This window comes from Salminus brasiliensis, chromosome 25 (assembly GCF_030463535.1).
Source record: "Salminus brasiliensis chromosome 25, fSalBra1.hap2, whole genome shotgun sequence".
NCBI classification, from domain to species: domain Eukaryota; kingdom Metazoa; phylum Chordata; class Actinopteri; order Characiformes; family Bryconidae; genus Salminus; species Salminus brasiliensis.
Window position 1 is genome coordinate 1,708,125 of NC_132902.1, and position 72,089 is coordinate 1,780,213.

The 72,089-nt window shown below is 44.2% G+C and overlaps 1 protein-coding gene across 3 annotated transcripts; it reads left to right on the top strand.

Annotated features, from left to right (window-relative positions):
• Positions 1-31,294: 31,294 nt before the first annotated feature.
• Positions 31,295-60,594, top strand: senp7b (SUMO specific peptidase 7b). Of its 3 annotated transcripts, none has more exons than XM_072671516.1 (22): positions 31,295-31,705; positions 32,335-32,448; positions 32,665-32,765; positions 33,689-33,820; positions 33,919-33,998; positions 35,340-35,494; positions 35,985-36,207; positions 39,871-39,980; positions 42,232-42,363; positions 45,637-45,670; positions 46,725-46,928; positions 47,049-47,299; positions 49,868-49,986; positions 50,761-50,877; positions 51,246-51,365; positions 51,463-51,555; positions 53,292-53,467; positions 56,237-56,277; positions 57,187-57,230; positions 57,481-57,549; positions 59,035-59,185; positions 60,257-60,594. In XM_072671516.1, exons 2-22 carry the CDS (start codon positions 32,344-32,346, stop codon positions 60,401-60,403), a joined length of 2,604 nt encoding a protein of 867 aa, XP_072527617.1. In that variant the 5' UTR covers positions 31,295-31,705; positions 32,335-32,343; the 3' UTR covers positions 60,404-60,594. The 3 variants fall into 3 exon arrangements, with proteins under 3 accessions (XP_072527617.1, XP_072527618.1, XP_072527619.1); XM_072671517.1 differs by having other exon boundaries at positions 39,871-39,962; XM_072671518.1 differs by having other exon boundaries at positions 33,713-33,820.
• Positions 60,595-72,089: the final 11,495 nt, after the last annotated feature.

The window sequence follows — 72,089 nt, forward strand, 5'->3', positions numbered from 1 at the left end:
ATGATTATGTCGTACACTATCTTACTGTCTCTGTACCTCCAGAACACCGTCACTGTGTCCTTCAGAGCCTCATCACTGTGTGAACAGGGCAGGATGACGGAGTCTCCAACTACAGCTTTGATCTCCTGCAGAAACACTGGAAGGGAAACAGGTTACAGGTGTGTAGACAGGCCTGGATTTCCCTTCCCTCACACCCTGAGGTCGGTGACGTTCTCACCTTTGTCTATCATCATCATCATCATCATCAGCAGCAGCAGCAGGAGCAGCAGCAGGAGCACAGCGATGCGCCGACATCTGCAGAAACATCAGAAGAACATCAGCAGAAACATCAGAAGAACATCAGCGGCTCAGTTAAAGTACAATATTTTAGTAGACATGTCATATGTAAACAATACGATTTAAACCAAATGCTAGTCACAATATGATACAATTCAAGTCCATACAGTACGCTACATCTAAACAATACTGTCACTCAGTAGCTAAAAACACACAAGTACAACCCAGTTACTATAGCTGTTACACAGCCCACCACGGCTGGAGGCAAGCAGTTAGCACCACACTAACTGGTGGGCTAGTTGTTAGCTACATTAGCCTTGGAGCTCCAACCAAAGACGGCTGATTGACTATTGTTACATATATATATATATATATATATATATATATATACCCCCACACACACCACTGTATTATTATTATTTTTTTTTTTTTTACAACCCCAGCCAATCAGACCAGGTCATTTACATATTAGAGTAGTAACAAACTGGGTTGACAAAAAGATGAAGAAAGGTTGGATAATAGTCATGTAAAAAAATAATTCTTAATGACTGAATCATGGAAGTGAGTTTAGTTCAGTGGAAAAGACTTTTTTTCAATTAATAAATAATAATAATGTAATTATTAAAAAAATATATTTGCAATAAACGATCCTTCCGCTACACAGCGTAGTCCGTTAACAGTCAGCACTGAGGGCAAAAGCTCAAAAATAAAACACTACTATAATACTATACGACTAAAAAATAATAATAATAAGGGCGCGTGTAGCCTGTATTCTCCAGCGGGGTGAACGCGGCTCAGCCAATCAGATTTGAATGTGGGCGGTGTCACGTGATGTCTGTCCACCAATAGCGGAGGAAGCATCCGTATACGGGCACCGGCTTGTCTTCGTGCTCCTTCAACAATCTTCCGGATATGGAAGCTCAGCTCTCTGCTCGCATGTGTGGAGAAATTAGAGATGTGTGACCTGCTGAAGGAGCGCAGAGCAGAGCTACCACAGCCAGCCTGCCTCAACGACTACCGCCCAGTCGCCCTCACATCAGTCGTGATGAAGTGCTTCGAGAAGCTGGTGAGAGACTTCATCACATCCACGCTGCCCGACACCCTGGACCCGTTTCAGTTTGCATACCGTCCAAACCGTTCCACAGATGATGCCATCGCTCACCTTCTCCACACATCGATGACACATCTGGATGCTGGGAGGGGTAATTATGTTAAAATGCTGTTTGTGGACTACAGTTCAGCATTTAACACTATTATTCCCTCAAGACTCACCACAAAGCTGGAAGATCTAGGTCTCCACCCATCCATCTGTGACTGGATCTCCGACTTCCTCACTAACAGACCACAAGCTGTTCGGGTAGGCAAGCATGTCTCACCCACCCTCACCCTCAGTACCGGAGCCCCTCAGGGCTGTGTCCTTAGCCCTCTGCTGTACTCGCTGTACACCTCAGACTGCAAAGCCACTTCCAGCTCCACCAACATCATTAAGTTTGCTGACGACACAGTTGTGGTGGGCCTGATCTCAGGAAATAACGAGAAGGCCTACCTGGAAGAGATTAGAACCCTGGAGAACTGGTGCCAGAATAATAATCTCCAGCTAAATGCCGGCAAAACGAAGGAGCTGATTGTGGACTTTAGCAGGAAACAGCAGAGGAGCTACCAACCTGTCCACATCAGTGGAACGGCGGTGGATAGGGTAGGAAGCTTCAAATACCTTGGAGTGACCATCTCTCAGGACCTGTCATGGAGTTGCCACATCAACACCATAACGAAGAAGGCTCGTCAGCGCCTATACCACCTGAGACGACTGAGGGACTTCAGACTGTCCTCCAAGGTACTACGATCCTTCTACTCCTGCACCATCGAGAGCATCCTCACGGGGAACATCACAGTCTGGTTTGGGAACAGCACCAAGCAGGACAGGCAAGTGCTACGACGAGTGAGACGTTCAGCAGAGCGAATCACTAGGATGGAGTTTCCTGACCTGCAGTCCATCTACAGAAGAGGTGTTGGACCAAGGCCAAGAAGATTGTGAAGGACCCCAGTCATCCCAACAATGAACTGTTCTCTCTGTTGCCCTCGGGGAAACGCTTAAGAACCCTGAAGGCTAACACAGAGAGAATGAGGAGGAGCTTCTTTCCACAAGCCATCAGTGCCCTGAATGGGGACAGGGACTAGGACACTACATTAAAACATCTACATACACAAACTGGACCCTCACTCACTACAATACACAACCATGGCTCACGGAAAACACACTACGGACAATAACGAAAATATCACACATACACTCACATACAGATAAATATGTACATATGTATATATATATACAGACACGCACTATTCCATCTGTGTATATATATTTGTATATTTGTATTTTTTTTGCTTATATTTCTATATTTTCATATTTAATTTTTTAACTTAAATGTAACATTCTATTTTTATTTTTTTAATTTTATTTTTCTTTTGCACTTTACTTCATTAAGTTAAGGTTTAGTTAAGTTTAAATGTAGATTTTTATTGTATAGCTTGATGTGGGCAGACTGTCATAAAAGCATTTCACTGCAAGTTATACTGTGTATGACTATGTATGTGACAAATAAAATTTTTTTTTATTTTATTTTATTTTTTTTTATGTCCTCAGGATGTAGGCAAGGTCTTTTAGACGTACCCAATACCAATAAAAAAATGTTAATTAATGATAATACATTTTATAAATCCAATTTACAATAAAAATTTGTAACTCTCATTCAGACAAGTGTTTCTCTCACAACATCATCAGCAGCTTCAAACAGTAGAAAGTAGGAATCCTGGAGGAGGACTTGGATAGGGAGGTTTCGACAAGTAGGGGGCGCTAAAGCCTCTGAGTCTCTGTAGGTTAATCCAGTGTCCAGTGTTGATGAATCCTGATGCCCGGATACAGGAGGAGGGCTGAGCGTAGAGTAGCAGTTCCACCCACATAACAGTCTTTAATTACATTTAATAATTTAACATTTAATAACACAGGACAACATTATCTATTTATTAATATCTAATTCACTGTGTTAAACCGCAGGTCGGTGGGTCTGCACCCCTGCACTGGCTGTAAGCTCCACAGCCCCACAGCTAAAGCAGCAGCAGCAGCAGCAGCAGCAGCAGCTCAGCCTCTGATTAAAGACTAGCAGGAGGTCCAGACTTACCCCTGACCGAGTCCCGGTCCGGTCATTGACTCGCTTCTGTTCATCAGATCCTGGATGGATGAATTGATGGATGAATGGATGAATGAATGGATGAATGGATGGATGACTGAAATTCAAATAGTCGCGCGCCTCTGAACAGTCAGGGCTTAAAACTGTAAATGGGCGGAGCTTCAAAAACGAAACCAAACATCATCCAGAACATGTTTTTCATCAGCTGCCCCCAGTTCAGCTCCTGACCACCAAAGTACAGGAAGTACATGTTTTAAACAAATAAACATTATTATTATTATTTTATGTCCCTCGACTGTTCATTATTTATTTAAAATATGTCAAAACTGCAACAGCACAATACAGGCAAAAAATATTACATTAATACTTGAAATATTTCAATAATTAAAATGAGCTTAATCTAATTTAGGCTACAGTAGCTGCAGCTAAATGTTGAGCCATATTTAAATGTTCTCAGGATGTAGGCGAGGTCTTTTAGACGTACCCAATACCAATTTCATAAAACACAACTTAATAAAATAAATTTACAACAGTTCAGATCGTATTACCATTCATGGTAAAAATAAATTTTATAAATCCAATTTACAATAAAAAAATTTTAACTCTCATTCAGACAAGTGTTTCTCTCACAACAACATCAGCAGCTTCAAACAGTAGAAAGTAGGAATCCTGGAGGAGCAGCAGGAGGACTTGGATTAGGAGGTTACGACAAGTAGGGGGCGCTAAAGCCTGTGAGTCTCTGTAGGTTAATCCAGTGTCCAGTGTTGCTGATGAAGCACTCAGTACCCATCACCAACCACACCCGTAAAAAAGAGGAGGTCAACACCAGATCTCCAAACGGGAGTCCTGGAAGTCAGATGTGCAGGAGGGTCAGTCCCAGCAAAACTGCAAGGAACAGCAGGAGGTTCTCTGGACTCGGTTTAACGTCTCGACTCTGCAGCTCTTCTCGTCTTACCGCTACAGTCACTGCTGAAACTGGAACTTAAAAGAAATGAACCCATTAGAGACAGAAGGAGAAACATCTCCACTACAAAACACACACACACACACACACACACACACACACACACACACACACACACACACTTAACCAAGACGGTCGATATCTGACATATCAGAACGTTCGAGAACCTCCTAGGATACGGGCCCTGTAACAGTTCCCCCGTCTAATAAACCCCAAAAGAACCTTTACCTTCCACTCTGAGATGTAGGTGTGTTTGATGGCTGAGATTTGGGATGAAGCAGGTGTACGGTCCTTCATCAGACTCCCTCACATCGCTCAGTCTGATGGAGAAGTTGCCGTTTCTCCACTCGTCTGGAAAACTCTCCACTCTGTCTCTGAACGCTTCCTCCTGTTCCTCAACCTGTGCTTCACTCCTGATAATGTCGTACACTGTCTTACTGTCTCTGTATCTCCAGTACACCGTCACTGTGTCCTTCAGAGCCTCATCACTGTGTGAACAGGGCAGGATGACGGAGTCTCCGACTACAGCTTTGATCTCCTGCAGAAACACTGAAAGGGAAACAGGTTACAGGTGTGTAGACAGGCCTGGATTTCCCTTCCCTCAGGCCCTGAGGTCGGTGACGTTCTCACCTTTGTCTATCAGCAGCAGCAGGAGCACAGCGATGCGCCGACATCTGCAGAAACATCAGCAGAAACATCAGCAGAACATCAGTTAAAGTACAATACTTTAGTAGACATGTCGTATTTAAACAATACGATTTGTGCAAAACGAATCGCTAACCAAAAAAAATAATACTTGAATTGTGTCACTATTATTATTATTATTATTATAATGAACATTTAATAACACAGGACAACATTATCTATTTATTAACCTGTTTACCAACACTGATTTATGTAGTTTAGGTAAAAAATATATTACGAAATGTATTAAAGTCATTTTGAGTAGCGACAGCCAATCGCTATGCAGACAGCGGAAGGTAGATTCGCGCGCGCGGGAGCAGCAGCAGCTTGTCTTCGTGCTCCTTCAACAATCTTCCGGAGATGGAAGCTCAGCTCTCTGCTCGCATGTGTGGAGAAATTAGAGATGTGTGACCTGCTGAAGGAGCGCAGAGCAGAGCTACAGTCTGTGGAACATTTTCATACACGTGCGATTTCCAGAACATTTACTGTACAGTGAGCTCGCGACACATATCCGCTTGTTTATATGGGCGCGTGCAGACCAGGCAGCAGACCTGTCACCGGGCTCGTGAGCGCAGCAGAGTCAGCATCAGTTTGTGGGTTTTTTAGCACGAGAGCTCAGATTTACAGCCCTGTTACGCTGTAGTTCACTGTGTTAAACCGCAGGTCGGTGGGTCTGCACCCCTGCACTGGCTGTGAGCTCCACAGCCCCACAGCTAAAGCAGCAGCAGCAGCAGCAGCAGCAGCAGCAGCTCAGCCTCTGATTAAAGACTAGCAGGAGGTCCAGACTTACCCCTGACCGAGTCCCGGTCCGCTCATTGACTCGCTTCTGTTCATCAGATCCTGGATGGATGAATGAATGAATGGATGGATTGTACTCAAATAGTCGCGCGCCTCTGAACAGTCAGGGCTTAAAACTGTAAATGGGCGGAGCTTCAAAAACGAAACCAATCATCATCCAGAACATGTTTTTCATCAGCTGCCCCCAGTTCAGCTCCTGACCACCAAAGTACAGGAAGTACATGTTTTAAAAAATAAACATTATTATTATTATTATTTTATGACTCTCGACTGTTCATTATTTATTTAAAATATCTCAAAACTGCAACAGCACAATACAGGCAAACTTTAAAATATTACATTAATACTTGAAATCTTTAAATTATTATTATGAGCTTAATCTAATTTAGGCTAGAGTAGCTGCAGCTAAATGTTGAGCCATATTTAAATGTTCTCAGGATGTAGGCAAGGTCTTTTAGACGTACCCAATACCAATAAAAAAACAAAAACTAAACAAAAACAATTTAATAATAATAATAAAAAAAGTACAACAGTTCAGGTTGTATTATCATTGATGGTAATAATACATTTTATAAATACAATTTACAATAAAAAAAATTAGAGCTCTCAATCAAAGTCAAGTCAGATTTATTTGTATAGCTTTTTACAACTGTTGTCGTCACAAAGCAGCTTTACATAATTAGTAATTAATAAAAGACAGAGACAAAAATAAGAAAATAACGTAAGACATGAAGGATCAAAGACCCCCAGTGAGCAGCCAACGGCGACAGTGGCAAGGAAAACCTCCCTCAGAGCAGGAGGAAGAAACTTTGGAAGGAAACAAGACTCACAAGGGGGACCCGACTCGTCCTCCACTGATCAGAACTATTTATTAATTATTGATAAAAATAACCAAACCAGACACCAGATAGGTAATTGTGGTGATATTAATAGTGGCATATAGTTACGAGTCCATTTAGGTTTTAGGTTAGTTCTGAGAGCAATTTTATGGAGGGCAGAGAATGTTGATCAGTATCAGAGTGTGTCTGACGACTCTGGCAGGTCTGATTATCACAGCCTAATTAAAAAGGAGAGAGCCAGAAGGTAACACAGACACGGGAGCACCCTAAACTAAACAGATGAATTTTCAGCTTAGATTTAAAGATTGAGACGGAGTTTGAGTCCCGAACATTATCTGGAAGGTTATTTCAGAGTTGGGGGGCTTTAAAAGAAAAGGCTCTTCCCCCTGCTGAGGTTTTCTGAATTTTGGGAACGAGTAAGAGTCCAGCACCCTGAGATCTAAGTAGTCTTGATGGTTCGTATCAGCAATGAAGTGCTGATAGAACTGGACTGATATGGTCAGATGTTCTAGGTTTAGTAAGAACCCTGGCTGCAGCATTTTGCACCAGCTGAAGTTTATTGAGGTTCCTGCTGGAACAACCTGACAGTAGTGCATTACAGTAATCTAGCCTTGAGGTAATAAAAGCGTGTACTAGCTTTTTTGCGTCCTGTAGTGATAAGGAGTTTCTTAGTTTGGAAAGACTAGTGTTTCTCTCACAACAACATCAGCAGCTTCAAACAGTAGAAAGTAGGAATCCTGGAGGAGGACTTTCAGGTGGTTTTAAGGAGGTTTTAACAAGTAGGGGGCGCTTAAGCCTGTGAGTCTCTGTAGGTTAATCCAGTGTTCAGTGTTCCTGATGAAGCACTCAGTACCCATCACCAACCACACCCGTAAAAAAGAGGAGGTCAACACCAGTTCTCCAAACTGGAGTCCTGGAAGTCAGATGTGCAGGAGGGTCAGTCCCAGCAGAGCTGCAGGGAACAGCAGGAGGTTCTCCAGATTCGGTTTAACATCTCGGCTCCGCAGCTCTTCTAGTCTTACCACTATAGTCACTGCTGCAACTGGAACTTAAAAGAAATGAACCCATTAGAGACAGAAGGAGAAACATCTCCACTACAAAACACACACACACACACACTTAACCAAGACGGTCGATATCTGACATATCAGAACGTTTGAGAACCTCCTAGGATACGGGCCCTGTAACAGTTCCCCTGTCTAATAAACCCCAACAGAACCTTTACCTTCCACTCTGAGATGTAGGCGTGTTTGTTTGTCGAGATCTGGGATGAAGCAGGTGTACGGTCCTTCATCAGACTCCCTCACATCGCTCAGTCTGATGGAGAAGTTGCCGTTTCTCCACTCGTCTGGAAAACTCTCCACTCTGTCTCTGAACGCTGGCTCCTGCTCCTCAAAATGTGCTTCACTCCTGATAATGTCGTACACTGTCTTACTGTCTCTGTATCTCCAGTACACCGTCACTGTGTCCTTCAGAGCCTCATCACTGTGTGAACAGGGCAGGATGACGGAGTCTCCAACTACAGCTTTGATCTCCTGCAGAAACACTGAAAGGGAAACAGGTTACAGGTGTGTAGACAGGCCTGGATTTCCCTTCCCTCACACTCTGAGGTCGGTGACGTTCTCACCTTTGTCTATCATCAGCAGCAGGAGCACAGCGATGTGCCGACATCTGCAGAAACATCAGCAGAAACATCAGCAGAACATCAGTTAAAGTACAATACTTTAGTAGACATGTCGTATTTAAACAATACGATTTGTGCAAAACGAATCGCTAACCAAAAAAAATAATACTTGAATTGTGTCACTATTATTATTATTATTATTATTATTATGAACATTTAATAACACAGGACAACATTATCTATTTATTAACCTGTTTATCAACACTGATTTATGTAGTTTAGGTAAAAAATATATATATAAGTCATTAAAGTCAAACTGCAGCAGCAGCAGCTTGTCTTCGTGCTCCTTCAACAATCTTCCGGATATGGAAGCTCAGCTCTCTGCTCGCATGTGTGGAGAAATTAGAGATGTGTGACCTGCTGAAGGAGCGCAGAGCAGAGCTACAGTCTGTGGAACATTTTCATACACGTGCGATTTCCAGAACATTTACTGTACAGTGAGCTCGCGACACATATCCGCTTGTTTATATGGGCGCGTGCAGACCAGGCAGCAGACCTGTCACCGGGCTCGTGAGCGCAGCAGAGTCAGCATCAGTTTGTGTTATTTTTTTTTTGCACGAGAGCTCAGATTTACAGCCCTGTTACGCTGTAGTTCACTGTGTTAAAGCGCAGGTCGGTGGGTCTGCACCCCTGCACTGGCTGTGAGCTCCACAGCCCCACAGCTAAAGCAGCAGCAGCAGCAGCAGCAGCAGCAGCAGCTCAGCCTCTGATTAAAGACTAGCAGGAGGTCCAGACTTACCCCTGACCGAGTCCCGGTCCGGTCATTGACTCGCTTCTGTTCATCAGATCCTGGATGGATGAATTGATGAATGGATGGATGAATTGATGTATGGATGGATTGTACTCAAATAGTCGCGCGCCTCTGAACAGTCAGGGCTTAAAACTGTAAATGGGCGGAGCTTCAAAAACGAAACCAATCATCATCCAGAACATGTTTTTCATCAGCTGCCCCCAGTTCAGCTCCTGACCACCAAAGTACAGGAAGTACATGTTTTAAAAAATAAACATTATTATTATTATTATTTTATGACTCTCGACTGTTCATTATTTATTTAAAATATCTCAAAACTGCAACAGCACAATACAGGCAAACTTTAAAATATTACATTAATACTTGAAATCTTTAAATTATTATTATGAGCTTAATCTAATTTAGGCTAGAGTAGCTGCAGCTAAATGTTGAGCCATATTTAAATGTTCTCAGGATGTAGGCAAGGTCTTTTAGATGTACCCAATACCAATAAAAAAACAAAAACTAAACAAACACAATTTAATAATAATAAAAAAAGTACAACAGTTCAGGTTGTATTATCATTGATGGTAATAATACATTTTATAAATACAATTTACAATAAAAAAAATTAGAGCTCTCAATCAAAGTCAAGTCAGATTTATTTGTATAGCTTTTTACAACTGTTGTCGTCACAAAGCAGCTTTACATAATTAGTAATTAATAAAAGACAGAGACAAAAATAAGAAAATAATGTAAGACATGAAGGATCAAAGACCCCCAGTGAGCAGCCAACGGCGACAGTGGCAAGGAAAACCTCCCTCAGAGCTGGAGGAAGAAACTTTGGAAGGAAACAAGACTCACAAGGGGGACCCGACTCGTCCTCCACTGATCAGAACTATTTATTAATTATTGATAAAAATAACCAAACCAGACACCAGATAGGTAATTGTGGTGATATTAATAGTGGCATATAGTTACGAGTCCATTTAGGTTTTAGGTTAGTTCTGAGAGCAATTTTATGGAGAGCAGAGAATGTTGATCAGTATCAGAGTGTGTCTGACGACTCTGGCAGGTCTGATTATCACAGCCTAATTAAAAAGGAGAGAGCCAGAAGGTAACACAGACACGGGAGCACCCTAAACTAAACAGATGAATTTTCAGCTTAGATTTAAAGATTGAGACGGAGTTTGAGTCCCGAACATTATCTGGAAGGTTATTTCAGAGTTGGGGGGCTTTAAAAGAAAAGGCTCTTCCCCCTGCTGAGGTTTTCTGAATTTTGGGAACGAGTAAGAGTCCAGCACCCTGAGATCTAAGTAGTCTTGATGGTTCGTATCAGCAATGAAGTGCTGATAGAACTGGACTGATATGGTCAGATGTTCTAGGTTTAGTAAGAACCCTGGCTGCAGCATTTTGCACCAGCTGAAGTTTATTGAGGTTCCTGCTGGAACAACCTGACAGTAGTGCATTACAGTAATCTAGCCTTGAGGTAATAAAAGCGTGTACTAGCTTTTTTGCGTCCTGTAGTGATAAGGAGTTTCTTAGTTTGGAAAGACTAGTGTTTCTCTCACAACAACATCAGCAGCTTCAAACAGTAGAAAGTAGGAATCCTGGAGGAGGACTTTCAGGTGGTTTTAAGGAGGTTTTAACAAGTAGGGGGCGCTTAAGCCTGTGAGTCTCTGTAGGTTAATCCAGTGTTCAGTGTTCCTGATGAAGCACTCAGTACCCATCACCAACCACACCCGTAAAAAAGAGGAGGTCAACACCAGTTCTCCAAACTGGAGTCCTGGAAGTCAGATGTGCAGGAGGGTCAGTCCCAGCAGAGCTGCAGGGAACAGCAGGAGGTTCTCCAGATTCGGTTTAACATCTCGGCTCCGCAGCTCTTCTAGTCTTACCACTATAGTCACTGCTGCAACTGGAACTTAAAAGAAATGAACCCATTAGAGACAGAAGGAGAAACATCTCCACTACAAAACACACACACACACACACTTAACCAAGACGGTCGATATCTGACATATCAGAACGTTTGAGAACCTCCTAGGATACGGGCCCTGTAACAGTTCCCCTGTCTAATAAACCCCAACAGAACCTTTACCTTCCACTCTGAGATGTAGGCGTGTTTGTTTGTCGAGATCTGGGATGAAGCAGGTGTACGGTCCTTCATCAGACTCCCTCACATCGCTCAGTCTGATGGAGAAGTTGCCGTTTCTCCACTCGTCTGGAAAACTCTCCACTCTGTCTCTGAACGCTGGCTCCTGCTCCTCAAAATGTGCTTCACTCCTGATAATGTCGTACACTGTCTTACTGTCTCTGTATCTCCAGTACACCGTCACTGTGTCCTTCAGAGCCTCATCACTGTGTGAACAGGGCAGGATGACGGAGTCTCCAACTACAGCTTTGATCTCCTGCAGAAACACTGAAAGGGAAACAGGTTACAGGTGTGTAGACAGGCCTGGATTTCCCTTCCCTCACACTCTGAGGTCGGTGACGTTCTCACCTTTGTCTATCATCAGCAGCAGGAGCACAGCGATGTGCCGACATCTGCAGAAACATCAGCAGAAACATCAGCAGAACATCAGTTAAAGTACAATACTTTAGTAGACATGTCGTATTTAAACAATACGATTTGTGCAAAACGAATCGCTAACCAGAAAAAATAATACTTGAATTGTGTCACTATTATTATTATTATTATTATTATTATGAACATTTAATAACACAGGACAACATTATCTATTTATTAACCTGTTTATCAACACTGATTTATGTAGTTTAGGTAAAAAATATATATATAAGTCATTAAAGTCAAACTGCAGCAGCAGCAGCTTGTCTTCGTGCTCCTTCAACAATCTTCCGGATATGGAAGCTCAGCTCTCTGCTCGCATGTGTGGAGAAATTAGAGATGTGTGACCTGCTGAAGGAGCGCAGAGCAGAGCTACAGTCTGTGGAACATTTTCATACACGTGCGATTTCCAGAACATTTACTGTACAGTGAGCTCGCGACACATATCCGCTTGTTTATATGGGCGCGTGCAGACCAGGCAGCAGACCTGTCACCGGGCTCGTGAGCGCAGCAGAGTCAGCATCAGTTTGTGTTATTTTTTTTTTGCACGAGAGCTCAGATTTACAGCCCTGTTACGCTGTAGTTCACTGTGTTAAAGCGCAGGTCGGTGGGTCTGCACCCCTGCACTGGCTGTGAGCTCCACAGCCCCACAGCTAAAGCAGCAGCAGCAGCAGCAGCAGCAGCAGCAGCTCAGCCTCTGATTAAAGACTAGCAGGAGGTCCAGACTTACCCCTGACCGAGTCCCGGTCCGGTCATTGACTCGCTTCTGTTCATCAGATCCTGGATGGATGAATTGATGAATGGATGGATGAATTGATGTATGGATGGATTGTACTCAAATAGTCGCGCGCCTCTGAACAGTCAGGGCTTAAAACTGTAAATGGGCGGAGCTTCAAAAACGAAACCAATCATCATCCAGAACATGTTTTTCATCAGCTGCCCCCAGTTCAGCTCCTGACCACCAAAGTACAGGAAGTACATGTTTTAAAAAATAAACATTATTATTATTATTATTTTATGACTCTCGACTGTTCATTATTTATTTAAAATATCTCAAAACTGCAACAGCACAATACAGGCAAACTTTAAAATATTACATTAATACTTGAAATCTTTAAATTATTATTATGAGCTTAATCTAATTTAGGCTAGAGTAGCTGCAGCTAAATGTTGAGCCATATTTAAATGTTCTCAGGATGTAGGCAAGGTCTTTTAGACGTACCCAATACCAATAAAAAAACAAAAACTAAACAAACACAATTTAATAATAATAAAAAAAGTACAACAGTTCAGGTTGTATTATCATTGATGGTAATAATACATTTTATAAATACAATTTACAATAAAAAAAATTAGAGCTCTCAATCAAAGTCAAGTCAGATTTATTTGTATAGCTTTTTACAACTGTTGTCGTCACAAAGCAGCTTTACATAATTAGTAATTAATAAAAGACAGAGACAAAAATAAGAAAATAATGTAAGACATGAAGGATCAAAGACCCCCAGTGAGCAGCCAACGGCGACAGTGGCAAGGAAAACCTCCCTCAGAGCTGGAGGAAGAAACTTTGGAAGGAAACAAGACTCACAAGGGGGACCCGACTCGTCCTCCACTGATCAGAACTATTTATTAATTATTGATAAAAATAACCAAACCAGACACCAGATAGGTAATTGTGGTGATATTAATAGTGGCATATAGTTACGAGTCCATTTAGGTTTTAGGTTAGTTCTGAGAGCAATTTTATGGAGAGCAGAGAATGTTGATCAGTATCAGAGTGTGTCTGACGACTCTGGCAGGTCTGATTATCACAGCCTAATTAAAAAGGAGAGAGCCAGAAGGTAACACAGACACGGGAGCACCCTAAACTAAACAGATGAATTTTCAGCTTAGATTTAAAGATTGAGACGGAGTTTGAGTCCCGAACATTATCTGGAAGGTTATTTCAGAGTTGGGGGGCTTTAAAAGAAAAGGCTCTTCCCCCTGCTGAGGTTTTCTGAATTTTGGGAACGAGTAAGAGTCCAGCACCCTGAGATCTAAGTAGTCTTGATGGTTCGTATCAGCAATGAAGTGCTGATAGAACTGGACTGATATGGTCAGATGTTCTAGGTTTAGTAAGAACCCTGGCTGCAGCATTTTGCACCAGCTGAAGTTTATTGAGGTTCCTGCTGGAACAACCTGACAGTAGTGCATTACAGTAATCTAGCCTTGAGGTAATAAAAGCGTGTACTAGCTTTTTTGCGTCCTGTAGTGATAAGGAGTTTCTTAGTTTGGAAAGACTAGTGTTTCTCTCACAACAACATCAGCAGCTTCAAACAGTAGAAAGTAGGAATCCTGGAGGAGGACTTTCAGGTGGTTTTAAGGAGGTTTTAACAAGTAGGGGGCGCTTAAGCCTGTGAGTCTCTGTAGGTTAATCCAGTGTTCAGTGTTCCTGATGAAGCACTCAGTACCCATCACCAACCACACCCGTAAAAAAGAGGAGGTCAACACCAGTTCTCCAAACTGGAGTCCTGGAAGTCAAATGTGCAGGAGGGTCAGTCCCAGCAGAGCTGCAGGGAACAGCAGGAGGTTCTCCAGATTCGGTTTAACATCTCGGCTCCGCAGCTCTTCTAGTCTTACCACTATAGTCACTGCTGCAACTGGAACTTAAAAGAAATGAACCCATTAGAGACAGAAGGAGAAACATCTCCACTACAAAACACACACACACACACACACACTTAACCAAGGCGGTCGATATCTGACATATCAGAACGTTCGAGAACCTCCTAGGATACGGGCCCTGTAACAGTTCCCCTGTCTAATAAACCCCAACAGAACCTTTACCTTCCACTCTGAGATGTAGGCGTGTTTGTTTGTCGAGATCTGGAATGAAGCAGGTGTACGGTCCTTCATCAGACTCCCTCACATCGCTCAGTCTGATGGAGAAGTTGCCGTTTCTCCACTCGTCTGGAAAACTCTCCACTCTGTCTCTGAACGCTGACTCCTGCTCCTCAAAATGTGCTTCACTCCTGATAATGTCATAAACTGTCTTACTGTCTCTGTACCTCCAGAACACTGTCGCTGTTTCCCACAGAGCCTCATCACTGTGTGAACAGGGCAGGATGACGGAGTCTCCGACTACAGCTTTGATCTCCTGCAGAAACACTGAAAGGGAAACAGGTTACAGGTGTGTAGACAGGCCTGGATTTCCCTTCCCTCACACTCTGAGGTCGGTGACGTTCTCACCTTTGTCTATCATCAGCAGCAGGAGCACAGCGATGCACCGGCATCTGCAGAAACATCAGCAGAAACATCAGCAGAACATCAGCAGAACATCAGCGGCTCAGTTAAAGTACAGGAGCACCACGCTAGTGGGGTAATTGTTGCTACATTAGTCTTGGAGCTCCAACCAAGGACGGCTGATTGACTATGGTTACATATATACCCCCCCCCCCAACACACACACACACACACACCACCAGATTATCATCATTATTTATTATTATTATTATTATTATTTACAACCCCAGCCAATCAGAACAGCTCATTTACATATCAGAGCAGTAACAATCTGGGTTGACAAAAAGACGAAGAAAGGTTGGATAATAGTCATGTAAAAAAAATTAATAATGACTGAATCATGGAAGTGATTTCTATTAATAAATGTAATTATTAAAAATAAATAAATAAACATTTACAATAAACGATCCTTCCGCCACACAGCGTAGTCCGTTAACAGTCAGCACTGAGGGCAAAAGCTCAAGAATAAAACACTACTATAATACTATACGACTATAAAATTATAATAATATTAATTTATTTAACATTTTAATCAACATTAGAGAGTTTAATTAATAAAGGAGACGATGCAGAAGGTTGAAGGCTAGCCTGGGGCTGTGTTTTAGCCTTTAGCTCAGAAATACGACACTTCAGTATTCAACTAATAAATGATAATAAATGATATATATAATTATCATATATATATATAATAAATATAATATACATCATTCCTCGGTCAGTCAGAGTAAACTCATTAGACACTGTTTAGCTCTGGAGTGTGTATCTGCAGCTAACGTGGAGCATTAATGGGGACTTAAGAGGTTGTGAGGCGGCCATAAGGGCGCGTGTAGCCTGTATTCTCCAGCGGGGTGAACGCGGCTCAGCCAATCAGATTTGAATGTGGGCGGTGTCACGTGACGTCTGTCCACCAATAGCGGAGGAAGCATCCGTATACGGGCACCAGTAGTCAGAGACTCGCGCGCAGCAGCAGCAGCTTGTCTTCGTGCTCCTTCAACAATCTTCCGGATATGGAAGCTCAGCTCTCTGCTCGCATGTGTGGAGAAATTAGAGATGTGTGACCTGCTGAAGGAGCGCAGAGCAGAGCTACAGTCTGTGGAACATTTTCATACACGTGCGATTTCCAGAACATTTACTGTACAGTGAGCTCGCGACACATATCCGCTTGTTTATATGGGCGCGTGCAGACCAGGCAGCAGACCTGTCACCGGGCTCGTGAGCGCAGCAGAGTCAGCATCAGTTTGTGGGTTTTTTAGCACGAGAGCTCAGATTTACAGCCCTGTTACGCTGTAGTTCACTGTGTTAAACCGCAGGTCGGTGGGTCTGCACCCCTGCACTGGCTGTGAGCTCCACAGCCCCACAGCTAAAGCAGCAGCAGCAGCAGCAGCAGCAGCAGCAGCAGCAGCTCAGCCTCTGATTAAAGACTAGCAGGAGGTCCAGACTTACCCCTGACCGAGTCCCGGTCCGGTCATTGACTCGCTTCTGTTCATCAGATCCTGGATGGATGAATTGATGGATGACTGAAATTCAAATATTCGCGCCTCTGAACAGTCAGGGCTTAAAAACTGTAAATGGGCGGAGCTTAAAAACTGTAAATGGGCGGAGCTTCAAAAACGAAACCAATCATCATCCAGAACATGTTTTTCATCAGCTGCCCCCAGTTCAGCTCCTGACCACCAAAGTACAGGAAGTACATGTTTTAAACAAATAAACATTATTATTATTATTATTTTATGACTCTCGACTGTTCATTATTTATTTAAAATATGTCAAAACTGCAACAGCACAATACAGGCAAACTTTAAAATATTACATTAATACTTAATATTTAAATAATTAAAATGAGCTTAATCTAATTTAGGCTACAGTAGCTGCAGCTAAATGTTGAGCCATATTTAAATGTTCTTAGGATGTAGGCAAGGTCTTTTAGACGTACCCAATACCAATTTCATAAAACACAACTTAATAAAATAAATTTACACCAGTTCAGATCGTATTACCATTCATGGTAAAAATACATTTTATAAATCCAATTTACAATAAAAAAAATTGTAACTCTCATTCAGACAAGTGTTTCTCTCACAACATCATCAGCAGCTTCAAACAGTAGAAAGTAGGAATCCTGGAGGAGGACTTGGATAAGGAGGTTTCAACAAGTAGGGGGCGCTAAAGCCTGTGAGTCTCTGTAGGTTAATCCAGTGTTCAGTGTTCCTGATGAAGCACTCAGTACCCATCACCAACCACACCCGTAAAAAAGAGGAGGTCAACACCAGTTCTCCAAACTGGAGTCCTGGAAGTCAGATGTGCAGGAGGGTCAGTCCCAGCAGAGCTGCAAGGAACAGCAGGAGGTTCTCCAGATTCGGTTTAACATCTCGACTCTTCAGCTCTTCTCGTCTTACCACTACAGTCACTGCTGCAACTGGAACTTAAAAGAAATGAACCCATTAGAGACAGAAGGAGAAACATCTCCACTACAAAACACACACACACACACACACACACACTTAACCAAGACGGTCAATATCTGACATATCAGAATGTTCGAGAACCTCCTAGGATACGGGCCCTGTAACAGTTCCCCCGTCTAATAAACCCCAAAAGAACCTTTACCTTCAACTCTGAGATGTAGGCGTGTTTGATGGCGGAGATCTGGGATGAAGCAGGTGTACGGTCCTTCATCAGACTCCCTCACATCTCTCAGTCTGATGGAGAAGTTGCCGTTTCTCCACTCGTCTGGAAAACTCTCCACTCTGTCTCTGAACGCTGGCTCCTGCTCTATTATCCATTCTTCACCCCTGATTATGTCGTAGACTGTCTTACTGTCTCTGTACCTCCAGAACACCGTCACTGTGTCCTTCAGAGCCTCATCACTGTGTGAACAGGGCAGGATGACAGAGTCTCCGACTACAGCTTTGATCTCCTGCAGAAACACTGAAAGGGAAACAGGTTACAGGTGTGTAGACAGGCCTGGATTTCCCTTCCCTCAGGCCCTGATGTCGGTGACGTTCTCACCTTTGTCTATCATCATCATCATCAGCAGCAGCAGCAGCAGCAGGAGCACAGCGATGCGCCGACATCTGCAGAAACATCAGCAGAAACATCAGCAGAACATCAGCAGAACATCAGCAGAACATCAGCGGCTCAGTTAAAGTACAATACTTTAGTAGACATGTCGTATTTAAACAATACGATTTGCAAAACGAATCGCTAACCAAAAGAAAATAATACTTGAATTGTGTCACTATTATTATTATTATAATGAACAATGACTGAAATCTACAAATATCCATGTATGTAAATAATAAAATAATAAAATATTAGCTCTGCTGCCACACTGCATATGAACTGCGCATGCACATAAGAGTCTTTAATTACATTTAATAATTTAACATTTAATAACACAGGACAACATTATCTATTTATTAACCTGTTTATCAACACTGATTTATGTAGTTTAGGTAAAAAAAATTATTACATAATGTATTAAAGTCAAACTGCAGCAGCAGCAGCTTGTCGTCGTGTTCCCGTGTCGCAGTCTAACCAGGCAGCAGACCTGTCACCGGGCTCGTGAGCGCAGCAGAGTCAGCATCAGTTTGTGTTATTTTTTTTTGCACGAGAGCTCAGATTTACAGCCCTGTTACGCTGTAGTTCACTGTGTTAAACCGCAGGTCGGTGGGTCTGCACCCCTGCACTGGCTGTGAGCTCCACAGCCCCACAGCTAAAGCAGCAGCAGCAGCAGCAGCTCAGCCTCTGACTAAAGACTAGCAGGAGGTCCAGACTTACCCCTGACCGAGTCCCGGTCCGCTCATTGACTCGCTTCTGTTCATCAGATCCTGGATGGATGAATGAATGAATGAATGAATGGATGGATTGTACTCAAATAGTCGCGCGCCTCTGAACAGTCAGGGCTTAAAACTGTAAATGGGCGGAGCTTAAAAACTGTAAGCCAATCATCATCCAGAACATGTTTTTCACCAGCTGCCCCCAGTTCAGCTCCTGACCACCAAAGTACAGGAAGTACATGTTTTAAACAAATAAACATTATTATTATTATTCTTTTATGTCCCTCGACTGTTCATTATTTATTTAAAATATCTCAAAACTGCAACAGCACAATACAGGCAAACTTTTAAATATTACATTAATACTTGAAATCTTTAAATTATTATTATGAGCTTAATCTAATTTAGGCTAGAGTAGCTGCAGCTAAATGTTGAGCCATATTTAAATGTTCTCAGGATGTAGGCAAGGTCTTTTAGACGTACCCAATACCAATAAAAAAAAAAAAAACACAATTAAAAAAAAAAAGTACAACAGTTCAGGTTGTATTATCGTTGATGGTAATAATACATTTTATAAATACAATTTACAATAAAAAAAATTAGAGCTCTCAATCAAAGTCAAGTCAGATTTATTTGTATAGCTTTTTACAACTGTTGTCGTCACAAAGCAGCTTTACATAATTAGTAATTAATAAAAGACAGAGACAAAAATAAGAAAATAACGTAAGACATGAAGGATCAAAGACCCCCAGTGAGCAGCCAACGGCGACCATGGCAAGGAAAACCTCCCTCAGAGCAGGAGGAAGAAACTTTGGAAGGAAACAAGACTCACAAGGGGGACCCGACTCGTCCTCCACTGATCAGAACTATTTAAACATTATTGATAAAAATAACCAAACCAGACAGCAGAGGTAATTGTGGTGATATTAATAGTGGCAGATAGTTACGAGTCCATTTAGGTTTTAGGTTAGTTCTGAGAGCAATTTTATGGAGGGCAGAGAATGTTGATCAGTATCAGAGTGTGTCTGACGACTCCGGCAGGTCTGATTATCACAGCCTAATTAAAAAGGAGAGAGCCAGAAGGTAACACAGACACGGGAGCACCCTAAACTAAACAGATGAATTTTCAGCTTAGATTTAAAGATTGAGACGGAGTCTGAGTCCCGAACATTACCTGGAAGGTTATTTCAGAGTTGGGGGGCTTTAAAAGAAAAGGCTCTTCCCCCTGCTGAGGTTTTCTGAATTTTGGGAACGAGTAAGAGTCCAGCACCCTGAGATCTAAGTAGTATTGATGGTTCGTATCAGCAATGAAGTGCTGATAGAACTGGACTGATATGGTCAGATGTTCTAGTTTTAGTAAGAACCCTGGCTGCAGCATTTTGCACCAGCTGAAGTTTATTGAGGTTCCTGCTGGAACCTGACAGTAGTGTATTACAGTAAACTAGCCTTGAGGTAATAAAAGCGTGTACTAGCTTTTTTGCGTCCTGTAGTGATAAGGAGTTTCTTAGTTTGGAAAGACTAGTGTTTCTCTCACAACAACATCAGGAGCTTCAAACAGTAGAAAGTAGGAATCCTGGAGGAGGACTTTCAGGTGGTTTTAAGGAGGTTTCAACAAGTAGGGGGCGCTAAAGCCTGTGAGTCTCTGTAGGTTAATCCAGTGTTCAGTGTTCCTGATGAAGCACTCAGTACCCATCACCAACCACACCCGTAAAAAAGAGGAGGTCAACACCAGTTCTCCAAACTGGAGTCCTGGAAGTCAGATGTGCAGGAGGGTCAGTCCCAGCAGAGCTGCAGGGAACAGCAGGAGGTTCTCCAGATTCGGTTTAACATCCCGGCTCCGCAGCTCTTCTAGTCTTACCACTACAGTCACTGCTGCAACTGGAACTTAAAAGAAATGAACCCATTAGAGACAGAAGGAGAAACATCTCCACTACAAAACACACACACACACACACTTAACCAAGACGGTCGATATCTGACATATCAGAACGTTTGAGAACCTCCTAGGATACGGGCCCTGTAACAGTTCCCCTGTCTAATAAACCCCAACAGAACCTTTACCTTCCACTCTGAGATGTAGGCGTGTTTGTTTGTCGAGATCTGGGATGAAGCAGGTGTACGGTCCTTCATCAGACTCCCTCACATCGCTCAGTCTGATGGAGAAGTTGCCGTTTCTCCACTCGTCTGGAAAACTCTCCACTCTGTCTCTGAACGCTGGCTCCTGTTCCTCAAACTGAGCTACGCTATTGATTATGTCGTACACTGTCTTACTGTCTCTGTACCTCCAGAACACTGTCGCTGTTTCCCACAGAGCCTCATCACTGTGTGAACAGGGCAGGATGACGGAGTCTCCGACTACAGCTTTGATCTCCTGCAGAAACACTGAAAGGGAAACAGGTTACAGGTGTGTAGACAGGCCTGGATTTCCCTTCCCTCAGGCCCTGAGGTCGGTGACGTTCTCACCTTTGTCTATCATCAGCAGCAGGAGCACAGCGATGCACCGGCATCTGCAGAAACATCAGCAGAAACATCAGCAGAACATCAGCAGAACATCAGCGGCTCAGTTAAAGTACAGGAGCACCACGCTAGTGGGGTAATTGTTGCTACATTAGTCTTGGAGCTCCAACCAAGGACGGCTGATTGACTATGGTTACATATATACCCCCCCCCCAACACACACACACACACACCACCAGATTATCATCATTATTTATTATTATTATTATTATTATTATTTACAACCCCAGCCAATCAGAACAGCTCATTTACATATCAGAGCAGTAACAAACTGGGTTGACAAAAAGATGAAGAAAGGTTGGATAATAGTCATTTAAAAAAAATTAATAATGACTGAATCATGGAAGTGATTTCAATTAATAAATGTAATTATTAAAAATAAATAAATAAACATTTACAATAAACGATCCTTCCGCCACACAGCGTAGTCCGTTAACAGTCAGCACTGAGGGCAAAAGCTCAAGAATAAAACACTACTATAATACTATACGACTATAAAATTATAATAATATTAATTTATTTAACATTTTAATCAACATTAGAGAGTTTAATTAATAAAGGAGACGATGCAGAAGGTTGAAGGCTAGCCTGGGGCTGTGTTTTAGCCTTTAGCTCAGAAATACGACACTTCAGTATTCAACTAATAAATGATAATAAATGATATATAATTATGATATATATATATATATATATATAATAAATATAATATACATCATTCCTCAGTCAGTCAGAGTAAACTCATTAGACACTGTTTAGCTCTGGAGTGTGTATCTGCAGCTAACGTGGCGGGGTGAACGCGGCTCAGCCAATCAGATTTGAATGTGGGCGGTGTCACGTGATGTCTGTTCCCCTGCCGTATGCAGGAAGTGCTGCCAACTTAGCGACTTCTTCTTTCTTTTTTTCTTCTTTTTTCTTTTTTCTTTCTTCTTCTTTTAAGCGATTAGCGACAAATCTAGCGACCTTTCCTGGTGTTACTGGAGATTTTTGGAGACTCTGAGGGGTCGGTCCCACAGACAGAGCCGCCGCTGACCCCGCCCCTTATTCCAGAGCCGGATGTAAATAGAAACGCGTCTTCAGACAATAATAATAAATCACTGCATTTAACCAACTTACACAGTCTCACTCACTCACCTCAAAACTAACAACAAAAACTAAAATAAAACATAAAATTATATAAAATAAATAAATTAATTAATTAAACCAAAGTGTCTATGTGGTAGTAAGTCTATTTTAGGGTCACTTCGCCGGTCCCAGGCCCGGATACAGGAGGAGGGCTGAGCGTAGAGTAGCAGTTCCACCCGCATAACAGTCTTTAATTACATTTAATAATTTAACATTTAATAACACAGGACAACATTATCTATTTATTAATATCTAATTCACTGTGTTAAACCGCAGGTCGGTGGGTCTGCACCCCTGCACTGGCTGTGAGCTCCACAGCCCCACAGCTAAAGCAGCAGCAGCAGCAGCAGCAGCAGCAGCTCAGCCTCTGATTAAAGACTAGCAGGAGGTCCAGACTTACCCCTGACCGAGTCCCGGTCCGCTCATTGACTCGCTTCTGTTCATCAGATCCTGGATGGATGAATTGATGGATGACTGAAATTCAAATATTCGCGCCTCTGAACAGTCAGGGCTTAAAACTGTAAATGGGCGGAGCTTCAAAAACGAAACCAAACATCATCCAGGACATGTTTTTTTTAAAAAATGTTTTTAAAATAAGAGTAATTCAGCCAGGGGGTGTGATATAATTCAGATATAAATATGATACAAATAATATAACTTAGATTTCTTGATTTTGATGTATTAATGTTTATGCATTCATAGACTCTCATCTCAAACAGCGACAAGAAAAAAACAAAAAAAACAACAAGTGTGTTTTTTTTTTTGTTTTTTTTTTTACATTTTTTTTATTTGAAAGCTTATTTTGTGACTACATTTATTTAGACAAAAGGTTTTTATTTGGGTCCACATAGGAGTAGAAAACCTATTTTTGTAATCATGGCCAATTTCAGGCCAAAAGTAGGCCTATCTAAAGTTTCTCAACATCTGCTTACCATACCCATTCACAAAGTCTTACAGATAACCGAATGTCAGAATTGGACAGAATGCTACATGCTAATAGTGAAGACCAGTCAAATTATGGGAATACTAATAATGTTCTTACAGATCAACATTGTTTATTATTCTCTTTATTATAACTCTCCAAAGCTTGAATAAGACAAGATGAGAAGATTACATACAATTTTTTTATTAAAACTCAACATTGGAAAATTAAGTATTAACAACAAAATACAATAAGAAAATAGCAAGCAAATAATAAAAGAGTTAGTACTATAGTAATATTGATATAATTATTAATTGTAATAGATATCATATATAGGACACAGATAACTAAAAGCAGGTTTCAATGTACACACAGACAGTTCATGAAATTGAAATATTGAAATAGCATTTAAAATACACTGTTTAAACAATACACTTACATTCACACCACAGTCAAGTTAATTAGTATTTTCACTAAGCTAACCCTAGTAAAAAAGCCTCCAACTTTACTATAAACTCATAAAATACTACAGTGTACTTGTAGCTACACTGATGATCAATGCACTTAAAGAGTTTTTTTTAATAAAAAAAAATGTTTTGTATTTTAATACTTATTATACTTGAATTCTACAAAAATAGCACACTTTTAATTGTCTTAAGTGTACTTAAATGTGCTAAAATGGAACTTATTTAAGTAAACTTTGGTAGACGTTAAACATACTATTGCATATGTATTTAAATCCATATTTATTTAACTTAAAACTTTTACTTTATTACTTTACTTTAAAAAAATGTACTTAATTATATATTTTTGCCATTTCCAGTGGGCTTTAAATAAATTACTATAGTAAATTGTTTTTAATATACTTCTAAAGAATGTACAAAAGTCTATTTGAACACAAGTTTTTAAGTAATCAGTCTAAATGGTATCTAAATTGTAGTATTTCTAGTATTTCTATTGTAGTAAAGTATTTCTGAAAAATGATGATCAAGGTTGTGATCAAAGTTTACTTGCAAGAATTTAATGAACGCATAATATTGATTTTTAAAAATATTTTAAGTAAGTTGATTAAATTAGCCAGTTTCATTTATAACATGCTGAGACAAATCTCGGTATGTTTTAAATACAATTAGGCCCCTTTTTTAGGGTAAGTATAGTTTTAGGGTAATACTAGGGTAAGTATAGCTTAGGCAGTTAAGCTTAAGTAGCTCTGTTCTGGAGTACATGATAATAAACAATTTATAGGTTAATGAGTACATGCTTTGTACTACAAAGCATACTACAAAGGCTTCAAGTGTAAATAATAAAGAATACATTCAAACTGATATGCCAGTTTATTGTACTTTTGCTAAAGTATGAAATCTTTTTTTTTATCAAAATGGTTTTCCTGACTTAAGCATAACATTATGGCTGTTGTTGCTTTTGCTTTCCAAGCTGAACAGGAAATATCCATGCACATTTCCAGAGAATTCCCAGAAAAAATCGGCGTCATAGATATTAAACATGTTTCATATTTACGATTCATGATCAAGGCAGCACTGGAAGAAAATCGGAGGACTAACGGTTGGGTTATAGACTTCCCACACTACTGGATAATCTGGGAAGGCCATTGTTCACCGTTCATCGGTCATCCTGAAATCAGGAGACCTCTTGTAACCTCTTGTGATCTAGATACCTTCACTAGACAACTTAGCACAGTGTTTTAGTGGCACTGGTTCCAGTCCGAATGCTCTTTGGCCCTATGATGTGTTACGTTAGGATGAGGCCCTGACAGCGGAAGGAGAAGTCAATGAGACGTTTAAACAATCAAACTGCAGAAAAGCGCTGTGCTTACTGTACTGTACTGTACTATATCTCACCATAGTTCGTTCGTTTCTTATACACACAGAACACACAAAAACATAGAACTCCCAACACACCAAAAATCGACCCTACAATCACACCTGTTTTGGAGGAACCTGTAAAAAAAACAACAAAAAACAGGGGATGAATAAATGACTGTGGAACGATGATCTGAGTAAGCTTGACCTTGCCCTTGCCTCTACACCCACACGTAAGTATGTAATGTTAAGATAACATACAAATACTGCTGATGGTTATGAAAGACCCACCTGGACAGAGAGCAGCTTTGTTAAAGCGTGTGGTCAGATTGCCCACTGGATTTGAGGCCACGCAGAGGTAGATGTTGTCGTCATGTGCTGTTACGTTCAGAGGCAGCGTGAGGTTGGTTTGGAGGTCAGGGCTGCTGATGTTGGAGAGTCTCTCATTCCCTCTGTACCAGGACAAGGTCACCTCTTCACCGTTCTTCACAGTGCACAGGACAGAACAGCTGCTAGATGTCCCGGGTTTAATGATGGTTGGCTGAGAGACGTGAGCTTGTTGATCAAAAGAGATTCAAATGAGACTATTAATCATCAGTCAATGAATCCCAATCATAAATCACAGTTTTCAGTCAAGTAACCCATATCTTTAATCAACCATTCCCAGCCCTCAATTAAGTTATTCTAATTTTTAATCAACTAATCCCAATCCTCAATCATGTAATCTGATCTTCAATCAACTAATCCCAATCTTAATCATGTAATCTGATCTTCAATCAACTAATCCCAATCTTAATCATGTAATCTGATCTTCAATCAACTAATCCCAATCCTCAATCATGTAATTGTACTCTTCAATCAAACTAATCCCAATCCTCAATCATATAATCGTAATCTTTATCAAACTAATCCCAATCCTCAATCATATAATCGTAATCCTCAATGAACTAATCCCAATCCCCAATCATATAATCGTAATCTTCATCAAACTAATCCCAATCCTAAATCATATAATCAGAATCTTCATCAAACTAATCCCAATCCTAAATCATATAATCAGAATCTTCATCAAACTAATCCCAATCCTCAATCATATAATTGTAATCTTCATCAAACTAATCCCAATCCTCAATCATGCAATTGTAATCTTAATCCTCAAAATCATAATCCACACAGAACTAACTCCAATCCTCAATCATGTAATCCTAATCTTCAATCAACTAATCCCAATCCTCAATCATATAATCAGAATCCTCAATGAACTAATCCCAGCCCTTAATCATGTAATCCTATCTAAATAAACTAATCCCAATCCTAAATCATATAATCGTAATCATCACAGAACCAATCGCAATCCTCAATAATGCAATTGTAATCTTCAATCAATGCAATTGTAATCCCAATCCTCAATCATTTAATCTTAATCTTCAATCAACTAATCCCAATCCTCAATCATATAATTGTAATCCTCAATGAACTAATCCCAGTCCTTAATCATGTAATCCTGTCTAAATAAACTAACCCTATCCTAAATCATATAATCGTAATCCACACCGAACTAACTCCAATCCTAAATCATATAATCTTAATCATCACTGAACCAATCGCAATCCTTTATCATGTAATTTAATCTAAATTAACTAATCCCTTAATCATAATCTAAAATCAACTAATCTCAATCCTAAATCATATAATCATAAACCTCACCAAACTAATCACAATCCTTAATCATGTAATCCAATCTAAATCAACTAATCTCCATCTTTAATCATGTAATCATAATCTTCAGTGAACTAACTGAAATATTTAATCAAGTAATTCTAGCATTCAATCAGATAATCCCAATCTTTAATCTAATAATCCCAAATCAATAACAAGAAATCATAATTTTCCATTAATAGATCCTAATCCCCAACCAGTGAAGTCAATCCTCAGTCAGTGTAACCCAAACCTAAAGCAAGGGATCTTAATCCCCAAGTCCCAACTCATACACATCCATCAGGGACATTGAGAAAGCTTAACAGTGATCAAAAAGGCAGCAGACCCCTCTGAAGAAGAGGAAACTCACCAAAAACCCACAAGTGAAATATTTGAGTCTGTGTATTATTCAGAACTTCACTTAAATACGTTCCAGAATCAGTGGTCTTGAGATCCGTGATGGTGAGTGAGGCATTCTGTTGATTCAGGGTCAGGCGGAGGTTTGCATTTCCATAGTATTTTATATCACTCTTCTTATACAGGCATACGCTCTCAGCAATACGCTGGCTACCTCCTGTAGTGGAATTCCAAATGATGATGGAGCATTCTGGCACTTCAGAGTGATTGGTGTATAACGTGACAGTCGCTCCAACAGCTCCTGGTGCAAACACCAAGGGAACACGTTATGGGTAAGTAGTCAATTCATTGTTCCGTAAAAGTTTAGAATATATTGTAATCATATATTTTTCTTTGTACATTAAAATAAAAGGATTCCTGTCATAACAAGCAATTTATTTAAAGGCTTCAGGACCTGCTCCATGGCTGCTACATCTATCTATCTATCTGCCTGCCTGCCATCAATCAATCTGTCTGTCTGTCTATCTATCTATCTATCTATTTACCTACCTGCCTGCCTGCCTGCCTGCCTGCCTGCCTGCCAGCCAGCCAGCCAGCCAGCCAGCCAGCCAGCCAGCCATCAATCAGTCTGTCTGTCTATCTCTCCGTCTGTCTGTCTGTCAATCTGTCTATCCATCTATCTGTCTATCTGTCTGACTGTCTAGCTAGCTAGCTAGTTTACGTCTATATATCTAGTTATGTTTCCAAAAATCAGGCTGTTTCAGTTACGGCCTCTCCAGGCTGCCCCAAGCCTGTTTTCCTAGACAATATTATCTAAAGTGTGATGTGCTACCAAGTCAGTACCAAGTAATATTTTTTGTTTGAAAGGATGAACTATTGTTCCCAGTGTAGGGGATAAAAAGCATTTTGTGTATTCTAGTAAACACAGCTAGAAATCTCACAAATATATATACAGAAAATATTACTAGCTAATATTACTAAAGTTAGGCGAGTTCAAAACATACCAGTCACATTTAAATGGTGAGTCCCCTTAGAAATTCGACTGTAGTCCATTCTCTGATAATCTCCAGAATCCTTGACGGAGACGTTGTGAATTGTGAGACATCCAGTTTGTACATCCAGGTGTAACCTGTCTTTTTTCATTTCATTGTACTTTGTCATTTCATTCCATTTGCGAGCTATCTTTTCATTTTTGAATGACCAGTCGACCACATTACTGGTTCTGGGTTCAATCCCATCACTCAGAGTAACATCCTGTCCTTCTGCTACTGTGAACGTCAGTGAAGGCTGCTCGGCGCCTGCGGTCCCGAAACCTGCAGATATTTAGAAAGAATGTATTATTATTTCTTTATTTAGAAATAATAAAATAATGATGAATAATCCAAAAAAAAGTATGTATGTATTTTTCTTCTATTTCTTCTTTTCTTCAATGCAGGTGCTACAATCTAGGCAAATGGTTCCCATGTTCTTGGAAAGGTTCAAGTGCTCGCTAATGTTTTGTTCAGGATCAATCAGTTGAGATGCTGGAGTCCAATGTTTATATGTTGTGTATAATATTATACCTATCCTCTTGACAGACATCTGGTCTATTGCCTTGACCAGATCAGTACCGAATAAGTACAGAATCGGTGCAAGGTCTATCGGAATCCCCAAAAACCTGCCCAGTCAAATTTCCCAAAAACAATTGCCTAAATCTTTTGGCAACAATCTATACGGTATAGAAGATCTCAAACCAACTGCTGGTGGAAACTACATCCTGTTCATATCTGCATTCTGCATACCTGCAGAAATTTGATTATGAACGATTATATGATTTTTGACCACATGTTTTGCTGCATGCAAGTATTAAAATATTCATTTGAAAAATGGCGTTAATTCCTATTATTCTTGACCATTAATGCAGGACTTTTTTTTTTATTAAACTCCTTGCACTAAGCTCAAAGTCAAACTTCAACGATCATATCTTGATTGCTTCATTTCCGATCCATCCACAAAACAAAATACAGTTGGTGAAATGAATGCCTTTGACCATATAAATCCATCTATATTTGCATCTACATTTAATGCTGAAAAACATTACATCGTAATTAATCATCATTTTTGTTTTTTAATATCTGACCCTTAAGTTTTTTTTTTGCTTGTTTTTTTTTTTTAAACCATTGCATTGTTGCACTGTGTTATTGTTGCACAACTAGACAATGTGAGCTTCCACCAAGCTGAACCACAGCTTCCTGACTAAAAACCCAACCTCATTTTTACAAAGCGTTGGCGTTGCCAGTCTCGTGTCACCTGACACCTGATGTCACCAGTGCATACAGTTCAGCAAACAGAGAAGACTTGCACTTGCTCTGACAGAGCAGTTAGGTTTACTTTAACAAGCAGGCACCTGTTAAACCGCCGGACAGGCCGAAACCATAGCTGGGGCCATTTTCAGCTGAGACTAAACCACTGCTAAAGCCAACATTCCCAAATGTCTCCTATAAACGATTGCATACCCCAAAGATAAAAATATATATATATATATAATATTATATGGTCAAAATATATATATTTTAACCATATAATTTCACCAAAACAGGAAAATACAATAGTCAATAGTCTGTAAATAAAGCTTTTATGTTGAAATAGGCGATCTTACCAAGTACCCAGAACAACATCGGGGAAAGCCAAAGGCACGGACATCTATGAAGCTGGTCTTTTAGTCTTTGCTTCTTACTGGAATGATCCATTCTGCCTATAATGAGTCGATATTTCACCTGTAAATGACACATTATTATTCCCTGTTCATTTCTAATCTGTACGCGGTGGGACTGAGTTGGCTACTTTTTCCATTTACCGAGAGCTGCAGAAAGTGCAGTGCTGTTTCACTTTTACTTACAGCTGTTTTTAATGTGCTTGGAAACCTTTATTCATTTTACACCACCCCCTTATAAAGCGCATTCAGTAATGCTACGGTCGCACATCTGAACTGTCGACCAAATAAGAAGCTACGAGACATTCCACGAATACAGTATCATACTAAATTCCAAAGAATACATTAGACAGAGAACTTTTTATAGTATTTTCTATAAATAGTAAACAAAGTAAACAAAAAAAAATTAATTGACTTTTCAAGAATAATGACGGCGCCATACGTACCTTTTGTTAGAGCATATGTGCAAACCTGTCACTGAAACTCTTCTAAAGGAAGTGAAAACCAAATATGATGTCTCATAAACAAGAAACATGCCCACAAGGTGGGCAGGCTTTGATAAGCTGCATACATTATGTGAGACTATATTGTGAGTATATGTATTTTAGTTGATTATTATCATATATAGGACCTAAACTTATGGCAACAGCAGTGAAATTCTTGGATCATATATTTTGATGTATATTATATATAGATCATATATATTGATGCCACAAAATCTGGCATCAGTCCTAAGGACCAAAACAGAACCTTTTGGACACCCCGAGCAAAGATATGGTTGGATGAAAAAGGGTGCAGACTTTCATGTGAAGAACACCTTTCCAACTGTTAAGCACAGGGGTAGATGGAACATGCTTTGGGTTTGTGTTGCAGCCAGTGGCACTGGGAACGTTTCACAATTTTTCGGAGGAGCAAACTGAACTCCTCCGACCTAAACATCATCGTGGAAAATCTGTGGACGGACATGAGAAGAGCAGTCCAGCAACAGGGCCAACAAAGAATCGTCTCGCAGAACTAGACGGAAGCTTTTGTAGGAGCAATGGCTGAAAATACCTCCAACTAAAGAATGATTCCTACGAAAAAGACATGGTTCTCCATCACTGTGTTCATCATTAGAACATCTCCAAAGTTCTCCTCTCTCATGGAGTCTTATAGGAGTGTTATTTAGAGCTCTCCTCAGATCAACACCTGGTTTGGTGGTAAATCAGGTGAGCTGCAGGCTCCAACTGCTGACTAAAAATTATGACAATAACTATACACACTGTAGCTTTAGGATGTGCATTTAATGTAAATCTATTATGTACATATATACCTTTATTATATACCTAAGTCAGGCTGGACAAATGACCCCCAGCCAGTGTTTACCAGGGGAGGGACTGCGCAGCTCTGTGGGTGTCTGCGTCACTACCAGCGTATAGTCAACATCCCTGCTCTGCTTAGCTTAGCTTAGCCTAGCTTAGCCTAGCTAGGCTGGCCATTTCCAGTTAAAACATCAGCTCTGGTTCAAACAGACCCTGTTATTCTTACAGCTGGTATACCATTTTACCTCAGTTTCCTCATCACCTCCGCAATTCATGCCATGCAGCGCCGGGCTGGGACATTAATGCGTAGCTAGCTAGCTAGCCGTTAGCTAGCTAGCTGAGCCGACTGTATGCACCTGCGCTAAGCTGAGGGGATTTATTAGCTAACTGCATGGTTGGAGGCCCAGGTTATGGCTGACAGCGTCTTCCCTGACTAAAAGTGTCTGAAGCTGAAGGCGCCTGAGGCAGGGTGAGGACCAGGAGGAGAAGGTAGGTGTATGCTAGCTAGCTAGCTAGCTAGCTAGGCTAGCTGGCTAACTAACTGCTCCTCAGACTGTTGAGAAACACAGTTTAGCTGGTTTTTGGGTTGACATGAAAGCCAGGCTAGCTAGCTAGCTAAGTGGTGGAGATGCAGAAGCTCCAGCTATCACCATATGGACATAAGTATTGGGACACTACTTTTACTATTAGCTACTTCTACTGCTACTACTTCTGTCTCTACAGTCCAGGGAAGAAGGCTTTCTACTAGATGTTATTGCAGCATACAGCAACATAAGATCTAGTGAGGTCAGGATGTTGGATGGATGGATGATCACCACCCACCTCCACCTCATCCTCAACCTCAACTTCCAGGCTCATCCAGAGAGCACAGTCCTCTCAATGCTGGTGGGCTTTATACAACCCCTATAGCCCAGGGAGTCCTATTCTTTTGGCAGTAGTCTGGTCTCTACCAAGTAGCCATGCTGTCAGTGTCCATTTGAACATCTGTGGCAGCAGTGGGTCTATAACGTAAAGTATCAGGGGTGTCTGCAAACATCTGGCCATGTTCATGCCTCCTCGATCATGAAGAACAACGGCCAAGAACGTGACTAACGCTAACACGTCCTTCTTTTTCGTAGCGCCTTAAGATGGGAAGCCCGTTCAAAATCCCTAAGAAGACGCAGCCGTCGGATTCCTCCAGCGTTCTCATGATGTCTCCTCTGTCCAGAGTCCCGGATGGGGACACTTCGAAAGTACGTAGATCTCATGAATGTTCTCCTAGATTTAGACACTCAATAGCAATACCTGTCCAACGTCAAGCTGGTCAGGCTGGTCGACCAGCGTAGGGTATCTACCAGAGCTTGGGCCGTGTTAAACCAGCTACCAGCGAACGTGATTTCGCTGAGGACCCAATGGCTTGTTTAGGATGTGAGCGGCGTCTTGACCGGTCTGTGTTTGCTTGTTAACAGGCGAGCTGGACCCAGGCCGGATTCAATGGCAGAAGACCACACAAAAGCAGCTCTGCCAATGGGAGAACCGATGGAAGCTCTGGACCTGCTGGTGGGGACAGGTGAGGGGTCATCTCTGCAAGGTTCGAGAGGAACGATCGTCAATCGTCCGGCTTAACGTGATGGTTTGGTCCAAAATGAAATCTCCTCTACTTCTGATGTAGTCCATCTGTCAAGACGTGGTTGGTGTCCACGGTCTTCTGTGATCCTTAACCTGTGACCCTTAAACCTTGGAATGGGACATGCTAGGCTAACTTTGCTAACAAATACTGGACTCTTCATTTAGTCCATTTAAATATCCACCAACTCAGAAGGGGGTGAAGGTTGGCAGGTCGGCCATGCGTTTTCAGACGTACAGCTGCATTTGCTTGAAGGAGAATGCTAAACGGCTAATCTCCAGCCTCCAGTGTTGGACGAGGCTAATTATGATCTCTAGCCATGGTTGGCTGTGGCATCACCAGGGATTGAACCACTCCACTGGTGCTAAACTTGTGTCCGCAGCCTTTTTAATACGTTTTTGAAGACGATGCATGAAGACCTTGAAGATTGGTGACAGTCCAAGTCCAGTGTTTGTTAGCACGTTAGCCTAGCATCTCCTGTTGTGAACTAAAGAAGCATATATTGTACATCTATGGGCTGGATGAGGTGTAAACCCACCTGGACAGGCATGGCTCATTGCTAGATCTTTTAGTGCAGCGTCCCCCAAACAGCCACCAGATGGAGCTGTCCACTTAGACTTCCCCCAACAGGCTGTGATGAACGTGATGTTTTTATTGGAGGAGAATATCGGGCTTACCCGTCAGGTCCCAGTGCGGAATGACATAATGACACATGATGGTTTTTCCGCGTGTTCAGCGTTGGACGGTTTGAGGTCGGTGCCGTGGGTTTTTATGGCCGCTTCTTATGTAACGTCTGACGTCAGCTCATGTCGACCACTCTAATGAAGAAATCGTGGCCTGTGTGTGTGTCTGTGTGTGTGTTTCAGGTCCGTCCTATCTCCCTCCCATAGATCTGAGGTCAGGGGCCATGCCCGCGTGAACGGGATCCCAGCTAAGGAGGCAGGCGGGACTCCAAAGGCCTCCCGGACTCCCGGTGGAGACCTCACTGATCAAAACAGGTGGGGTGGGGGGTTCCAAATACCATCGTATACCGTCGTATATCACCGAATCCCACCCCAAGTGGAAGTGTGATGGAATTTGGGCATGTGTGTTTCAGATGGAGGCCTAAGAGAGCTTCCGACACGCTGTGCCCGCACGAGGGAGGCAAGGACACGCCGGCCGTTAAGAAGCAGTGGGGTGAGTCAAAAATGTCCACATCCATGAAGGACAAACGTCCACATCCTGAAGGACGACTTCCGAATTATAGATCAGGCAGTTGGAAGCAGGTGGGGTTACATATCCCCCTCTACCGTCAATCTGGCCTGCCATTGCTATTAAGCAGCCAATTAAAATAGATCTCATTTACACTACATGTCCAAATGTTTGTGGACGCCCCTTCTAATGAATACGTTCAGGTACTTTAGGATGCACCTACTGCTGACAGGCACACCGAGCTTGTCTAGTCCCTGTAGTACTCTATTGCCAGTCCTTCAGAAAGAGGGTTGGGAAAGGGTTTAAAGGTGTGTCCCTCGTGTGAAAGTGACCAGTGGACGTTCAGAACCTCGTCCTCTGCCTCTCGCCGCTTATGTACTATTACGTTATCGTACGTTATCGTACTTTCCACTGCTTTCGTGAAGCTGAGACTCTGGTAAACCCGTTTCCAGCACCATAACGGTCCGTCCACCTGAGTAAAGGGATGTTTTTCATGTTTAGGGTCAGGTTATCTCCTCGCACAGTGCTCTAGGTCACATGGGGTCTCGTTACATAATGTATATAAGATAAGATATGGAGAAATCGAGAAGATTCCCTTATAGACTCCGGAGGGTTTAAGACATTTCTTCAGTGTTCTTCATGGGGTGTCCCAGTTTTTCACAAATCTAGGACTTAATGGTGGTCCTACATTTGGCCATCGCTCCACCCACGCGCCCCCCCCCCCCCCCCCCAAAAAGAAGCTGGTGGAAAAAAGCTGTACGTGCAAACAGACGTCGTTAACGTTGTTAACGTTTCCACCTACCGTCTCAAAACATACTTTATGCTCCATAATGTAATTAATGGTGACGCACAGAGTCCGTCGAAGCTAAATAAAAGCCTGGCCTACATATCTGCTGTGAACGATCATGCAGCTAACGAGGGAACCTATTTGGAGCCGCCGCCTCATGTGGGCTTTAACGACCTCTTAAAGTTGGAAATGCTCTTTTGTCTTTCTTGCACTCTCTCTCTCTCGCGCACTCACTCCGTCTCCCATTCTCTTTCTCTGTTGGAAAAGTGCAGCATTTTCCTGGCTGCGGAACGCCGATAAAGGAGCAGAACCTAAACTTGCTTAACTTTTATGGACCTGTTAAAAAGATCCTGCTGTTCTCCTTCTCCTAGTCTATTGCGCTCTCTCTTTCTCCCTCTCTCTCTCTCTCTCTTTCTCTCTGTTCCCTTAATCTGCCCCTAAATTAGCTGAAGGTCAGTAAATGGTCAGCTATTAGTTCATTTATTTGTTTGTTTGTTTATTTATTTACATAGCTGTGTATTGTTCTCCTCTCACTGCAGGAACTGGCTTTCCAGAGACGTGGAACTCCTCTCAGGTGGAGAATGAAGAGGAGGAGGAGGAGGATGATGAGGACGGCGGCAGGACGAAAAAGGCCTCCTCGCCAGCCAAGGAAGCATCAGCCCGAAGCCTCAGATCCACACCTCTGGAGTCTAAAGTGAGATGTTATATTTCTGGTGTGCTTTTCTTGCTATAAATTTCTAACACACCCCATCAGGTCCGTTCTCATGCATTGGTCATCATGCATAGGACTTATTGGCATCATGCCTAATGCCAGGCGTAGGCTAGAGGGGTATGAAGACCCCCAGCATCGAGCTGTGGAGCAGTGGAACTAACAGTGTTCTCTGGAATTATGGTGGAGCTCTATCCAGTACTTTTAGGATGAGTTGGGGATGAAGTGGGGTGGTGATCATTACTATCGCTCTTGTGGCTGAATGCAATCAAATCATCACTGCAATGCTCCTCCAAAATCTAGCAGAAAGCCTTCCCTCCTGGACTGCACGAGACAGTTACTCCAACAAAAACAGGAGAAGCCAAGGATGTTAAAAAGAAACAGTGAATGAGCAGATGTCCCAATACTTTTGTCCAAAATAGCGTGTCTAGTCTCCATGAAATTCTAATTGGCCCTTTTCTCGGTTTCTCCCAAGGCTGTATGTCTCAAAGGGAACGGACAGAGGGCACGGCCTCCTTCTGACCAGCCCTCCAAAGAAGAAGTGCCACAGAAGCGTGTGAGGAGCCCTGGAGAGAGAGCCGCCGTCTCCATGTCCCTCAGAAAAGCTGGCAGTGATTTGTCCTACTCCAGAAGGAGGCTCAGGCTGAGTCTTGCTTTCAAGACGTACCAGAGAGTCAAACCCAGCTCCACAGAACCCAGTACGTAGAACGCATGTCCTTCCATGTTCTTCTAGCGTTCTTCTAACGTTCTTCACCGCCTTGTTTGTTTTGAGACCCCTCTCTGGCTGTGATTGGTTCCAACAACCGCCTTGTTGGTTGATGAGATTCCGCGTATTCCTCAGTATTCCAGGTCTGTATTCTGGTGATATTTCACAATGCATTGTGCAGCTCTGCTCAGTAATTGTGTCGACAGGCCCAGAGGTCAGTGCTATTGAAACTGGACACAGTTCAGGAGGAGTGTGGGTGGGTTTGCTGGACGTGTGGCTGGAAAAAGAGGGATGCTGGAAAAGTGCATGGCCTTATTTTGGGACGTTTTTTTTTTAAGGTGAAACAAGTGCCGTTTTCCATCAACTCCTGGTCACAGGGATGTTTGCTCTATCTCTGAGTGTGACTGATTGGTTCTAAGACCTCCCCATGACTGCGAGTAGTCCTAATGACTACATTCCTGTCTTTTCTGAGATGTCCACCTGAGTGTGGTTAGTTCTAATCTCCACATTGTCCTTTTTGAGACTTCCACCTAAATGTCATTGGTTCTAATCTCCACATTGTCCTTTTTGAGACTTCCACCTAAATGTCATTGGTTCTAATCTCCACATTGTCCTTTTTGAGACTTCCACCTGAGTGTGATTGGTTCTAATCTCCACATTGTCCTTTTTGAGACTTCCACCTGAGTGTGGTTGGTTCTAATCTCCACATTGTCCTTTTTGAGACTTCCACCTGAGTGTGATTGGTTCTAATCTCCACATTGTCCTTTTTGAGACTTCCACCTGAGTGTGATTGGTTCTAATCTCCACATTGTCCTTTTTGAGACTTCCACCTGAGTGTGATTTAAAGAAACAAGGTGGTGAATAGAACCAATCGCATTAAGGGGCGGCCTCTGAAGAAATAAGGTGGTGATCAGGACCATGGTGATCAATGTGGTCATCCCTCCTGACTGTGTGTTTGTTCAGAAACCTTCTAGAGATTGTGATAGGTTCTAATGACCAACCTTTTTTGACCTTGTTTTTGAGAGTGATTGGTTCTAATCATCACTAAGTTCATTCCGAGTCCTTTCCCTGACTGTGATTGGTTCTAATCACCACATTGTCTTTTCTAACACTCTCATCTGACTGTGATCAGGTTCTAATCAACATCTAGTTTCTTCAGAGACCACCCCTGACGGGGATTGATTGGTTCCCATCACCACCTTGTTTGATCTGAGACCTCCCCCTGACTGTGATTGGTTCTAATCTCCACCTTGTGTGTTCCGACCTGGCCTCCTACCCTGGCTGTTTTTTTTGGGGGGGGGGGGTTTATCCCTTTGTTGTTTATTCAGAGACCTCCCACTGACTGTGATTAGTCCTAATGACCACATTGTCTTTACTGAGTTCTCCCCCTGACTGTGATTGGTTCTAATCTCCACCTTGTGTGTTCCGAGACCCTACCCTGGCTGTTTTTTGTTTTTTTTTGGAGGGGGGTTTATCCCTTTGTTGTTTGTTCAGAGTCCTCCCCTTGACTGTGATTGGCCTTGCACACCGCCTCATTTGTTCTGAGACTCCCCCAAGACTGCGATTGGTTCTAATCCCACTTGATGGATTTTTCGGATATGACCTTGTGGGATCAGGATAACAGTGTGGGCGACTTCCTCTTGGGATGATGATGATTATGACTTGAGTGGAGGACACTGGTTAGGAAGAAAAGCCTCTCGTCTTGTTCAGATTAGTACAGATCAATATCCAAAGCCCCTTACGGCTTTATTTACTGGAGAAAAGGTCGTACCACCTTCTCAGCTCAGCGCTCTCCTCACCTCCCTACACCTACACTCTTAGAAATAGAGGTGATACGAAGGGTTCTTTCAGTGATTCCATAGAAGAACCGTTTTTGGGTCCCATCATAAAGCATTGTTAAAAGGTTCTTCACACTCTGCTCTCTCACAGATGATTCTTAATGGAACAAACGATGGTATTTCTACGGTATCACTCAAATAACCCTCTGTTGCAACTTTCTGAGGATGTATCTTGAAGGTGGGAGGAGCTTTTGAAAAACTGCAGCTGTGGAAATGTGAATATATTTTTCTAAATATGTTTATTCTACAAATTTTATTATATTTTTACACCAAATACAAAATAATCGCCCTTGGCCAGAGTACCCCTTTAAATTATGTCATACTGACCACAGCATTCTACCCCCCACCCTTCCTTCCCCTTCCTGCTACTAATTCCCATTCATGATGACGGGCCTACGGATTACATTGTCCCGCCCAGCTCACTGTGGTGGTTATTTCTGTCTGGGGACGCACCTTCCAAATCCCTCTCATTCAAATCCTGACCCTCTCGCTGAGTGGACAAGTGGATGGAGAAAATTGGGAGAGAGGAAGAGGAAAAGGGAGGCTAGCGAGGACAGCGTAGCAGCTGGGATAGCGGAGGTGATGGAGGTGGATGTGGAGAGGGTTGGCGGAGAGGTGAGAGTGAGTGAAGAAGAGGAAGATGAAGAAGAGACGGATTAGCCACGTCCCTGTATCTCCTGAAAATCCCATTAAAGCGCAGGAGCAGCCACTGGCAGGTACACATGAGTGTGGGTGCGTGTCTGCCCTTCAGCTGGTCATAGCTGTGTCCATTAGGGGGCAGTGTGGTGCTGCAGCTTCTGTCTCCACTGCCAGGCTGTTCTGCCAGCGCTCTGACGGCTGAAGTGCTGACCTGCAGGCCGCTGCGCTCGGGACTGACGGACCCCCGTTAGCTTTCACTCATCATTAGCCGTGTTTCTCCACATCTGGTGTTTTATTAGCCGTTCCTCTCGGATGGGGGGCTGTTGAGGGGCTTGTTTTACAAATGACAACAAGACAAATGGGCCAACTGGGTTGTAACCCTTTATAGGGCTTACAAAAGTTCTGACCGCTCGCTGTGTCGGACATGGGTCAGGTTCTCGCTCCGGTCATGGCATCATAGCAACCACTTGGGATACAGTAGAAACCACCTGGGTTACCAGAGCAAGCACCTGTGATACTTCAGTAACACTGTAGCAGCCAATAGTAGTAACCATAGCAACCTCTTAGCATCACTCTTGCAACACCATGGTGATCAACAAGCATTGCTGTAGCAACCACCTAGCAATACCATAGTATAATACCATGCCGGAAATCCTGTGGCAAGCACCTAGCTGCCATGTGTGATGCCCTAGCAACCCCTGAACAACTCCATAGCAACCACTGAGCAAAACTTTCAACCACCTTGTAACCGCCTGTAATACCATAGCAACCACTTTGCAAGCACTTAACACCATAGTAAATACCTGTGATGCCATTGCAACCACCTGGTAACCACTGAACAACCCCATACCAACCACTGAGCAAAGCGTTCAACGCACCCTGTAGTCAACTTTGATACCATAGCAACCACCTAGCAACAAACTCTATTGCAGCCTTTTTGCAACCACTTAACACCATGGTAAACATCTGTGATACCATTGCAACCACCTGGTAACCACTGAACAACCCCATACCAACCACTAAGCAAAGCGTTCAACGCACCCTGTAGTCAACTGTAAAACCATAGCAACCAGCTCTATTACAACCACTTTGCAACCACTTAACACCATAGTCATACAGCACTCTGTCCGTGTGTGTTTCCTCAGTGTGTTTCTTCATGAGCCGTGTGTCTCTTGCAGTTGTGCTCTCCAGTGATGATGATGATGATGATGATGATGAAGAAGAAGAAGGAGGATCAAACGTGGGACGCAGTGATGCTCTGAGTGCTCAGGTGAATAAAGACCCTCCGGTGAGTGTTTAAGGGTTTAACGTCATTCTGATAGTGTCCTCTGAACAGTAGTCTAACAGTGAACTAGAGGTAACTGAGGTAACACTGAAGTAAAAGTGTACAAACGGTGAACTAGCAGTGTGCTAACAGTGTGCTAACAGGTAACACTGAGGTAAAAGTGAACAAACGGTGAACTAGCTGTGTGCTAACAGTGTGCTAACAGGTAACACTGAAGTAAAAGTGTACAAACGGTGAACTAGCTGTGTGCTAACAGTGTGCTAACAGGTAACACTGAGGTAAAAGTGAACAAACGGTGAACTAGCTGTGTGCTAACAGTGTGCTAACAGGTAACACTGAAGTAAAAGTGTACAAACGGTGAACTAGCTGTGTGCTAACAGTGTGCTAACAGGTAACACTGAAGTAAAAGTGTACAAACGGTGAACTAGCTGTGTGCTAACAGTGTGCTAACAGGTAACACTGAGGTAAAAGTGAACAAACGGTGAACTAGCTGTGTGCTAACAGTGTGCTAACAGGTAACACTGAGGTAAAAGTGAACAAACGGTGAACTAGCTGTGTGCTAACAGTGTGCTAACAGGTAACACTGAGGTAAAAGTGAACAAACGGTGAACTAGCTGTGTGCTAACAGTGTGCTAACAGGTAACACTGAGGTAAAAGTGTACAAACTGTGAACTAGCTGTGTGCTAACAGTGTGCTAACAGGTAACACTGAGGTAAAAGTGTACAAACGGTGAACTAGCTGTGTGCTAACAGTGTGCTAACAGGTAACACTGAGGTAAAAGTGTACAAACGGTGAACTAGCTGTGTGCTAACAGTGTGCTAACAGGTAACACTGAGGTAAAAGTGTACAAATGGTGAACTAGCAGTGTGCTAACAGAGTGCTAACAGGTAACACTGAGGTAAAAGTGAACAAACGGTGAACTAGCAGTGTGCTAACAGTGTGCTAACAGGTTACACTGAGGTAAAGGTGAACTAGCAGTGTGCTAGCAGTGTGCTAACAGGTTACACTGAGGTAAAGGTGAACTAGCAGTGTGCTAGCAGTGTGCTAACAGGTAACACTGAGGTAAAGGTGAACTAGCAGTGTGCTAACAGAGTGCTAACAGGTAACACTGAGGTAAAAGTGAACAAACGGTGAACTAGCAGTGTGCTAACAGTGTGCTAACAGGTTACACTGAGGTAAAGGTGAACTAGCAGTGTGCTAACAGGTAACACTGAGGTAAAGGTGAACTAGCAGTGTGCTAACAGTGTGCTAACAGGTAACACTGAGGTAAAGGTGAACTAGCAGTGTGCTAACAGTGTGCTAACAGGTAACACTGAGGTAAAGGTGAACTAGCAGTGTGCTAACAGAGTGCTAACAGGTTACACTGAGGTAAAGGTGAACTAGCAGTGAGCTAACAGAGTGCTAACAGGTTACACTGAGGTAAAGGTGGAGCTTGCTTGCGGAGGACTATGCACGTGGGGAAAGGAGGCCCTGGTTCAGGGGAGAGGAGGCCTTCAGACGAGCTGGTTTTGGTTCAAAGCGGAAAGCGTGGAAATGTCTTCACCGCAGATTGTCTAGTCTGGTCGGGTCGGGTGCACATCACGTCGCTGCCGATGAAGACGATACCTCCTAAAAAGGTTTCAGAACGTTCGATTAATTGAATTTAAAGCCAAGATGCTCTCGATTTCAGCAGAAACGTGGTTTGGCTTAGTTGGCGTGCCTTAATGGAAGCCTTGGCCGAGGGCAGCGGTTTGGCGCGTGTGTGTTTTCTATTCTTTAAGCACAGAAGGTTTCGATGGAGGACTGCCTGCTAGGCTACGACAGGGATAATCAGGCCACCCTAGACCGCTGGACCAGGGGTCTGTCAGACGTTTGGGAAGACCCAGATAGCTTTTCAGAATGAGTTTAATTCAAACGAGCAGCTTAATAAAACCGCTGCAGCCGGAAAGCAGAACTGACGTTCGGCACAGAAGGTCTTTAAAGAGCCCGTGTCCCAGAACCTCCCCTCACTTTTTAAAAGGACACAGTGTGCCGCCATTAACGCTCATCGCTTGATCGGTGGCGGCTCAGCGGTTAGAGCGCCGGGCTGTTGACCACAGGGTTGTGGGTTCGATACCCAGGCAGGGCATGGTCTCGTCTTACGTAGCCTTCTGAGGTTTAGCCCCGCCCATTCATGCTGACGTTATGAGGAGTGTTTCAGCTGCTTTTTGAGCACCAAGCAGCTCATTTGCATATGTTGGTCTTAAAGGTGTGTGTCTCTCTCTCTCTCTCTCAGAAGGCCGGCCCGAACCCTAGCGCAGGAGGAGGTCAGAAGTCAGGGGATGCAGAAGCTCCGTCCACCATGGAACTGGCCTTCTCCACTCTGCACTTCGGCTCCACATGCAGCCACGCCAACGGGCCCATCGTGGTGCGTTCCTGTGTGTCCAACCCGAACCCTAACCCGAACCCTAGCAAAGCTCAGCCCAAGACCACAAGACCACCACCATCATTCCAGAGAACACAGTTAGTTCCACTGCTCCACAGCTCCTCAATGCTGGGGGGGCTTTATTACACCCCTCTACTAGCCCACGCCAGGCACTATTGGGCAGCATGGTGCCCATTGGTTCATCAGTGTACTCTATTCTATTGGCAGTACTTCTCAGTGTCGCTGAATGCCTTCGTTGTAGAAGGGGTGTCCACATATTTGTGGACACGTTTGGCATGTGTATCCAGCAGAGGCGTGCTTCTGATTACAGCAAGGTCTGTGCTGAACGGTGGACATGCTGAACCGGTTCAAAGGAGTTGCCCTGCCTTTGTTATGTTCCTTCAAGCCTTCTCCTTTCACACACACACTCACACTCACACACACACACACACACACACACACACACACACACACACACACACACACAGTGCTGGCTGCCAGTGTGTGGTGTTCTTGGGTGTTTCTAATGAGGCACATGTTGTGTTTTTTTACAGAATTTTAATTGGCAGCTGAAATGAAATTGAACAGGCCTTATAAAAGGGGGAGAAACGAGAGGGAATCAAAACACACACGCATGCACACACACACACGCACACACACACACACACACACTCTCGCACACACTCATATATACTGACAGACGCCTTATAACAATGTCAGGACCCCGTATGTGTTAAACATGGGTGGATGTCTATATGTAGTATGTTCCATATGCAGTGTGTTTATCGTCACTGTCAGAACAAACACACGCCTAACTCCAAAGCATTAACTAGACGGGACGTGTGTGTGTGTGTGTGGGGGTGAGGGGGGGTGTAGGGACCCACTCGTACCTTATAATGGAAGCTTTCCAAGGAATTTTGTTTCTGTCGGGCTGTTCGTCATGTAATCGATCCCAACTGGAGTTTTTTCGGGCAGCCAAGTTGGAGCTAGAAGGTTTTTGCGCAACAGCAGTGATATGAAACCTATACACACACACACACACACACACACACACACACGCTATATGTCCACATATTTATGGACACCCTTATTAATGAACGCGTTCAGCTATTTATTGCAGACACAGATGTGCAAATACACACACATTCAGCTTGTCTAGTCCCTGTAGAGAAAGAAGTACTGCCAATAGAATAGGACCCCCCCCCCTCTAGCATTGAGCTGTGGAGCAGTGCGACTAACGGGACCTCACTGCTGCTCTTGTCGCTAAATGCAATCAAATCCTCACAGCAATCCCCCTCCAAAATCTAGTAGAGCGCCTTCTTTCCTGGGCGGTAGAGACATTTACTCCAACAGGATAAAAAGCAGGATAAGCTCTTTTTGTTTTTTATACCCATGGTTGCTAAGGTGTCCCGGTGGTTGCTAAGGTGCAAAGTGGAGCTAAGGTGTGTCCAAGTGACTGCTTGGGTGGCTGCCGTGTTACTTAAGGTGATTGCAAAGGTGTTTGTAGGGGTGGTAGCTATGGTGTCATCAGTGGTTGCTAGGGTGTGAGATGCTATCTGTGGTATCATTGTAGCATTCGAAGGCTGCCCTCTATTTATTCCTATGGGAAAACAGCAAAATGAGAAGACAGTAAATGGGAATAAGTGTGATAAGGGTGTAGTGGATTATTTAAAGGATTATTTAAGCCTGATCCTAAACTTAACCCTAATCCTTAGCTCGGGGACGAGGTTGTTGTTGTTTTTCCTTTGCTTTTGCCACAAAACCAGGACGTGTTTGTCCTCAAACTATGCGAATGCAAACACTCTGACAGATGCTTGATGAGGCCTGTTGATCTGCTCCGTTGTTGTGTATTCTAACACAGGACATGTGTTACTGCAAAGAAGCGCGAGAGAGAGAAAGCAGGAGGGAAAGGCATGAACCAGAGAGCGAGCGAGCAAGCGAGCGAGAGAGAGAGAGTTTTGCCAGTACGTCTGAAGCTGAAGCTAATCCCCAAAACGATGCTAGTGTTGGAGATCTGGATCGTAGCCACGGCGCAGATCTTACCCCCGATGCCGAAAAGCATCCCAGCTAATCATCCTCATATGCTTATAAAGGCTTCAAAAGCCCGAGCTGAGCACGTGTGGGATTGTCTCTCAACTTTAACGAGCAATTAAGGACCACAGCTAGGCCAGGCCAGGCCAGGCTCGGTCACTGCACCTAACGAGGGAAGCGGTTGTGTAACGGCCGCTCAGTAGGTCAGTGTGCCGCCCTTTTTCTGTCAAACCCTTTTAATTGGCCTCACAAACAAGCGGACACGTGCAGGTCTTCGCACTTTTTCGTCCGCCCGTGTGCCACTGCGCCGAGCTCGCCGCGGTTCCTGTGGTTCCTGGCGCTCTCCGCTGTTCCTTGCGCAAGAAAAAGAACATATTTAACGTCGTTAGTATCGTGTTTTCTTTTGCCGGGAGAAACGCTACCAGACTGCAGTGTGGCTTCTTTTAACAGCCTAATTGAATTGTGAATGTAGGCCTGTGGGTTACCCTTCAGTGCTGCTGCGACCAGCGACGGGTCTGACAGATATATGAAATGTCAGGTTCTATAAACGGAGCCCGTTCGTTGCTCCCCCTCGCACTAGCAGGTACGGACATAACGCATGGCTCCTCCAACACGTGTGAAGACAGCGATGAGGCTTCGCTGGGTCCGCAGCCAAACGGAGAGAGGGCGCTATCTACTGACCCGGGGAGAGCGCTGCCAATTGTGCTCTACCCGACTCCGGCTGCTGATGGCAAAGTGGAAAACCATGCCAGTTTCCTCCCTTTCAGTAATGCACACACGCTCCCAATACAACTTTGAGTCCCGGTAGGAGCTAAAAGTAGCCGAGAAGTAGACCCCCGTGGGGGGTTACACGGCAACCAGTGCTGTGTTAACGATGGTTGCTGCTGCAAAACTCCCAATTTTAAAGATCACATGCCCAGAGACCAGCCGTTAGACCACAGCTACATTAACCTCATACTCCGTACTGTCGCTTTAAGGCCTTAAGGAAAGCTCTGAGGGTCGGTGTTTGTTGTTATTGGACAAACCTATAAACCCACCCACCCTCGGTCAGTTTAAAGCCCTCATGGGTTCACTTTCATAGCCAGGCTGCCTTCTAATTTAGACTGTTTACCGTTCGTCTGTTTACCGCCTTGCCCACTCGCTCTTACTGCATGTCCTGCACTTAGATGATCATAGTGGTGATGATGAGGACGATGATGATGATGATGATGATGTAATATGTTTCTTTTCTGTCTCATCTTACAGATCACAGAGGAGCGCATCTCCATACCACTGAAAGGTAAGGGCACTCGAGGTAGGGTTGGATGAGAGAGAGAGAGAGAGAGAGAGAGAGCGAGAGCTGTAGAGGTTTATGGTCAGATGGTTCCAATGTTCACTAGGGCCACAGTGTTTATGGCACCGTGGCGTTCTCCTCTTGGAGGGCGTGTTTTAAGGGGGTTTCCGGAGCTGCTGGACTGTTCCAGAACATCTATCCGGAATACTTGCACCCCTGGGAATTGATCACGTTCCAGCTGATCCTCCACTGGCTTTTATAGAAGAACTCAGACTTGACTCGTTAGGAAGGGGTTCAGCAGGTCATGTCTCTCGCGCTCTCTCTTATGTTAAGAAGGCTCAGCTTAAATCTCTATTTATGTCTGTGAGACAGAGGTGAGGCAGAGGGCTTATTTGCATGTCTGGGGTGTGTGTGTGTGTATAGGAGTATCGGAGAGATTAGTGGTGTGTTCTGGGGTTTGTTTCAATGCATAGTAATGTTTATTGTTTTTGGGATTCAGGGCTTGTAGAAGATCCGCTTTCCTGTTAAATACACCCAGATTTTTCCTAAATAATGCCCAGAATAGTCCAGAAAAAATTTCAATCAAGACTAGCACCCCAGAAACTCGACTAGGACTTGTACCCCGAGATTCAAGACTCAACCAGGACTCATGCCCCAGAAACTCGACCAGGAATCGTGCCCCAGAAACTCGCACCCCAAGATTTAAGACTCGACCAAGACCCAGAGACCTGACTAGGACTCGCACCCCGAGCTTCAAGACTTGACCAGGACTCGTGCCCCAGAAACTCTACTAGGACTTGCACCCAGAGATTCAATGACTCTCGACCAGGTCTTGCACCCCAGAGGCTCAACTAGAACTAGCATCGAATATTTAAGATTTGACTAGAACTTGTGCCCCAGAGGCTCTCACAGGACTAGTGCTCCGAGATTCAAGACTCACCTAGGACCCTCACCCCAGAGGCTCGCCTAGGACTTGACTTGCACTTGACTAGGGCTCTCACCTTAGAGATGGGAAAAGAATGAAATGTGGGCTCTGTAATGTTCTAACTCTCCCTCTCAGATGGTGAAGATGGAGTGGCGGTTGCCGTGGTCCCCTCTGAGCTCCACAATTACGGCGTGTGGGACGGGGCTTTAGCAGGGGATGGAACTCTGCTGTCCATCTCCCAGCAGCCTTCGCCCTCCCTTCTCTTCCTCATCCTGTCAGACGCTCAGACCAGACTGCTGCACACCGAGCTCTCAGCAATACACAACACACACACTGCTTGTGAGTTTTCTCTCTCTCACACACACACACACACACACACACACACACACCTCAGGCCATACTAAATGCTGCACATTGCACACTTCCTTTAGTCAGCATGGCGTTCCTCTTTCTCTGTAGGTCAGTCTGGTCCATTTTTGTTGGTGACGCTGGCCGGTCAGATGGACGAGCTGCAGTCGGCCCTGTTGGCCTCTCTGATGGATGTGATTGGTCTGCGTTACGGCCGGCCGTTTCTGGGCGTTTCTCTCTCCTGGGCCGAAGGACTGAACCGGCTTCACCTGCATCCGCGGGGGAGTCACCTTCTCACCCTGTTGGGTCAGGGAGACGGTGTCGACGGTGGCCAGCGCACAGAGGGGGAGAGGACTGATGAGGTACTTGCACTCCTCACAGTGAAGGTCCTAGGGCCAGGGGACCAGGGGATGACCATTAATAATGTCCAGAAAAACAGGGCTTTGCTGAGGAACTGTGTGATACAACACTGTGATAATTGGTGATGGCTACATGCTACGTTAGCAAACTGTTGACATCAGACTTGCTTTGGCTGATGGGCTGCAATTGAGGCAAGCTGGAAAATTGTGTAAATTAGATTTCCTAATTTGGGTTCCTGTAAGATGCAGCTGGATCTCCTCCACTACTATTTGATGACTGCCAGTCCAGTCATTCCAGCCCTGTGGTTTCTTCGGCCTTGTCCACACGTAGTCAGAATCCAATAATTCAAGGTCGTTTTGTTTTTTTTTGTTTTTTTCTCATTTGATTCCTGGTGAGAATCGTTGTTTAATCGACTGAAACAAGGTTTCATCTTGGCTTAGTTCAGAGTTTTCTCTTTGAGCCATCTCTGGGATTTTCTCCTGAGCTCCCTCATTAGGGATCTTGGCTGTGATACCTGTAAACATTACACCCGCTGCCCAAAACCATTACAACGCCCTTCCTAATACGTTGAAGGTCATCTGGTCCAGGGTGTTTCCAGCCAAGTGATGGCGAAGCACTGAAAGCACTGGCCTGGACCTTGTTCCACTGCTCCAAGCTCCAGGCCAGGACACGGGGGTCCGAATTTGCCAAACCAATTATTATTTATCTATTTTTTTTTAAACGAGTAAGGCGTCTTCAACCCGTCGTCAGATTACACTGCAGGGGGTGATGATCGGGGTCCAAGCACTTTGCCTAATTAATTACATGATGCACGAATGACGGGCCTTGTTCAGAGGGTCTCAAAAGAGTGTACGTGGGTTCCTCTGGATCCCATTACAGGGGACTGGTTTGTGAACTGGTCAGCATTTTCACTGCTCATGGGTTTTCATGCCTGTGTGTGTGTGTGTGTTAGTGTCCATCATCAAAATCCCCACGGAAATACGGTTGAACACAGTTGAGATAAGGTCACTGCAGGGATTGCACAAGCTGTGTGTGGAAGTAGGGTTTGGGCTTCCCTCAGGCCCCCACTGTGTGTGTGTGTGTGTGTGTGTGTGTGTGTGTGTGCAGTGATGTAAGGCTCCTCTCTCTGGATGTGTACGCATCTGTTAGCTGGTAGATGGGTGTGAGGACATGTTGCAGGGGGTACATCATGTCTCTCTCTCTTTTTATTTCTTTTACTGTTTGTTCCATTTGGCAGAGCTGAAAGTAGGCCATCACTCATTTGCTCTCGCGCGCTCTCTCGCCCTCTCTCGCCCTCACTCTCTCTCTCCATGTTCCCTCTTTTTGGCTGACGTCATTCAAGAATGAAGGAGCCTAATTATGCAGCGCAACCAAAAACACACTATGTGCTCTCGCGCTCTCTCTCTCTCTCTCTCTCTCGCGCTTTTTTCCATGTTATCCTTCTGCTGTACTTCTTCTCTCTTTCTTTTTTTGGAGGGAAAGGGGTGGAGAGAGAGAGAGAGAGAGGTGGAAGGAGGAATGGATGAGGGAGAGAGATGGGAGGAACTGGATGGAGAGAAGTGGTAGAGGTGGAGAGATGAGGGAGAGATGGAGGGGTTGGTGGAAAGTGTGATGGAGAAGCAGGTGGACAGATGATGCGGAGATGGAAAGCTAGAGTGGGGGAGAGAGGTGGAGTGATTGATGGATGGATGGATGGATGGATAAATGAGGGAGAGAGATGGGAGGAATTAGATGGGCTAGAGGTGGTGAGATGAGGTGGAGAGAGACCAAAGGAGAGATGGAGAGGTTGGTGGAAAGTGTGATGGAGAAACAGGTGGACAGATGGTGTGGAGATGGAAAGCTAGAGTGGGGGAGAGAGGTGGAGTGTTTGATGGATGGATGGATGGATGGATAAATGAGGGAGAGAGATGGGAGGAATTAGATGGGCTAGAGGTGGTGAGATGAGGTGGAGAGAGACCAAAGGAGAGATGGAGAGGTTGGTGGAAAGTGTGATGGAGAAACAGGTGGACAGATGGTGTGGAGATGGAAAGCTAGAGTGGGGGAGAGAGGTGGAGTGTTTGATGGATGGATGGATGGATGGATGGATAAATGAGGGAGAGAGATGGGAGGAATTAGATGGGGTAGAGGTGGAGAGAAGAGGGAGAAAAGGAAGAGGTGAGGTGGAGAGAGTCTGAAGGAGAGATGGAGGGGTAAGTGGAAAGTGTGATGGAGAAGCAGGTGGACAGATGGTGCGTAGATGGAAAGATAGATGAGGAAAGAGGTGGAGTGATGGATGAATGGATGGATGGATAAATGAAGGAGAGAGATGGAAGGAACTAGATGGGGTAGAGGTGGAGAGGTGAGGTGGAGAGCGACTGAAGGAGAGATATAGGGGTTGAGATATAGGAAAGTGTGATGGAGAAGCAGATGGTGTGGAGATTACAAAGCTTGACGATGAGCGAGGTGGCGAGGGGATGGAGGGCGAGCTGGAGCGAGATGAGGCGATTATGGAGGGAGAAATAGATGGGGTATAGATGGAGGGGAGGATGAAGATGGAGTTAATATTTTGATGGCTCTGATTCTGAATGCAGGCCATTCCAGCTGGGACCACAACCAGCAGAGCAGGAGGTGGAGGAAAGTCCAGTGAAGCAACAGGCACGAGACACTCCTCTCTTCGCAGCTACACGAGACAACAGAGCCTGCCCCGAAGGTACACCTACACCCACGTACACCCACACCCACCCACCACTACCCGATGCATAATGAATGCACAACAACATACCCTCTCATAGACCACAGACGGCCTTCCGTCCGGTTATATTTCTAATAAAGTGGCCAAAGCTTCAGGTAATAAAAGCACCCAGATGATGAACATTTGCTCGGGTCAGAACTTCAGCATCAGATTTCCTAGCGGAGATCATTCCAGAAGCTTTCCTGGTGCACGTTGGCCCGAATCGGACAATTTCAGAAATACGATTTGATGACTGCGATTACTGGATGAGCTGACTCCACTCTTTCATGCTTTGGTTGGTGCGCAAGTTCTGGCCCGCGTCGGCCATGTTTCCGTGTCATTGCTCAAGAACTTTCCATAAGGCTTTTCCTGAAGTTTCCACTGAAGCTTTTGAAGTTGTGAACCGGGATTAGCGTGACAGCTGTATTAGAAGGGAGGGCTGTTGTCAGCGTAGAGGGCGAGGGCACTGGGTTTCCAGGTGGGGTTAGCGTCTGCTCAATGCCGAAAAGCAATCGGGGTCCAAGCACTAAGCCTAGTTATGTAGTCAGTAGAGCTCAAATGATTGGCCGTTTTTTTTTTAATAGATGAGAACCCGCAAGTGGCAATCCTTGGGGGCCCAAGCACTGTATGCCACCGTGGCGAGCCAGCAGAGCCCAAATGACGGGCAGTGTTTCTAGACTGGCCTTAATTATCTTAATTAAGAGGTTTTGGAGAATGAGCCTGAATTGAGCATATTTGTCATTTTTGGTCCAGGTTGATCCAGTACCCCCCTCCCCCATCCAAAGGCGGCATCACCGTGACGTCAGAAGACCTGGAGTGCCTTAGAGACGGCGAGTTTCTGAACGACGTCATCATCGACTTCTACCTCAAGTAAGTTCTTCTGCGCTCCCGGGTTGCCCAATGCCCCCAATGTAAGTCCTGTAAGTTGTGAGGTAAGGCCAGGCATCAGTGAGAGCGAGACTTGGCCACCCCTGACCGTGTCGCCGGTTCACCGCTTGTCCTTCCTTGGAGCACTTTTGGTAGGCACTGACCACCTTATACAGGGAACCCCCCATCACAAGACCTGATGCCTGATGTTTTGGAGATGTTCTGACCCAGTCAGCCGTCTAGAACATCACAGTTTGGTTCTTGTCGAAGTGTCTCCGCCCTTCAACACCTCCTGGAGCCACTGGAACCATTGCTGCATGTTGGACAGAATGGCAGGTGAGCCCAGGTTAACATCTGCTGTTTCTCTGCAGGTATCTGCAGCTGGAGAGAGCGGATCAGGACGTGGCCAACAGATCCCACATCTTCAGCAGCTTCTTCTACAAGCAGCTGACGCGCAAGGACAACAGCAGCGAGGAGGAGGCCGGCGGCACGTGAGAGACGCACACACACACTTTACGCAGGGGGGTGGGTGGGGGGGTCTCGAGCGGTCCAGTGGAACAAGGCGCTGACGTTGTTCGTTTCTTGCAGGGCGCAGTACAGACGCCACCGGAGAGTGAAAACGTGGACCAGGCATGTAGACATCTTCAGCAAGGACTTCCTCTTCATACCAGTCAACCAAGAGTGAGTCCCTCTCACACATGTTTTGGCAAATTGTACAAATTATTAAAGAACAGCACAAATGATAAAAGACTTTTGGCCAGTTTATTAACGATAGCACTGGTCACTGTTGTTGGACATTACGGGACGAGGACTAGTTCCCTTCTCCATGTTTATAGACAGAGACTGAGAACCTGACCGCTGCGAGTTCGGGCTCCTGCGAGGGTTTGAGGTTGAGAGCCGTCGGTCTCAAAATGTCCTCATATGCGGGTTTCTCACATTTTCAACATCGGTTAGGGTTGTTAAAATACTCTAGCATGGGTCAGGCATTACATATTTATTATAATATATTATATTATATTATATTATATTTATTTATTTGTTAGATTAACCATCAAAACAAAATTAAACACTGTACAGTACAGCGCATCCAATCTGAACAGCCCTTGAGGTGCAGTGACAGAAACGGCCTGTTCTTTTGCAAGAGGTTAAAAAACGGTTATTAGGCCGTGAAGGATGGCCGAAATCACGGCCCAGCATCCCAGGCCTAGTCCTGCCACGCCTAATTTATGGATCGCACTCCTGTGCTGCACGTTTTGCGCAGTTTTCCCTAATCTGCCTCGTTCTGTTTGACATAAATTCTCTAAGCGGTTTTAGCCGGGGGGGGATTGGGGGGGATATTGGCACAGCGTTTTCATTTATTTATTTATTTATTTATTTATTTATTTTTAATTTGACACAGCTGAGTGCATCACGTCTCACAGCGCTCGACAGACGCCCCGTTCACCCTCACAGGACATGTACATGTACATGCAGCCGCACACTGTGTGCTTGCTCTGGGACATGCGAGGGAAGTACGTGAGGTCATGGCTAGTGCTCAGGATGCCAGGGGGTGTTATTGTGTGTGTGTGTGTGTGTGTGTGTGTGTGTGTGTGTGTGTGTGTACCATGTTTGCAGGCAAGGGGATTCTTTCCTGCTTTCCTCCAGAACTCGCAGTACCCTGCGCAGTACGTTCTCTCTTTAAGATTAACGAGGCCGGCCCAACAAGCGGTACCCGGATTTCCCCTCGGCGATCAGTCACAAGTACTTCTGTGCCTCTTTACCCCGAGGCAGCGCGAGTGCAGCTGTTTTTATTAGAACAAACAGTGCCCACTGAAGAGAAAGCCAGGCATAGTAAATGTATCGTCTCCCTCTCTCTCTTTTTCCCTTGTTTTTGAAGGGGGCTAGGATAGGGAGTTCAGCTCCAGGGCTCTGGACTCTGGATATGGCTGAAAATCACATCACCATACATGTATTATATTAGTTTAAACGCAAGGATCCTGCAACAAAAAAAGAAAACGGACACTAGGGGCTCGTCTTGATGCTCGTTACTATCTTCCACCCTAACCGCCTGCGTCCTTAAAACAGCAGTGCTGTTGGGTGCGGTGGTCTCGAAATAATGAGGTGTGATCAGGTCAATTTCTGGTGTATTTCTACGTATCTTGGCAGCGGAAAACACGGCAGGAGCTCCACTGACCGAAAACAGCCTAGTCAGACGTTCGTTGCTATTTTGGCAGTGAGTTGTCAACACAGGTGCGTGCAGCCCGACGCTCGTACCCCCATAATAGCAATCCGCCAAAGTCAGTCAGACCGCGGCTGGCTCTTAAAGGGAACGGCGAGCGACTTTTCTGCGTTTCGAGCCGAACAGTTTGATCACCAAGGCTTTCTGTGATCAAGGACCAGTGAAGAATTACTCTCCGCCTCTGTCTCTTTCTGTCCAGAGCTCACTGGTACCTGGTGGTCATCTGCTTCCCTGGTCTCCTCCAGGCTGAGTCAGTACCGTGGAAGTGCCTCACTTCAGCGGGTGCTTCTGGGACCATGCAGAAACCCCAGCCGCAGGCTTCCGGCAGGCCAGGCGGCCAGGGCAGAGCGCTGTCTACAGGCCAGCGGCAAACAGGTGACTTTGAATTGAGAGAGACCACAGAAGCCACCTTCAGAGGTCTTGTGGAGGGAGCTGTATTGGTGGGGTATGTGCTATCTGGCAGCAAGAGACCACAGGTACCACCAAAACACCTCCCTCCACAAGTCATCTGAAGTGCAGAGGTCTTGTGGAGGGAGGTGTTTTGATAGTCTCAGTGGTATCTTGGCACCAGATACCACCCTGAGAGGTCTTGTAGAGGGAGCTGTTTTGATGGTGACAGTGGTATCTTGGCACCAGATACCACCTTCAGAGGTCTTGTGGAGGGAGCTGTATGTGCTATCTGGCAGCAAGATACCACAGATACCACCAAAACAGGCCTCCAAAGCTGTCCTGGTGGTGTCTTTGCATGAAATGCCACCTTCAGTCCTGTGGAGGGAGCTGTTTTGGTAGGATCTTGGTCCTGGATACCACAGATACCACCCTGAGAGGTCTTGTGGAGGGAGCTGTTTTGGTGGTATCTGGCTTCTGGTGCCAAGATACCATAGATACCACCAGAACACCTCCCTCCACAAGTCATCTGAAGTGCAGAGGTCTTGTAGATGGAGCTCTTTTGATGGTATTTGTGGTATCTCGGCACCAGACACCACAGATACCACCTTCAGAGGTCTCAGAGGTGGAGGGAGCTGTCTTGTTAGCCTTAATCAGCCTTATTGGGCGACTAAGAAAACCCAAGGACGGCTTAAGTACACACACACACACACACCATGTCTCTCTCTCTCTCTCTCCCCCACATAAACACATGCACGCACGCCCATCTCCACTAATTACTTTCAGTAATCTGCCTCTCCACATGTGGTTTCGATGTTTCTCAGAGGTGTAGGAACATCGCTGTTCCGTCTGAAACCTGATCGAAACTGAAATGTAAAACAGCTCCCCGAAAGTGGCTCTGAGGGTTCTGGCCAGCGAGGTGCTGGGGGCCTGACTGTGCCAAGAAACCACCCCTGCCCAGTCCGTCCCTTGCGGTTCACAGTGAGTCATTCTGCAGCCTAAACCCCCTCAATAAGTTCGTACCAAGGATCTGGAGGCAGTTTAAGCCAGCTGAGGGAAGTCTGTGTGGATAACCGCTAAACCGATTATAACTATAATACGAACAGAACTACAGCTTCGCCATAGTAGACCCTCCCCCTTTGAAGTCGTCATCCCCACCACATACAGAACGCTTCCTCTGTCTCTTCCTTTGCATTAGTTCTGATGAAATTCTAAAGTATGATAAAATAAATATTAATACATTTGTAGGCTGGACTGGAGAACTGCATTTGAGTTGGGCGTTTTTCAAAACGTTTTTTCGCCGAAACAAGCCAAACCGGGTGGCGCAACAGTCTAAGCGCCGGACTGCTCAAGGCCCATTCATGGCTGGGAGTCCTAGACAGCATAACTGACCTCGCTCTCTCAGGGTGGGTAGGCTGGCCCTTCCTCTCCTCCCCCCATGACCTGCTAGCCCACCGGTCCTACCGGCTAGTGTGAAAAGAATTAGGGTGACTCCGGGTGTTTTATTCGCAATGTAGCTCCAGAAGCCAAATCTGGACGCTAAATTGTGTCAATTCTAGCCAGTGCGGGTGTCCTGACGATGATGGGCGCCTGTTAGCAAACGGTTCGGAAATGGAGAGGCGTTTGTGCTTCACATTGATCAGAGGAAGCCCACGCTAACCTTCACCCTCCCAGCCTTGGTAGCGTTGAGAGACCGCCACAACCCCCTCTTTGCGGAGCTGGAGCAGCCCCAGTGATGTCACGGTGAACCTGCCTGTGTTGCTTTTCGGAGCCGTTTGTGAAATGCCAGTCTAGCAGGTTGGAAAACCGCCGAGACGAGATAAGCTGGGCTATCAGATCCAGACGTTGTTCTGGTCAGTGCAGTGGCTGCTTCCTGCAACGACTGACCGCAGATAAGCGCTAGAGCAAAGAACACCAACCGTCTGGAGTTTATGTAATAAAATAATCACGCTGTTATGGTTACTCGGCAACTGAACAACGACAGGAGGGTTATGTTTGCTTACAAAAAGTTTGGCCACGCCTCCCGTAGGAACTTCTGATCAGAATCTTGAGGACATTCTGATCTAAAGGCTTAAATGCTTGGAAGTTCGAGTCTGGAAGGCAAGCACCAGTGAGACACAGGGGGGCTGCTGAAGAACCTGGAATAGATGGATAGCAGATATATAGCAAAACCCTTTTTACCCTTTTTACTTTTTTTTTTTTTCATTATTTTATGGTTTTGATGTCATGATGTTTATTAATTACATAATAAGAAGACTAGAGTAGCTCCGAAAAAAATGTAATGGAAATCTAGCAATCAGGATTGATCGCTCACCCAGATGCAGTCGACCAACCAAGACATGTTTGGTGCCTGACGTGTCCAAGAAGAGATGCTAGGCTAACGTTGCTAACTAACACTGCACATGGAATGTCACCAATCTCGTTTTCGTAAATAAAACACCCAGCATCCTCATTTATTTGCGTTTAAATGTCTTGAAATGCTCAGATTTATTAGAAAAGTAAGTAAAAAAGTCACATCCGGTTTAAATTTGGCAAACAGATGAAGATCTGGATGCGTTTAGACACTCATTTCTGGCCGTTCGTTCACCGAGGATCTCACTCACTCTCACTCGAGGGTCACTGGATCTCGGGCAGTGGACTGTGACTGCTGCATTATTTCGGATGGTATGGAAATTTTGAATAAGCCGCTGACGTCAGGTTTGTCCAAACTTTTGACTTTTTAAATGATTCTAATGGTGTTTTGCTCTCTGATTTCAGGAAGCACCGATGGACCAAAGCGCCAGTCCCACGACCTCCCGGTAAGTGCTGTGCTGAGGTTTTCATGGCATTTCCTAATTTTCTGTGCTAAAAATAATATTACTGGATAACTGAAAGTAATAAATACCTTCTAATGAATAATTATGTGATCAAATTTGTGCAGTTTTGAATCAATGGACTGCCTGTCCTCGTATTCAAAATATTGACACTGTGTGTATGTAGTTCATATGGATGAAGGTTGTGTATTCAAGGTTTTTTTTTAGTAATATTGAATCACAATAATCAAGTAGTTTCCTAAAAATAATAATAAAAAGTAAATAAATAAATAAAACTATATATATATATATACATATAATATTCACAATATTATTATCAAGTCAATATTATTTTTGTGTATATATATATATATATATATATATATATATATATATATATATATATATATATATAGTTTTATTTATTTATTTACTTTTTATTATTTTTTTAGGAAATTACTTGATTACAAATAATCAAGTCAATCACAATAATCAAATAATTAAAAAAAAAAAAAAATCATGATCCAAAAAATAAATAAATAAATAAATAAATAAATATATATATATATATATATATATATATATATATATATATATATATTTTTTTTTTTTTTTTTTTTTTTTTTTTTTTTGGGGGGGGGGGGATTACTTGATTATTGTGATTCAATAGTATTAAAAAAATCTTTACAGTACATTCATGCATGACTAATAAATAGTGATATTGTTTGCAGACACATTAAAGCTCCAGTAGTGATGTGTGTTATTGTCTATAGAAAAAGCTGCCAAATAAAATAATGTTTGCAGAGCTTTGGTCGTCTTCCAAATGGCCTTGTTGGCTAGAGCCTCTGCAGACCCTTGACTTGTCTCTTTACAGTGTATAGTTTATGTATAGGGGATGCGTTTGTGTGTTTTCAGGACTGTACTGTGCTTAACTGCCAGAGGGAGAAGGTCACCAGAAGGTAAACACATCAAATCTCACAATTCTCAAATCACAATACACTTAGAGTTGTTCCTGTATTCACTGATGGCACGGCCGGTCCCCCCGGGTCAGTGCTGTGAGTCCGCTAGCACCTGCTGGAGCTCCGCTCACGTGCTGGAGCGTCAGTAAATCCAGCACCGAGAGGGAGCGGAGCACCTGGGGTCAGAGAGGCCGCACCGGGTGGCACAGATCAGATCAGCGTCTTATTTTCTCTCTGTTGTTTGCTGTAGGCCCTGCATTTTGATCATGGATTCCCTGAAGTTGTCCTACCATCATCGCATCTACACGCTGTTACGAGAGTGAGTGTGCCTATAAGAATTGAACGCGGCAATCGTCTGGGACCAAGCACCGCACAAGTTTGGAGGCCCAGAGCAGTAGTCAGAAGGGCGGTGTTTTTAGACTTACCATATTTATGACAAAAGGAGATTTTGGTTAATATCATAAAGCTTCTCTCACTTTTTCTTTTTTTTTATTGATTAACTTTAGATTTTTCTTCATTTACATTTTCTCACCAATTCGGATTGCCAGTTACCCAAACCATGCATATTCTCCCCCTGCCATATGCAATGCTCCCAACATACATGCATCAGCCAGCAGATGCCAATACCTGCCAGCGTTGCACTGGAGTAATCTGTGGAGGAAGTACTATCTCCCCACCCTGGAGAGAGAGCAAGGCCAATTAAGCTCCGATCTTCTGGCTACCAGCATGACTGGGATTCGAACCGGGGACCACCTGGTCGTAGTGGTCACCTAATTTTTTTTTATTTAACTTGTATGTAATTCCGTTAGTGAGGGCTAGTTCAGTTAGGTGTGAAGCGGTCTGCACCCCCAAGTCTGAGGCCATGGTGGTATCCCTGAAAAGGAGTATCTCGGGGTCTTGTTCACGGGGTCTTGTTCTCACCTATGGTCAGGTGGTGTGGGCACTGACTGAAAGAACCTTACTCTCTGATCCGAGATCTGATCTGAAGCCTCTCAGCTAGATGGCGGCAGGTAGAGTTCAGGTCAACCCCGATCACCACGATAGTTTTTCTGGTCCAGCCTTCGCTGGTGCCTGTGGTACTTGCCAGCGTTCTGCGAAGAGCGATGTTAGGTCAACACAGCATAAACACATAAATAGCCCCCCCCCCCAATGCCTATAAAAAAAAGCATGGGACCTCCATACTCCATATTGACCAATTTATTTTTACTGGCCCCAACCAGACCCGGGCATATTACTGGAGTCGGCACAGGTAGGCATTCCTCCTGCACTTACTCCCAGGTCTCCCAGGGTTCGGGCCTGTCTCGAATCTTAACACATCTGCCCTTAATATTCAGAGGCTCCTTATTATTAAGGGGTGTGTGGAGGAGTGTTGGCCTCGTGCTAAAAAGTCTTAAAAGTATGCCCTGTGGCGAACTGTCTGGGCGAAGACGAGCTACAGCTCATATAAAAGCAGCAGAGAGCTTTGAGGTGGGGGATGACCTCATGTATGGGTGCCCAGATTTCAGAGAATTCATAGAGCTGCTAGGAAGGATCCCTGAGGTGGGACATGCTTCTTTAGGTTTGCGATAGCGCTGTTAGGCTAATGTAGCATTGATTATAATAAAATCATTGATTTATTAAAATGTGAGGGATAATTAGGGTCTTCACAGGCCATCATAAGTCTGCGCTGCAATCTGAGCGTTCTCCAAAAGGGGGCGCTACATTTAAAGTAAGGCTTTAAAGTATCGTTTGTTTTAACGCTAGCAAATAATGGCGTATCCAAATAATGTCTTCACCTGTGGTGTACCTCTGCTTCACCCCTCAGCTACCTGCAGGTGGAGTGGGAGGTCCGGAGGGGGACCCCGCGAGCGTTTGGTGAGAACAGCATCAGAGGCTGCCACTGTAAAGTCCCCCTACAGGACAACAGCAGCGACTGCGGCCTTTACCTGTTGCAGTATGTGGAGAGCTTTCTGCAGGTACGAGCATAGAGTGGCCTCTCGCTGCCGTCCAACGAAAACCATGTATCTCCATTTTTGTCCGTGGTTTGAACCTTGGAGCTGCCTCGGTACGCTGTGTGAATACTTCTGGACGAATAGAAATGCTCTAGAATCGAACCCATAACCTCCTGAAACTGTGCAGCACAGACTACCTGCTTTGCCACTGCTTTTACCACCCTATTACCCCTAAAACTAAAGAGGGGAAAGCCTCTGTATGGACATAAGTATTGGGACATTTGCTCATTCGTCGTTTCTTTTGAAAGCAAGGGTATCAAACAGTGTCTGTACTGTCCAGGAAAGATTTGATTGCATCCCAAAAGTACTGGATGGAGCTCCACCATCTATCATTCCAGAGAACACAGTTCCTCCACAGCTCAATGCTGGGACCCCTGACATTAGGTCCAATTGTATTGGCAGTACTTCTTTCTCTACAGGGACTAGACAAGCTGTGCCTGTGCATTTGCACATCTGTGTCAGCAGTGGTTGCATCTTAAAGTAGCTGAATGCATTCATTAGAAGGGGTGTCCACAAATATTTGGACACCTATAGCTGCTATCTGCTCCTGTTAACTCGCTGAATCCAGAGTGTTGGGAGCAGGGAAAGCAGGGGGATACTTCAGGCCCAGGGTTGGGAGGCACTGATCGGTGACGGATTAAACACACACACACACACACACACACACACACTCTCTCAAACTTCAACACACATGTTTGTATGCAGCCCAGCAGCCCATATTCCTCAGCTGCTCCGTGTTCAGCTCCTGCCAGATCTCCTCGTACGCTCTGCTCGTAAGCTCGTCCAGCGCTAAGAGCATTCCTGTGCTGTCGCGCTCGAGCCGGTTGCCGTTTCATGCGAGGACTCGCTGAGCCAAACACAACACAACCCACCGCGAGCAAACAGTGCTCACCGCTATGAACTCGTTGGCGGTCGCGTGGCCTCGGCACACGCTGTGCTCCGCAAAGTACACAGAGCTGCACAGCGCGTATGCAAGTGACGTCTGTCGTTTCCTCACCGCCTTTAATGTGTGCTTTGTTCTGTTTTGGTTCTCAGAACCCAGTGGTACACTTTGAATTCCCGCTTCGACTGGAGCGCTGGTTTCCACGGCAGCAGGTGCGGAGGAAGAGGGAGGAGCTACGCGAGCTGGTGCTTCAGCTGTACCGGAGGCAAGGGGGTGGGGCCGAGCAGGGCAGCGGCTAGGAGCGAGCGCCGCCGTCCAGCGGGCACCAGAGCAACGTCCATGGCCTTGTTTTATACTAATAGAGAAAGATGTTTTTATTTATATTTCCTGTTAATTTATTTTAATTATAGAGGGTTTTTTCAGTGTATGTGCAGTTTTTTAATGTGGGAAAGGGACAAAAAAAAATGCCCACCTGAATAAAGTAAGGGTTGTTTCTAAAGAGGTTGCTGTGCTTCGTTGCAGTTTGTGGAGTCCCACAGGGTTCAATTGTAGGGTCTGTGAAACTGATGTTTGCTATGCGAGTACTGGTACCCACACGCTTACGTGGCCTTGCATGAAGCTGGTATTTGGTTCATGCCAGCGGATGTTTTTGCCTTGGCGAAGAGGAGTAGAATGATGAGTAGGAGGAGGGACCACTATCCTGAAACCTTGCTTGGAATGTGTATAGGTAAAAAATCGAATGCACATAGTTTTCCACGTACCCTAGATGTAAACAGACGCCCCCCCCAGTAGGAGAGTGAGTTGAGGGCCTTCCTTCAGGACTGTGGGTATTGAACCCACAACCTTGTGATTTAATATCTTTGTCTCCTAACCGCTGAGCCGCCACCACCGACCCCTAGATGTGAACAGACGCCCCCCAGTAGGAGAGTGAGTTGAGGGCCTTCCTTCAGGGCTGGGGTATTGAACCCACAACCTTGTGATTAGTATCTCTGTCTCCTAACCGCTGAGCCACCACCACCGACCCCAGATGTGAACAGATGCCCCCCAGGAGGAGAGTAAGTTGAGGGCCTTGCTTCAGGGCTGTGGGTTTTAAACCCACAACCTTGTGATTAATAACTCAGCCTCCTGATTTGAGGGCCTTGCTTCAGGGCTGTGGGTTTTAAACCCACAACCTTGTGATTAATAACTGCCTCTGACCTCTGAGGCGTTACCAACGACCCCAGATGTGAACAGACATGTTTGTTGCATTGGCCAGTGGTGGCTCAGAGATTAGGGCGGTGAAGGAAAAGGTTCAATACCCAAAGTTACCCAAAGAAAGAAACCATGGTGTGTTACAGTGCAACTAGCAGTTATTCCTGTGCATGAGTATGGGCCCTTCATCCACCCTCCCCCCTTTTTTGGTTTTACCCTGGCCCCTTAGAGTCTCAGACAAGGTTGATTAGGTTTTCATGCATGTTTTGTTCTCCAGGCCAGGAAGAACAGGGGTTAGCCATATGTGTGTAATTGGCCTGAGAGCAGCGCAGAATTATTAAGCGTTTAGAGGCTAATTGGATTTCATTGGATGTCTGTGTAAACTTGATCTCAGACACAGTGGGGGTCCTAGACGGATCTCCACCCGAGAGAGACAAGGGGTCTCTAGATCCCTAACTCCAGTCTCCAGGAAGACAGACAGTGGCTGTGCTAATGTAGCTTAGCTCCACACTAGCTAACACTGCAGGTCTTTATGTAGCTAATGGCATGAAAACCTGTCTATCAAATTAGCGCTAACGGAATGCTAATGCTGTCGGCACTACATTGAGGGTTGATTTTGCCAGAACCCCCGTAATGTCCTCCCGCAGCGTGCTATTTGCATAAATGCTAGTCAGTGATAAATTGGCTGCGTTCCAGTTGCAAACTAATCAGAAATAGTATGCTAACTAGTAATAGGTTCCTGCTAAATGTTAGCAATATTATCATTATTGTTGCGGTGTAAAAGTACTGTCTTGGCTAATGGGCTACATTTTTGGGGAAAACATAAAAATATGTGGATTAGTGCTGCCATAAATTGTGTATATAGTTTAGACTATATACAATGCTAACTAGTAATAGGCTTCTGCTACATGTTAGCAACATTAGCATCGTTGTTCCAGAGTGAAACTACTAAGTCTTAGCAAATTTGCTACATTTTTGGAGAAAATAAAAATATGTGGATTAGCGCTGCCAGAAATTGTGTCATTTAGGCATTTTGTTAGCACAATGCTAACTAGTAATAGGCTCCTGCTACATGTTAGCAACATTAGCATTATTGTTGCGGTGTAAAAGTACTGTCTTAGCTAATGGGCTACATTTTTGGGGAAAACATAAAAATATGTGGATTAGCGCTGCCAGAAATTGTGTAATTTAGGCATTTTGTTAGCATAATGCTAACTAGTAACAGGCTTCTGCTACATGTTAGCAACATTAGCATCGTTGTTCCAGAGTGAAACTACTGAGTCTTAGCAAATTTGTAACATTTTGGGAAAACATAAAAATATGTGGATTAGCGCTGCCAGAAATTGTGTGTATAATTTTGGCATATTGTTAGCATAATGCTAACTAGTAATATGCTTCTGCTACATGTTAGCAACATTAGCGTCGTTGTTCAAGTGTAAAAATACTAAGTCTTAGGAAATTCGCTACATTTTGGGTGAAAATAGCAATATGTGCATTAGCGCTGGCATACCCTCATCATTATCCAGCAGGCTAAACTGTGGCTGATCCAGCCTTGGGAAATCCTGGCAGTTGGAGCATATGGACGGTGCTCGTACGGGAATGGGATTACTCCACGGGCTGTGGGCTACGCTCGCTCGCTCTCTCGCTCGCTCATTAATTTGAATGTGTTGACTGGAAGATCAAGCCGATGCACGGTGAGGACGTCCTGCTGTGACTTGAGGAGATTAGCGCTCATTACCTGTATCGGAATGCCCCTTTCCTTACTACGCTAACATGAGCAGGGGGACGTTTCCAGCTCTCCAGGCTTCTGGCTTTATACGTCTTTCGTTTTGTTGGGTGTTTGGTATCTAAAAGGCTTTGGGGGTAAACAACAGCTCATGACTCAGTCCTCAAACTCCCTCGAAAGGCCATCTGAAGGGGCTAAGCGAAGGCTAAGGAGGAGCGATACCTACGGGTTGGGACACCGACCGGAAGTGTGACTGGCTACTGTACGTCTTCGTGTCTTTGATGCAACCAACTACAACAACAATAAAATCAAACGTACTAAATTTTCCGCATTTCCCAAATGATGGTGATTAGCGATGAGTCAGAAGTCTGCTTCTGGAAGGACGCTAAATTAAAACGGTGAATTAAAGACTGGGAAAGAAATCCAATTTCAAGCTTTGAAACACTGAAGCTCATCACGGTTTATGGAGGGTTTGTAGAGTCCAGGTCCCGGACAGACTGTGTTTGACTCCTTTAACTGGTTCTAGCTCAGACTGGTGCTAACTCGCACTGACTGCTAGCCGAAAAATTTACGTAAATTCATCTTTGCGTTGTAAATTCACTTCATCACATCACAGGTCTATATATATATATATATATATATATATATATATATATATATATATAATGGTTCATTTGGCTTTATATATATATACAATTTTTAAATAGTATATATATATATTATTAATATATATGTTATATATTTATTTTTATAGTTAAAAAACTATAAAAGACTGCTAAATCTTTACGTAAATATATATATATACAGTATATATATATATATGTGTGTGTTATATATTTATTTTTATAGTTAAAAAACTATAAAAGATTACGTAAATTCATCTTTGCATTGTAAATTCACTTCATCAAATCACAGGTCTTTTATATACCATAAAAATGGTTATAATATATATTTATTATTATATTATAATATATAATATATATATATATATATATATATATATATATATATATAAAATGGTTCACTTCGCTTTACATACATTCATCTTTGCATTGTAAATTCACATCACATCACAGGTTCAGGTACAGGTTACAGGGTGTTTACAACCATGTGGATCAGGTGGGATGTAACCTGCAGAGGCCTGCATGGGGTTGTGGTACCACCACAGTAGGATTTGAATGGTTCACTTGGCTTCCCTGTAATTGCAGCTGAAGCCCCTCTGCTCGAGACCGCCGAGGTGACTGAGTTCGGTGGCCCCGGATTTGCTAATCTGGACTAGACTCTGAGATTAGGGCCGAATTACTCCCTCTGACAAGGCCGGGATCCGACCCCCTCCTGCTTCCAGAACCCTAATCCAGTCTTACTGGAAGAAGACTCCTGCTTCGACAAAGACGGGGGTTGTTTTTCTTTGGGAAAAGGAATGGTGTGGTCAACCTTCATTTATCGTTGGTCACTTTCATACGTTTGGTCAAGCTATTTTCCCACCTACATGTGCCTACTTAAACGATGCAAGTCCGTCTTCTTGGGCTGTTTTGAGGGTTTCCTTAGTTGCAGGACATGCGGCTGTAGGCAGTCTATCCACTACCACCATCAGTGTGCCCATCTGACAAGGAAAGGGACTGCAGATTAAGTTGCTTGCCAGTAAATCACTTCAGCGGAGTAAACAGATACAGTGAGTTGACGGTAGGTGGCTGTGAGGGCTTCACCTGGCCTTCTGGACAAAGGCCCGGACCCTGGCTCCCTCCACCTTCCTTGGCACTTTATCCAATAACCGATGTCTAGGACTGCAATTGTGATGTCACCAGCCCCCGTAAGACGCAAGTAGTGGCCCGTGGCATCTAGAAGGATATCTGCTTGGACTCCAATCCCAAAGAAAGAAGGCTCTGAGGTTTAGGTTTATTAATAGTCAGAGTGAAGAGGTGTAGACATAATAGTCTCAAGGCTATTACTGGCCAGTCTGATGGACTGGAATGGAGTGGCCTTATCATTGGAGTAGATCCCAAAACCACCTGGTCCAACAGCGCAGTCATACTGTTTGGCCTCGATAGGCCTGGAAGGAAGACTACGATCTGAGACAATGCCTCAATGTTAACGATCCTTCCTACAGCAAGAGCTTAGAAGGTGGAAGAGCCTTCAAAGGCCTCAAGTGACTTGAGAGAGTTTCAGAAAAAGCAAAGCTGAAGACATGATGGACAGATGTCCCCATTGGATTTGTCCCGTCACATATCCAGTATTTTCCATCTGCCCCATTGCCCCTTGGTCAAACACGGATCAACAGATCCCTGTCAAAGTGCATCAGGTCGGACGAACACCGAACACAAGCATGCTCACTATTTTGACAGAAGTATTGGGACACCTGTTCGTTCCTTGCTTCTTACTTGTGTTTCCAGTATTTGTTGGAGTAACTGCCTCTACCATCCAGAGAAGAAGGCATTTCCTCAAGGTTTTGATGTGTAGCATTGCTGTAGGGATTTGATTGATTGCATTCAGTGTTTTACAAGAGTCTTAGTGTGGTCAGAATGTTGGATGCTCGCCACCCCACCCCATCATCCCCAACTCTCCCAACTTCCCCATCCCAAAAGTACTGGATGGAGCTCCACCACCATCATTTCAGAGAACACGGTTCTTCCAGTGCTCCACAGCTCCTCAATGCTGGGGGGCTTTATATATACCCCTCTACTAGCCCTGTACTATGCCTGGCATTATTAGGCAGCATGGTGCCAATAGGGTCATGTGATTTAAGGCCTGATCAGTGACTACTATTGGTGGAATGCCTTTGGAAAACTCGAGTAGTTACCAGTAACCATAAATTTGTGGCTACTGGGACTGGTGTGGTGCGTGAGGTCTGGAATACGGTGGGTATACTGTCAATGTTTTTAAAAAAGTATCTGGACACTACTTATATTGTCCACTGGAGGCTGGTCAGGCCTGGTGTGACAGGTCTGCCATGGCTAAAAGAAGCTTTGATTGGAACGAGGCCAAAACCCACACTCCCAGTTCAGAGAGTGCTAAGCCTGTGGACATGGCATGTGGCATACTGCCCTGGGCTCATTCATTCATGGGGTGCCAGACACAGCCCATGATACTTTAATGGACAAGTGGGAGGGGCCTAGTGCAGGACAAACCGGCATTCACCAGTTCTTTTTCTTAGGGACTCGCTCTAATCTGCCTGTTCCAGCTCATCAGCCGCTTCCCAAGGCCTTCATGAGTTAAAGCAGATGTGCTGGAGTGAGGCAGATTCTACATTTCTGCAGAACCTTGGCCTTCCAGGGATGAGAGTGAAGCACGATTAGCCCTGCCCTTTCCAGCGCTAACACTACGCTTCTCCTTCCAAACACATGTTGCGACCATGCAATGCTTACGCTCTGCAGATCTGACCTTCACATCATTTCTTCAATCAAACCTCGCTGGCCATGTAATGTGACCCTCTCAGGCATTGGATCGACGCTAAGCTCCTCCTCAGCTCTCATTCTCAAGGAACTCTCACAAGATCACTGCATCTGCTTAGCCAAGCTTGTGGTTTCCACTCTGACCTTTCAGGACGAAAACAAGATACCGGCAGAGTGTCCGTGGAAGCCTTTTAACCCAAGGATTACCAATCTGTCCAGACTTGAGAAAGCAGTGCACAACCCACACTGTAGGGACAGAAGTATTGGGACACCTGCTCGTCCATTGATTCTTCCAAAATCTCCCCAGCTCCTCAAACCCAGTACTGGATGGGAGCCCATCATCATTCCATAGAACACAGTTCCTTCTTAGTGCTGGGGGGCTTTACAGCCCTCTAGCCCATGCTCAACTTTAGGCATGGTGGCATAAGCTTCCTGTTTATGGGAACCACCACTACAGCCGAAAGAGGTACTAGCTAGGTACCAGCAGAGTGCCCAGGGAAGTCTTTGAAACTGTGGAGTACTCAAGGACTACCAATCTGTCCAGATTTGAGAAAGCAGTGCACAACCCAAACTGAGGGGACAGAAGTATTGGGACACCTGCTCGTCCATTGTTTCTTCCAAAATCTCCCCAGCTCATCCCATCCAAAAGTACTGGATGGAGCTCCACCATCATCATTCCAGAGAACACAGTTCCTTCTCAATGCTAGCAGGTACCAGCAGAGTGTCTCAAGGATTACCAATCTGTCCACACTTGAGAAAGCAGTCTACAACAACTAAGGAACTACCAGGATCATTAGCGTCAACACCATCTGCTCGTGAGGCTGTAGCCCAAGGCCAGAGTCAACAGTTTAATCATTTGGCAAACGCCTTCCTCACCGATATCATCCGTCTATGTTTTTATCAGACTATTTCTCGGCCTGTTTCTGGGGGCAGAACGACGCAAAAGATCAGACTTTTAAACCTCAGTCTTGATTACTCTGAGTCTGGATCCCCTTTTGGCAATCCAGCGAGTCCCGCAGGTGGGCCGTGTGGCGGTATCTGTGACTCCTGGACATGCTTTCCTGAGAGGAATTAACAAATAGGATTAGTGTACTGAAAAAACCCTCCCCAAGGAGCCATCTGCTAAGCAGTGCTCGGTGGCTTGAGCTCGGGGCTACGTCAGTGCATCCCCTGGAGCCGAAACAATGCAGCCTAATTAGCGCACTGTAGCAGGTCTCGCTGCCCTTTTAGAGCCATGCTTGGCGGTATGCGGGGAAGGCAGGTATCGAAGATTTTCCTGAATTGACGTTTAGCGATTTCAAGTTGCCTCCAGACGTTTCGTAAACCAGACAGGCTAGGCTTCGGAACCTACCATGCCGGACCTACAGTGGAAGTGGATTTGGTGGGTCCTGGGTGTCTTGCTTTTCATGGGCCATTTCTACCTGGACACAGGTAAGCGTAATTTGTCTTCTCAGCGGCGTGGCTTTATCCCGAACAATTCTAGAGCATTTCTTCTGGTGCAGTCATCATCATGGAATGTGTGCAGTACAGTGCGATACATGCTAATTCGGCTTAGCAAATCAAAATCATAAGTGAAATTATTATAAGGTGAACTATTTGCCTGATCAGCCTGAGCTGATGTGTTCAAACGAGTCCCTTATGTGTCCCATGTCCCCCCGCAGATGCAACTCTTGGGGTTCATAAAGACATTTCCGGGCTGGAAAGGAGTGTAAGAAGTTCTGGGACGGTGGCAAAGGAGATGGCGGTCTCGAAGATCGCTCAGGCTTCGGGTGCCACATCTGGAGAGGGACGAGGTGCCCTGTCCAGACGGAAACGGGACATACTGTTCCTCAGTGGTGTGAAGCTCTGTTCTCAGGAGACGGTGAAGCAAGCCCTTCAGAATCATCTGGAGTACTTTCATCTGCGAGGTGAGCTTTGACGATCTAACCATCGTAAGAGTCTTGTATCTTTGTCAATCTCTGAAGCAGCGATTGGGCCTCATTATTTAGAAATACTGCATAAACATGGCGGAGGGATACATGCAGGAAAAATAGTCCCAGAAGAAAGTGTAGTTTTTCAGATTTGCCAACATTTTACCATCGTCAGCGTCTCACGTAAAGCTCAGAAGACACGTGAAGGTTCTCTGGTGGGTCTGACTAGTGACTGAACTGGCTTTATTTGGGTCAGAGTCATGGCAACCCCATGCATTCCCCACCACTGTAAAGATGTTGATAGGTTTCTCCACATTTCACCCCACCCCCCGACTCTGAATGAAGCCTGAATTACCCGATGGTTTATGGGATGTCTGCAGATACCAATGACGTCCATTTGCTTGCCTTGGAAGTGGCATGATGGTATCTCAGTGAAAGTGCATGAGTAAGCAGTACTGCAATAGCGTCCAGAGTCATCCCAATGGTTCTCAGACTGCTCCTCAGGGTCCCCAGGTTCCTTTCTGCCTTCATTACTCTCCACCTCCTGGTGGGTAACCCTGCTACCGCCATGCTGCCGAGACTCTCCAAGCTTAGACAGTATAGACGCTCAGACCTCAAAGTCTGCCAGGAAAATCTGAGCCCCCCTGTGCCCCTCCTTCCCTCCCACCCTCCCAACTTCTACTTCTTCCCAACAGTCCTGCAACTCCTCACGCCGGCAGATGTTACGGCAACGTCCTCACAAGGTTGCCCAGACGTTACCCCAGGGTAACTGCCCTGTTTGTTTTTCCACATGCAGGGGTCACACATGTCCAAACAGGGTTGTTTTTTTTGTTGGGGGGGTGAACCAAAGCACGTCTGGAATAACTGACGAGTGCAGGCGAACCGGTCAGCGAAATTTCCATTTCCATTATGATGCTTTGATTATTTTGAAAGCGAAGCAGCAATCCATCATAAGAGGTGTTACAGGGCCTTACGGCTTGAGTAATGGCTGCCTTCTGTCCATCACAGAGCCTGTTTACATAAAGCGCCAACCAAGCGGGCAAAGCCAGCACGCCTCAGTGCTGATAATCTGGCTGAGTCGTGTCAACACATGCAGCGTAACTGTAGAAATAAGAAATCCGCCAGGAAATGAGACATGAGCCCAAAATCTGACGTTCTTCGTAAACGCCAAGGTAGTGGCTAGCAGTCTTCCAAGTTCCAAATCCAGTCAACATCTAATTCGGTGATGGTCAAAAGCCTGATCTGCACCGAGAGCCCATCTAGCTTCAGATACGGCTCGGCTCGACCCGCCATCCTTTAAGATCCACGGAAGACGAGCGTCCAGACTTTTTTCTGTCCTGCACCAAAGTGGTGGAACGAACTTCCCCTGGGTGTCCGAACAGCAGAGTCCAACGCTCGCTGTCCTCAAACCCAGACTGAAGACCCTCCTCTTCTGAGAGGACTTAGGTAGAGTATGTAGAGTATTGTGGTCTCCAGACTGATCCTCCTGGATCTTTCTAATCCTAGCCGATAGAAGCTAGTCCTTTAGCAATTAGCACCCTGACCAAACGCTGACCAAAATCTGGATATTGGATATTTGACCACACGTGTTGTCAGAATTGGTAGAGCTTCATAAATGTGGAAGCTTTGTAAATAGTAGCGCCAGCAGCTTCCGGCCTTGCTGTAGTCAATGGCTGAGGCTGCTGCCCTTTCCTAAATACGCCCATAATTCAACCAACCAACACACTCACCGGAGTTTCCACTCCGTCTAGTTTAACCATGTTTAACCGATTCCAGCTGAAAACCTCATAAATTTATGCAAATTAATGCTAATTAATCAATTTAACATCCAATTAAACTGTTTTAGCGAGGTTTGGTAAAAACCCTTGAGAAACAGAGCCCTCAGTGCCGGGTCAGAGCCCTCAGTGCTGGGTCAGACCCCTCAGTGTCAGGTCAGACCCCTCAGCGCCGGGTCTTGGTGAAGAGTTTAATGTAGAAATACGCTCATTGCTAATGCTGCTAATGTGGTTAATGTTTACATGGACTGGACGAGTGATGCAGGTTATTTGGCTAATGTAATTTGGGCCTACATTTTGACCATTTAGTGGAATACAATTGAGCATAAATCCTGTTATTATCAAAATATTAGAAAATCCTATAGGAAAAATTAAAAAAGGGAAATGCTATATATATATATATATATATATATATATATATATATTGTAAAAACTGTAAGTTTTGGCTCTGAATGGAGAGAAACAAGAAAAGCTTCAGTCTCAGAGCTGCACTAGCTGACCGTTTAAAAGAAGACATGTTACAGACAAAAGTTGACTTGACACATAAAATCACATTTATATTCACTTGTCAGGTGATTCCAAACAGAAGCTCAAATGAAGTCATTTTTAATGTGTATCTCAGTGTGTCAGGAGACGGTGTGGGAGGCCTTTAAGATCTTCTGGGACAGGCTGCCCGAGAAAGACGAGTACCAGCTGTGGATCAACAGGTGCCAGAATGGCAGCGTTAGCGTTTTTGACATCGGCAGGAGCTTCAGCCAATCACCCGAGCACCTCGCCCTCGTCACCAGTGTGAGTAGACAGTGGCCTCACTATAACTCCATTCCCATCAAGCACAATTACTTACTATTAAAACGATTACATTGTATCTTATTACATATTAGTAAAATAAATATACCTGTATGGAAAACATACCTATAACATATACCTGTAAAAAATATCTATATCTAATCTATAACATCTATACTATAGAATATATTTCTACACTATGTACCTATAATAAAACATATACCTATATATATCTATAACATATTCCTATAATATATACATATATAATATATACCTACACTATATGACTATAAAGAAATATATACCTATAACATATACCTAGAATGAAGTATTTGCTTATAATATATACCTAAACTCTGTCATCTGAAATGCCTATGGTGATATATATATATATATATATATATACTTATAATACATACCGGTAATGTGTATAACACAGACCAGAAACGAATACCTATAATAAAATATAAATATATATACCTATGTATATCTGTGCCATATACCTATACTACATACTATATATACTATATACAATACATACCTATAATACATACCTGTAATAAAATAAATACCTATAATGAAATATATCGCTATAAACGTATACCTAGAAAGAGCACAATGTCAAAAATGCCAATAAAAAACCTACCCAGCTAGCATGTCCATGTAGGGGCCAGTACATTTTGCCCCACATATGAATGCCCACCAGGGTCAGTGACGGGACCAGGAGGGGTCAAACATGGGCCCCATATAGGTTGGACACTGAACATAGGGCCTAGATGGTAATAATAATAGGGCCCATTTGGGAAGTCCTAGTAACAACAAATAAACAAGCCCACCTAGCCCACATTCCACCCATGTGAGCCCCACATGAGTGTGTGTTGGCTGGGTAGCTAAAGTTAGCAGTTAGCATTACTTGTTGCTAAAGGATAATGCTAATACTCATTGCTAGGGTTCGCTCAATATTTGAAACATGGCTGGGAACAGTTGGTGAGGCTTGATTTGCTTTTCTTTCTGATTTCAGAGAGTGTCGATGGCGTCTGTGAGGTGAGTGTTGTGCAGTTTTGTGCGAATTTCACTCTCAAATACAGACTCACACAAAACACACTCTGTATCGAACAGTCTGCACTCTTACAAGTGTGATTCGAGTCAAGAGGTTTTCTGTTTTATGCAGGAGACCTAACAGACTGTATGCTAATAGGCTATGCTAA

What these genes read in the sequence shown, in the direction of transcription:
- senp7b (XM_072671516.1), top strand. Translation starts at nt 32,344, where the DNA reads ATGGGAAGCCCGTTCAAAATCCCTAAGAAGACGCAGCCGTCGGATTCC. An exon ending in ACACAACACACACACTGCTT is followed by an intron (nt 46,929 to 47,048) that starts GTGAGTTTTCTC and finishes CTTTCTCTGTAG; the next exon opens with GTCAGTCTGGTCCATTTTTG. An exon ending in GAGGAGGAGGCCGGCGGCAC is followed by an intron (nt 51,366 to 51,462) that starts GTGAGAGACGCA and finishes CGTTTCTTGCAG; the next exon opens with GGCGCAGTACAGACGCCACC.